This window comes from Pinus tabuliformis, chromosome 1_2 (genome assembly GCF_031772625.1).
Source record: "Pinus tabuliformis cultivar Carrire ecotype Pingquan chromosome 1_2, CPIR1, whole genome shotgun sequence".
Lineage (NCBI taxonomy): Eukaryota > Viridiplantae > Streptophyta > Pinopsida > Pinales > Pinaceae > Pinus > Pinus tabuliformis.
The window spans coordinates 555,788,747-555,860,835 of record NC_142298.1 but is presented as its reverse complement, the minus strand read 5'-3'; the positions used below and the strand labels follow the sequence as shown (position 1 = coordinate 555,860,835).

At 35.6% G+C, this 72,089-nt stretch overlaps 2 pseudogenes; one reads left to right on the top strand and one right to left on the bottom strand.

The window, feature by feature from the left end:
• Positions 1 to 12,978: 12,978 nt before the first annotated feature.
• LOC149206810 (uncharacterized) lies at positions 12,979 to 23,106 on the top strand (annotated as a pseudogene).
• A 6,376-nt stretch (positions 23,107 to 29,482) lies between these two features.
• LOC149206809 (protein NODULATION SIGNALING PATHWAY 1-like) lies at positions 29,483 to 71,416 on the bottom strand (annotated as a pseudogene).
• Positions 71,417 to 72,089: the final 673 nt, after the last annotated feature.

The following is a 72,089-nucleotide window of genomic DNA, read 5'->3' as shown; positions in this document are numbered from 1 at the left end:
ATTTCAACTGCAACCACACGGAGGAAGGCCTGTGCGCGTGGCTAGAGCCTTCTAGCCACACTCACAACTTGGCATACATGAGATTGGGTTGTGAGCTCATTTAAAAATAATTTCTTGCTCAGGGTCTGATCACCAGGGGTTGTGGTCTGACACTTAGGCGATCTGGTGTCCCTGAGAGGTTTCAGTAAGTTTCCGGTTAGTAGACCCCACTTCCATAATTGGAACTTGGATGTTGGGTCACATCATAGTAACTCTTAGCTCATGTTTACCTGGATAGCTTGTAAAAGTGGGTAAAAGCGGGATGGTGTGGTTACAGGGTGGTATCAGAGTGAGGTTGCAACACTGGACCTTGGGGTAAAGGTAAATTGTTATGCATGCACGTCAATTGTCTATGTCTTTATCATACATGCATGCTGATTTATTATTATTATGGTTATTATATTCATGTATAAATTAGTATTCTTGTGATATTGTATCGTGCTAATCTGGATTGGCCTGTGCAAATGAAATAGCCTCCCCTGAGATACCTTGATGTATGTTTTTTATTATGTTTTACATAGCTAACAATGGAATATTGCAGGAAATAGAAGGCCAAGAGATGAAGAGAAGAATAACTGAGTATAATTGATATGACTCTTCGTCCATGCCTGAAGAGACATTGGTAGGATGGGAGAGGTTAGTTGAGCAGCAGGGAGAGGGACTTTCTACTGGTTTGGCAGACACATTGAGAAGTTTGAAAGCATAAATTTTGAGTTGAAAGGTAGACAATGAGTGGTTGATTGAGGCACAGGAACGACTTTCTAGAGCTTAGGAAAAGCAAGTTGAGGTTAAAGCAGTGATTCTTCAGAGCCTTTTAGATTTGCAGAAGCAAGAACAATTGGGGATTAGTCATGGGAAGGAAGAAAAGGCTAACAGTGCAGATGGAAGTAGGTCTTAGAAAAGGTACAGGTTGGACAAGGATCATATAGTGAAGAGTGGCAGACTCTTGGATACACCTCAGAAGAGGGTTAGTACTCATGGATTTTATTCTAGCTCCAGTTCTGAGAGACATCATCATCATTATCGCAACCATCCTTAATGGAGGAGTGAAATGGGATATTTTCCAGAAGTGTTCAAGGAAGCCAAGTCTCCTAATTTTGATGGTGAGTTGACTAAGTCAGAAGATGCAGAAGCATGGTTGGATGGGATGAGTTTGAAAGAATATTCAAGAAGAAGTACCTATTTGAGAAAAATTATGATGGAAAGGGCAAGGAATTCTATGAGCTCAGGATGAGAAAGAAAAGATCCAAAGGTTCATTAGCAAATTTCCATTATCATTCAAAGATCGAGTTTGATGAGCCTCAGTCATTAGAGGAAGCCATAGAAAAGTTGAAGCATTGTTATGAGCAGTCAAATCATAAGCCTGAGTTCAAGCTTGACTTGAAGGGTAATGAGAATACTAAAGGAAAATAGCCTGAGAAGCAAGAAAGATTTCATGATGCGGGTGATAAGGAAAATATGGCTCTATGTAAGAAGTTCAATGCAGTTGAGAAAGGATAGGGGTCTTAGCATGTGGAGCAGCAGAATAAAGGCAATGGAAGAGAACCATTACGGTGTTGAACTTGCGGTGGAGATCATCGCAGGAATAATTTCCCTTTGTATCATAATGGTGTAGCAGAAGCGTGGTATACCTCATATTTATAGTGCGCAAGAGGCACAGACAATTGGGGATGTAGGTCAGAGCATTCCCCAGATCTATGTAGTAGTAGATATCAGGGAGACAGATCATCAAGCATCCATTATCAAGATGGAAGGTGGAACAAGAGGGAGAGTTCTAGGTAGAGCCTCAGTGCACTCTTGTAGCTGAAGGAGCTCATGCTCCAAGATCGAGCAATAGAGCAAGTTAAAGTGTAGTGGAAGTACTTTGGGCCGAGGAAGCTACATGGAAGGTGGTCGATTAGATGTAGACATGATAGCTGGATTCATCAAGGGAGTTGGAATCTCTTGAGAGATTACATGTGCAAGTATTCATTTGCAGAGTAGCGAGTTGGGTACAACAGGGGAAGGTAATTGGTATATTGTTATATTTATTAATACAAATACATTTGTATGTTTATGGCATTATGATGCGGGGAATTGCACAATAATAGAGATTTCCATAGAGCTTGAAGAAGGCTTGGGCTGAGATTTCACTTATGAACCCTTGAAAGCACTAGGAACCATGGGGGTTGAGTTAAGGTGTCTATTTAAGTTTTTATGCTTTCAATGTTTTGTGATTTGTTTGTGCTTGATTTGTGGTTTTGATTGTGATTGGTGCATGGGCATGCCACTTTGTTTGTGGTGTTGTATCATTGTTTGGTTTTCCTTATTTTCTTTATCTTTATTTCTTGTTCTTGCCTTTTATGTTTTGAGGGTATTAGGAATTGTTTGGGGAAAGAGGAAAGTTAATGGAGCTTGGGGAGAACTGAGTGAAATCCAACTGGTAATGTAAGACTCGGATGGAGCCTGATGCATCAATAAAGGGCAGTTGAAGGTAAGAATATGACATCCAGTTAGGCCGATTAGGTCCTGTCGACCACACTTTGTCAATAGTCTAAGAAATAAGTGTACAAGGAAGTCAATAAATTTTTTCAAAGATCAAAGTCATCAGTCCACATGATTTCATCATTGTAAAGCCAATTTTTGCAAGAATTATTGTAAATGATGCTAGTATGACCATTTAATTATGTAATAACACTTAGGTAAGCCTCTAATTTTGGAAAATGATTTCATCCTCAATTTTTTTTTTAACCTCCTCAAATTATGTGTGTTTGTAAACACGCCTAATCAGAAAAGTTTTTCTTCTAGTAGTAACCCCTAAGCTAGGGTGGAATTCCTTGACAAGGTCTTAAGTGAGTCCTAGTGTTTATCGAGTCTATTGTAAAAGTGTGTTTAGGAATAATTTTAGTGCACGATCCTTCGTAATCAGAAAACCATGGGTAAATTATTTTACTATAAGCACACTTGGTTTCATACTAGATCATATTGTGTCACAAAATTGGGTAATGTCTTGAGGGTGTGTTCTAAATATGTATTTCCCTTTATAAGGGTTGAATTAATTGTAATAATTTGATGTAAAAATATTTTAGTGCACGGTCCCTCACAATCAAAAACCATGGCTAAAATATTTGAGGGTGGAAAAATAATTAAATTCCCTTTAGATTCAATTAAATAATTTTTCTGGAAAAATTAAATAAAAATCCCAAGACATAAAATTAATTAATTTAGAGTAAAAAATAATTATAGAGAAATTAATTTCTCTCCAAGTGGAAAATAATAAAAAATTTGTCGGTCAAAAGGAAGTCAATTTTTGGAGGTCCTCCACCAAGAGAAAAATGGATATTTTAAAAAAATTGAGCCCTTGGACCTTGGTGGTTAAGTCAAAGTCAAATGTTTGAGGAAATTAATCCAAAATATTAGTTTTTAGATTAATACAAAAATGATTTTTAAGAGAAATTTGATTTTTCCCTCAAAAGTAAAAATTTGACGGTGGATATTAAAAGAAAATCAAGTATTTTTTGATGTTCGAGATTAATTTGACGAGGATCAAGCCAACTAGCCGTTATTTTCCACTTTGAGGGGTTTTCTCTATCTAAGGAAGCTATTGAGCTTCTATTTCACACCTAAACTTTGGGTGGAGTAATTTTCTATTGATGTGTTGAGCTTTTGCTTTGCTGGAATTATTTTTCTCATAATAAAAAGACTTTGGGGTTTCAGTTCATGGTGTTCTTCTATCTGTTGATCTGTGGTATGTGCTAGTTTATTTGTTTATACTCTATATTGTGTTGAATATTACAAATTGTTATTTCATTTGTCGATGATAAAAACATTCTATTGGTACGAGTTATCTTAAGTGATCTGATTCACTATATGATCTAATAGTTTATTTTAAGATTGAATAGAGATTTACAGGTACGCTAGCCCTTGGGCTCCAAGTTCACAGACTTTGGGGAAGGGCCGACCTTGTTTGAGCTTCAAGCTTTCATTGTGGTAAATTATTTTGCAGGAGGGTTTTGGCCAGTTATATTTTTCAAAATTATTCATCCATAATATTTATTCAAAAAATTCTCAAAATTTTTATTTGATTGTGGGCTACAAAGATTTAATTTGCTAATGAGAGCTAATATTAGATTTTGTAAATATTTGTAAATTAATCTAACCCTTGTTTTAATTTTGTAGTACTTGGGGTTTTGAGATTTTTGAATTTGTTGTATATATTGGGGTTTTGGGAATTCTTTATATTCATTTGTGTAGGTGAATTTTCAAGCCATCAAAGAAAATCAAAATTTTGTGGAGGAAGTAGTCGTACGACTATGGTTTTTAGGATTCACTCTTTCAAGTGAGACATCTATCCCTCTCAAAATAAATTGGTTGGGTTTTGAGGTAGATCTAGGCATAGGGAGGAAAGATCTAGCCTTTAGTCCTCCTCCAACCTGAACGCTCAAGCATGCAAGGAAGACGATGGCCTTAAAAAGGTGGATTTTGGAATTTGCGGTGATTTTTTTTTGCTGCGTTTTGGGTTAAATATTTTGGGTTTTTCAGGGTTATGAATTTTTTGAAGGCCTCTAAGGACTATCCACAACCCTATTCCCTTTATCCAGGTGAGAATAAACCATTTTTTCTCCTAGACGTCAGCCCTAGAGGGCCTTTCTCTTGGACGACAACCCTATTATGGCCTTTACTACCCTTGCCGCAAGGATAGGGAAGAGGCCTCTCCTCTAGCATTGCCATGGCCTCATTCGGTCTCCTATCCCTCTCAACCCCCTTACTTTGTCCTTATTTCCTTAGCTGCACTCCTAGATTGGTCCTCTAGGCCCTCTATTGGCCTCTCCCAACCCTGCAATCATCCCCGGAGGCTTTCTCTCCCTAGCCGTTGCCATTTTCCTTAGCTTCTAGCCTTAACATTGCCCTTCATAGGCCTCCTTTCCTCCATCTTTTGCCTTTTGGTCTCATCATTGATCCCTTTTAGCCTTCCTCTAGCCCTCATTTAGTAATTAATTGAGTTTTCATTGGGTTTGTTTCCTCTAACATTTTGTTTTGCAGACATCTCAAGTGTTTTCACAGGAGATAACTTTATGTTTGCAAGAAGGAAATCTCATTGGGAGCGAGACTAGACACCAACAAGGCCATTAGGCCTAGTGGTTTTCCCTGTAACTCTCTTTGCCTCATATCTGTTGCAGTGGCATGTTCAAGGCCTAAACACACATAAATTAATCCTAACTCACCATTTTTTCACTTAAGGTGATAAACATTTATCTTGTGATTCTATTGGTTGCATATAAGTGAAAATTGGATGGTTGTGGTTGAATCTAAAAGTCTAATATAGTCGCCTACATCCATCATAAATCACCTACAATAGTGACAAAAATACATGAAAGTGGCATAATAAGTAAATTACAGTCATCTCTCTTCATTGGCATATCATTTGCATTGGTTTGGCTTGCATTTGCTTGACATATCTTGTCATTTTTTAGGATTTTCATAATAATTGAAGGTATGATATATGCATTTTAAGGTATGATTATAAGATTGATAGTGGTGTAAAAAGGAGTTGGTAAGTATCTTATCTCATTGGTGAATCTTTTGCACGTTGGTTTGGAATATTGAGAATTGTTGTGATCATCTTCTTGGCTACCATCTCTCGCATCCATTGCACTTTGCATATATTTTCATCTCATTGCATTTGATGTCCACATCTAATTAAAAAATATAAGTGCTCTCATTTTTCCTAATAAGAAGACAAGAAGATAAGTGCTCTGGATTTTCTAACATAAGTAAGCTCGTTGTTGTCGCAAGTTGTCTCTTACTCTCTTAACTGTCATTAACATCTAAAGAGTAATATTTTTGATGAATGTTATTCTTGCTTTCTCTCATTGACATTAAAAGGCATTGATACATCAGTTTCCTAAAGGATAACTAACATCTATTGTGATATTAGTTTCTAAAGGAGTTTTTCACTTGTCCTTGTTATGATTGCTAGAAGAATGGGTTATTGGGTAAGTGGTTACATTGATTTTCAAAGTACTAACATTGTGTTTTGCAAGTGAGAATCATATCTCAATTTATAATCTTTCAAAATAACATCACTCTTAAAAGCACATGTCTAGTCACCATATTGTGATAAAAGTAATTGTGGTATTCAAGTAATTTCTAATTGTGTTGAAAGATTATCAATATCTAATTGGCACTTTAACATTGATAAGAAGAACATTGGATTTGTGTACGTCACATTTCGTTGTCCATTATGATATTGTCAATCTTAAATTACTTTTCTCTCTTCTTATCATTGGATAATCCAATTGGTTTATTGAGCACTTATTTGGTGAATATTGTCCTTGTAAATTGATAAGTACTTCTCTTTTATGCTCCGAATCGAATATCATTATTTGGGTAATTCAAAGAACTTAAAACAATTAATGATCTCACCTAAGGCTAATCACTCATTTTGCATTTTGCATTTTAGGACTATCCTTGCATTAATTAACTTACCTCCAAGCATAAGCTTGGTTGAAAGACTCTAGGACCATATTTCTCACCCAACTTGTGAAATCTAAACTCTCTCTCATGGTGACCTTGCAGTCGTCAGATCCACATTCTCTGTATTGTCAGAGGCATCAAGTGGTTAGGATTCCAGGGAAGGTATTGTTTTTTTTTTCACTTACTGGTTCACGGATACCCGGGTCAGTGGGTAGCCGCTACGTCCAAGGTTTTAAACACTGAGTGGACGCCACCCGAAGGGCATCAACACCCCTCGACCTATTTACTGACCTAACCCCAAGAGCTTTCGGGATTCGACCCTGTGACCTCCCATTGGCGAGGCAGTTGATTTGACCGATTGAGCTAACTCTTGGGGCTAGGGAAGGTATTATTAATATAGCCTTTGCTTTATTTCCTTGGGATTCTCTCCACAACCAACACTAGAGACTAATTTCAAAATAGTTGAGAGAAAGGACTCATATAGGTAGGAATTTAAGTTAAAATTAACCAAGACTTTGCACTTCACATAGATCTAGGTGTCACATTTCATAAAGGATAGTATGCATCCTAAGAAACAAATGTTAATTCGGTAAATTGGTAACCCATATATATTAAGAAAGTAATTTTGACTCCAGAAGGCATTGGTCTCTCAAATAATATAATCAAATTGTGATATTAATTAAACTTATGAATCATCATTAACTAGGTTGCTAGGCCATTCAGTTGTGTCTCCTGGACTAGTCGATACCTGACATGTCTTTCATTCACACATTTCATAGGGACTACCCCCCACAACCTATTGTTGGAACACAATTAGAATTGAGAGGGAAATGATCAGAGTGATAGCCCCTTCCCTAAGTCATTGTCACATTCACCTGTACAATTTGGGCGACAATTGGTGTCGTTTCCAAGGATAGGTTTATCTTTTTCTCAACACTTCACTGATATTTTCTCCATATTTTCATCTTTTATCTAATCCATCAATGCCACATTTTTGGGTGTTGTGACATCGTAATAATCTTCTCATCACCTTGTTCACCATCTCTATTTCTATCTACATCTTTAGCACTTAGATGTTTGGGTTAGTTTTCTGTTTGGGTGGCGAATCCACTTATTCATCCTTTCACAAGAGCTTATACTAGAAGAAATCCTTGTAACTTGGTTAACCCCGCTCCAGATCTTGGAAAGACTCTTAGAGCTCGGTTAAACAAATTACATTCTAGTAAGCATTCATTTTTCTCAGACAGGAAGCCCTCCCTGATATTCAATTGCTTTTCCCTGACCCAGGGATAAAGTTTTTTCTGTTCTTGGTTCTCAATTAACTTTTCGGTTTTTCCCTTTTGGATTAGATTCATGTTCAAGTGGTCACTCCACTTCTTTCATTTTTTGCAAGAATTTCTGCTAGAAGCTCACTTCCTGTAGATCTCTCGTTTTTCTTGAACAAGGATCTCTCTCTAGTATCCATTAGCTTCTTTTCTCCTTAAGCAAGTCATCATGAACGACTTGTTTTCCCTCTCTTTTTTTAGTAACATTCAAGGCTACCCTAATGATATTCCATGTTTGGCCTTTGATAATTTGCCTTCTTTTATGAGTAATAATGCAATCACTGCTAGCGATCATCTCATAAATTTTACTCATTGTATGCTAGGGTTTTGTCACTTTGCACATTATAAGCATGAAGACATCAAGATGCAACTTTTTGTCCTTTCTTTGGAAGGTGATGCTAAGAATTGGTTCTATGTTTTTCTTGATAATTCCTTTGATTCTTTGCAAGCCATCGTCAATGCTTTTAAAAATAAATATGGAGATCAAAGGGATTCACCTTATGCCAATTATAATGTAAAGAAAGATGAAAGTGATCCTATAAAGGACCCAACTATCATAGAAATATTCCAAGAGAATGCGCAACATCAATCTTTGCCATATTGCAGACCTTGTGAGTATTTTCATGATGATTCAATTTGTGTCGTTGCAAGAAGAATCCTCGATAGTGGAAAGGCAAGGACAAATAATCAAATTGATATTGATGATGAAAAAGACAATGATAAACATCTTATCAAATAATTAACTCAAATTCTGAAAGGCATGCAACTCAGTCAAGCACAGTTAATGGAAGCCATGGAGCTTAATCAAGAAAGTCATTCTAAGGAAATGAGGACCATGCATACCATATTGTTAGCCATAGAATAAAATCATGTTGAGGAACTAGAAATCATGGAAATTAATCACTCTAATCAAATGACCACCGGGCAAAATTATTCGATTGCCATAGAAGAAAATCATGTTAAAACATTGAAAGATATGGAAGCTGGTCATATATGTCTTCATAGTAGGTTATTAACCATGGAGGAAAATCATGCTAGGGAAATAAGCCCTATGAAGGTGGAACATTACAATCAAATGAATGCCATTAAAATTTAACATGTCACTCTTCAGAATAAGCTACAAAAGATGGAAAAGACACAAGTTCAAGGACTCCATTTAAGACCAGAGGATTTAGGGGACAAGCATATTTCGACATATCACAAGTCTCCAAGTCCACTAAAGCAATTCCCATCTCATTGCGAGGAGGTCACTTGTCCCATTGGAAACAGGTTAGCTTGAAGTGTCATGGTTGGAAAATAAATTGATAAAGATCAAGCTATTGAGTTCAATCACAATACTTGTGGGATTTATATGTCACCTTTGATGAAACATTTTCATAATAAAATTGGGCATGCCTCAGATACTTCAGAATTTTCATCCAAACATCAAGGCATAAAATCTACACTAGCCACATCATCAACATCACAGCCTGCTGAAAGCAAAAGTAAAAAGAAGAAAAGAAGAAGGAAAAGGTTTGATGCATTTGATGGTCGGGAACAACTCGATATTCAGATAAATCAAAGTCCTAGGATCTTTAGGATTCAACATGGCACATCAGAAAAGAAACCCATGGATCTACCTAAAATCCGACAGGTGCTTGACATGAGCTTCAAGGACAACATATGATGCCATAGGGCATGCTTTGTATTGTATCTCTAACCCTACTCTCTTATATAGGATTTCATTTCTATCATTAGTTAGTTTCCTTTTCATGCATTTAAGTTTTATGTCTTTATATTTCATATGTTAGAATAGGTTTTCTATTCCAATAGATGTTCTATATTTGATGATGTATACATGATGATTTTGATTTTGAGCAGATATCTATTTGATGTACTTTTGTTTTCTTGGATACAGGATTCTGGATTCTCACATTCCTTCAGTGAAGAAATGTGTCCCCATGTGGAGCCAGATGTTGACCACACTTTGTCAATAGTCCGAGAAAGCAGTGTACAAGGAAGTCGACCAAATTTTTCAAAGATAGAAGTCATCAGTCAACTTGATTTCATCATTGCAAACCCAATTTCTGCAAGAATTATTGTAAATGATGCTAGTATGACCATTTAATTATGTAACAACACCTAGGTAAGCCTCCAAATTTGGCAAAAGATTTCATCCTAGGAAGTTTTTTAAACTCCCCGAATTATGTGTGTTTTTAAATACGCCTAATTGGAAAAATTTTTCTTCTAGTAGTAACCCCAAAGCTATGGTGGAATCCCTTGACAAGGTCTTAGGTGAGTCCTAGTGTTTATCGAGTCTATTGTAAAAGTGTGTTTAGGAATAATTTTAGTGCATGGTCCCACATAATCAGAGCACCATGGCTAAATTATTTTATTTGGTTTCATACTAGATCATATTGTGTCACATAATTGGGTAATGTCTTGAGGGTTTGGTCTAAATGTGTATTTCCCTTTCTAGGAGTTGAATTAATCGTAATATTTTGATGTAAAAATATTTTAGTGCATGGTCCCTCGTAATCAGAAACCATGAATAAAATATTTGAGGGTGGAAAAATAATTAAATCCCCTCTAGAGTCAATTAATTATTTTTTTTGGAAAAAATAATTAAAAATCCTAAGCCAAAAAAATTAATTAATTTAGAGTAAAAAATAATTATAGAGAAACTAATTTCTCTCAAAGTGGAAAACAATAAAAAAATTGTCGGTCCAAAGGGAGTCAATTTTTGAAGGTCCTCCACCAAGGGAAAAATGGATATTTTAAGAAAATTTTAACCCTTGGACCTTGGTGGTTAAGTCAAAGTCAAAATTTTGAGGAAATTAATTCAAAAAATTAATTTTTGTACTAATAAAAAATATTTTTTAAGAGAAATTCAATTTTTTTCCTCAAAAATAAAAATTTGATGGTGGAGATTAAAATAAGATCAAGCAATTTACGATGGTTGATATTAATTCGACGAGGATCAAACCAACTAGCCGTTATTTTCCACTTGGAGGGGTTTTCTCTATATAAGGAAACTATTGAGCTTCTATTTCGCATCTTTGGGTGGAGTAATTTTCTATTGATGTACTGAGTTGTTGCTCTATTGGAATTATTTTTCTCATAATAGAAAGACTTGGGGGTTTCAATTCATGGTGTTCCTCTATTTGCTGATATGTGGAATGTGCTAGTTTATGTGTTTATAATCTATATTTTGCTGAATATTACAAATTGTTATTTCAATTGTTGGTGATAAGAACATTCTATTGGTACGAGTTATCTTATGTGATCTAATTCACTATATGATCTAACAATTTATTTTAAGATCAAATATAGATTTAAAGGTACACTAGCCCATGGGATCCAAGTTCACAGACTGTGGGGAAGGGTCACCCTTGTTTGAGCTTTATAATTTCATTATGGTGGATTATTTTGCAGGAGGGTTTTGGCCAGTTATATTTTCCAAAAGTATTCATCCATAATATTTATTCAAAATATTCTCAAAACTTTTATTTGATCCCGAGCTACAAAGATTTAATTTTCTAATGAGAAATAATATTAAATTTTGTAAATTTTGTAATTATTTGTAAATTAATCTAACCCTTGTTTTAATTTTGTAAGACTTAGGGTTTTGGTATTTTTGATTTTTTTGTATATATTGGGGTTTTGGGAGTTCTTTCTATTCATTTGTGCAGGTGATTTTTCAATCCATGAAAGGAAATCCAAAATTTGTGGAGGAATTATCTCTAACGCTGGGGTTTGAAGGATTTCACTCTTCCAAGTGAGACGTCTAGCCCTCTTGAGGAAAATTGTTGGGGTTTTGAGCACTAGTAAAAAATGATGAAATTAGTGACTAGGTGACTAAAAACGTTAGTCACCACAATTGTTTCAAGTGAATTACTACTAATTTTGAGCAATTTTAAGTGATCGAGCTAAAAATGACTAACTTAAACAACTAATTTAGTCTAGGGATAAAATATATGACTAGACAATAAGTGACTAAACTAAAAGTGACTGACTTAAATGAATAATCTAGTCTAGGATTAAAATATATGACTAGATAATTAGTGACAATTAATAATGATTAACTTAAATGACTATTATATTCCAAGAATAAAAATATGACCAAATAACAGGTACAACAAGGATATGAATTAGTCATTTATGCTAGTAATTTTTAATTGTGTCACTTTAGAAATGGAGAATTGCAATTTTGATACCGAAGTGTTACATTTCACTATAGGGGTCTCTGAATCCATCTGTAGTGTTAAAATTTAGAGAAAAAGGCGTCTCTGGATCCATATATAGTGTTAAAATTATGAATACCCTTTTGTCTCTAAATTTTAACACTACAAATGGATTCAAAGACCCCCTTCTTTGAATCCATATGCAGTGTTAAAATTTAGAGACCCTTGTCTGCAATGTTAAAATTTAGGTAGATAGATTCAACGACCCCCTTAAAGGGGTCCATGAACTCATCTGTAATACTAAAATTATAAGACATTTATACAATCATTACTAAACCAACATAAAAGTTGCTATTAAAATGATTAACCACAACACATTAACATACTCAATATCCTTGTCATAAATAGAATATATATATATATATATATATATATATATATGGGTTTCTTCTCAATGACTATCATGACCACCACATTTTCACTATAATTTAGTTTTTAACAATTCAATATATAAATATACATAGAATGAGAAAATATGTGTATCAATGTAGAATAAACACTTGAATATAGGAAATTGGTCCTTTTTTACTATTAACATATGAGGTTGGTGAAGCTATAACAAAACCCTCTTTATTTCCTTCCCTCCATATTTTTTTAGTGATCACAAGTTTATTTTATTTTTAATTTTAAAATTTGTAGTGATCACATTTATTTTATTTTTCATTTTAAATTTCCCTCAGCACATCCCCATGAGATGTGGTGCTTCCCGGGCCACTTGAAAATCATTGAATGGCCGAGTATCAAGTGAGAAAGAGAGGCGGACACCCTGCAGGACAAAGTGAAACTACTACAGGTTGAAGCTTAAACAACCTTGGATCCAACAGTTCACAAATTGAAGCAGGATGAAATTAACGAGTTGGACCCTCAAAGACTTCTCATCAATTCAATGTGTCGAGTTACTAATGAAACTAAATCTTTCAGAATAGTTGGTCTTCATGGATCCTACATTGATTTCGGATATTCATTCATGGACTCTGAGTCATGGAAGGCTCCTCCTAGACCGAGCTGAGGGGTTGGGGTTCTATCGGTATGATGGAAGTCAGGAGTTTGTGGAAGTGAAGGAATTCTCTGTACCCGACGTGGTCAAGTCAATGGCATGGTGTGGGGACAACCTTTTCCTGGGAATTATATGTTATTATGAATACTTTAACTGGAGCCTTCTTCGAGCTCTTCCCTTGCGACATAAGTGCCCCTCCTCTTGTTGTGTCTCTTCCCTCTGGAGAGCTTCTCTTGGGCAAGGTACTCCCCTTTCAAATTCACTTTTCTTCTGCTCTCTAAATTTTTTTCCATTTTATAATATCAACATGGATTCTCAACCTGATTGGATGTAGATTATTGCCTAATAAATGAGGCCTACATATTCATCATAATTGCAAATTCCATAGCCACTGCCATGGCCCTGTACCCACACCGCAAATTCATTGCCTCATGCATGTAGGCGTTTAGTATGAAAAGGAACTTCTCTACTCATGTCCAGAGCTCCCACCACTACCTTATACACTAGGACTTTTACTACTATAGCTTCTTCGATAGAGGAAAACAATGGCTTTAGACAACTTATTTGTAGAGTTGTACATAATGATTTCCTTCCATAATCAGGGTTAACGACTCTATCTACTAACCTAATACCAGTTACGAATTTTAAGTTTTGAGCCTTGGAACACCATTGTATACTAGTGCTTGTATTTAGTTGAATATAGAATGGGAGAACATATAAGGCGCCCTGGCATGTACACTGCAGAAAATCAAGCCATCTTATATCATACATTTGCCAAAAGATCCTTTTTATTCACACTATGTTCCTAAGATGGTGTTGCAATGATCATTGGCCTATTAAATTCATTCAATGTTAGTTTGTTGTTGTTATGACCAAAGGGTGGAAGGAGACTATCCCATAAACAACATGGCTCAACATTATAGACAAGTATTTGTTGGCAAGTACTGTCACAAAAAAGAAACACAAAAACACATTGTACTCCCTTTTTTTCTCTCAGGAAATGGCCTTTGGTTCTATGCAACATTTGGCACAAGAATTTTCAATTTTTTGTTTTGATTCATCCTAAAACTGTGAATGGACTGGGAACAAGTATCGAGTGGTCATTTCCAATCTAGAACACATGTTTTCAAGGCTTTATATATATTGTTAATTCAATATTGAGCAAGTGGTTCTATGATTCTGGCTTGAAGGATTTTTTTTTACGTTAATCCTCTATATTTATACTTGGTATTTGGCAGAGACATCAATATTTCTGATGTCCCTTTTACTATGAGGTTAGAGGTAGGTTCGTCTACCTTTATTGGGAATTGAGGGGTTCCCTAACCTCTTAATTCCTCCATCTAGATTGAATATTCATAGCTCTTGGAGGTGTTAGGGCATGGACTTAAGATCTTATGAGGACTTCCTCTAAAAAATTCCATCAGGTATATCACTTCCTTCTTTCCTTCTATCCCTTCTGCAGTTATGCTAGTGGCAGCAGGTGACAGGTAGAGACCTAGTATACTTATGGTATTAGATCTGTGAAACCATGGATCTCCTCTCCCTCTTCAGCTAGTAGACCAACCCCCATGAATCTTGAGGAATTTGAGTTCCTAATCTCAGCAGTGAGTACAGGATAGTTTCTCCTGCCCCCCAACCCCTAGGGTCTGTCATCACCAGGTTCTTTCTGGTGGCCTAGATTGTTAGGAGATTATCGACAGATCGTTCTATATTTCCTTGCAGGGTTTTATTGTTTGAACCTCTCAGACCTGGACTCCCTCTTGAGGACATTCTCAGATAGTGTATTGGCTCATTTTCCACTATCAATGATCCTACAGGGACATTTCCATTCTCTTCCTCCTTGATGTCCACCTCTATCTCTGTTATGGGTGGAGGGCTTCCCCCTTCCCCCTCTCATTCCTCTCCTACTTTTGGTGATGCGTAGCATTTTATCTTGTTATTTTTAGGGCCATGTTCAGTAGTTTAGTTTATGTTATTTTATGTTTGACCTCTTAGATATTAGCTTATAGGAGTTTCTCTAGCACTCCTACAGTCTGTCACCATTGATTGTACCTTTGCATCCCATTGACCTACCCTTTTGGTCATTCATGGACATTAATAAAATTATCTTATATCATCTTTAATGCCAGCAAATGATTTTCTATTTCTATATTCCAATAGAATCCCAAAATACCCTGACAACTTCCTAAATTGAATTCCCAGGTATAACCTAATAACTTCCTGAATGGAATTCCCAGGTATAACCTAGCAACTTCCTAAAACCAAATTCTGAAGAATAACCTAACAACTTCTTGGAAATGCAAACTAACAACTGCTGGAATTAACAAATTATACTTTTAGTTGGTGAGTTGATATTGTGGGGACTATGTTGCCCTATAATCTGGGTGCCATGTGTCAACCTGACTGTTGTTTGGGAATTCCACCCTAGAATTGGTATGTTGTAGAATTAAGAATAATTCTACAACTGCCCTAAGGAAGTGATTCTAGAGATTCTGCAACCGTCTTTAATCATTCTCTGTAAGGAATTCTGTGGTAGGTGTTAATTATACACAAAATGTTGATGAACATTAATAACCTTCAACATATCATAATTGGTGAGAACTAAGACATTTCATTCAAAATATTCATAGAGACTGTCAAACACATTAATTTGCAATGAATTACTTATTTAAAGCCAAATTTCTATAATAAGGTGGTTAAGCAATCTAGAAAATTGGATGTGTTAGGTTTTTATACTCATGAAAATGTCAGTGGAAGATGAGAAAACCAAGACATTTATGAGGTTCAACATCACCCCCAAACTGAAGGAATTGTACACCCTTGTGCAATAAAGTCGTCCATGTCATTCTTATCTAATTTCCCTGAAATCATAAATTTCAAATGGGTTTGTGCATTTTTTATTTTATGATAGCCCATGATTGATTCAATTTACTCCAATTGTTCACATTCACTTTCTGCATTTATTGGACCAGTTCTCTTCCAGTTCAAAATTGGATAGCATAGCAAGGGAAATCTGAATCCAAGTCCTATCCAATGTATTTCAAGATGCTTTACAAAGCTAGTGTAAAGGTGATCCCTGAATATAGCTGGTTTGAGATTTGGAATTGAGTTGGGTTCCCTTCTCTTCAATTCTTATGTAAGTTCATTCCTTCTCATTTGGGAATTCATAGCATGGTCACTTCAAGTATCAACAAAGGCTTTGAAATGCTCTAATAATTGTTGTTATTCCATTACCCATTGGGTTTGAGAATGTGAAGCATTTTAGTAATGCTCATAGATAGCCTCTGATGGGGCATGATCTCTGCTCAGACAAGCAACTCAACCTTGGATTTGTAATCATTATAGGCCCACAATTCTTCAAACCTTTGAATTTCATTCTACATAGTAGAGATAAATTCCTTAAAATACCATCCTCCATAAAAGGACGAGGAGTCCATCTTGTGAGCTTACGCAAGACATAATTTTGTAAATATAACTCATATTCTAAGTTCTGCCTCTCAGGAATGCCTATGAAATATACAGAAAATACTTGGTTCATCCACATTAACAATTGGTAGATTTGAAGCATTCCTCTCCAGTAAAATTTGAACCATTGCTCCTTAAAATATAAGGCATACACTTTGGCAGGTGGCCTACATTTTATCTCAAGCCCTGATTTTGGACATCCAAATTGATTCCTTTGATTTGAAACACAATTTGAGAGCTAAATGCATATTTACATTCAATGGCTAAAGCTCGTGGTTGGTGTGACGTACTAAACCACATGCCCCTCCTGAATGGTAAGCTAGAGCAACATAACTCCCATGTCTATCGAATGTATGAAGGTGCCTATTTGTAGTTGATATACCTTTTGGAATCAATTGCAACTAATTCAGGAATGGTTCCTTTAATGCAAAGCATGAGGGTGTAAGCATCACATGAAGAAGATTCTAAGTAATTGTTGTAAGCATCACAGGAAGAAGATTCTACGTAAGCTTCTCATGAGGTTAGAAAGTTACTATCCAAGTGTTTAAGCATTCACGTTAAATTTGTTTGGGAGGACCTAGAATTTTCAGGCTGGAGAATTTATGTTTCATTAATGGAGGCATTCAAAAGGTTCATTTTTGTTCAGTTCATGTCCAAAAAAATTGATAGCAGGATCCCTTTACCTCCAAAACTCTTACACCTGTAGGATTATATCTGGGATTTGGATAGAATGAGGCATGTTGGCTGTTACAATATTACATGTTCACAAAAACATTTATGTGCAGTTATGCATCATTATCACTGGGTATTAGGTGTTAAAAAATTCAATACATTTTGGATGAAATACCTATTTTGAATGCCCTAGTCTGGAATTTTGGTGAAGGGTCCATATCCACTTGTAGTTAGTCTCGAATTTGATCCCTGCAGTGCATGTGCATTGCTACAACTTTATATATAGCTCCATGGATTGAACTTCTACCAATAGCATGGGTACTTTGTTGAATGCTCTGCTCTGAAATTCTAGTTAAGAACTCATATCTACAGTTACGGTGCTAGTACATTGCTACAATGCCACATATAGATCCATGGATTGAATTTCTACCAATGTTGTGGGTATCCTATATCCACAATGGGTCTTAATTATTTAATACAAAGGGTACATTCAACATTGTAATTGAATGCTGACAAGCATAGATTAAGGGGGGATAAGTTTGCATTGAAATCTTTTGGAGCGCTCTGGAGTGATTCCATGCAGCTCACTTACATGTATGCCCATTGGTGGTAATCACTGCTAAGAATTATTATGGAAGAATGTATATCTGTCAAAGATTTCAAGGGTTTTGGGTATAACAATGGCAATCCAAATGTTCAGTTACTTTCCTCTGTTCCATCCATATTTGAGCACTTGAAACATGTTATATAATTGATAGCACAATGGCTGCAATTGTTACCCATAAATGACATTCAAGACATTATGAGGGCAATCATGCATCATAGAAATTCTCATCGAGATGCAAATGCATAGAAGAGAGCACAATATTCTTGCACGAATACAACTGTTCTTATTAATGTGCATGAAATTAGAGAATGAATCTATTTCATTATTTCAAGCTCTAATGTTTTCATTTTGAATCAAAATATGTTTTTATTTGTATTACATTATGAGGGATTACCCAAGCTTTGTTAATCTGGAAACTGGCTTCGAGATGCAAGTCCCTAGGTTCGGTTGGGTTGATGTGATAAGAATCTTTTGTGAGGTCCAACACTAACATTTTCTTCTGTATATTTCATCAAGTAATTGTTGTAAGTTCGACACCTTACTATGTGGGTGTCTCTATAATATAGGTATTGAAATTTTTTTATCCTTAGCCAGTATTGTAGATGAATTGTTGTCCCAAGGTTGTCATCCTTTCCCTTAACCAATCTGGAGCTACACCAAGTTGGCACAATATCCTGTCCTATTATTTTGTTCTATGCACTATTCTCTCTACTGTTATGTTATATGTTCTTCTGCCATGTATGTTCTCTCTTATTAGAAGGCAGAGTCAACTTCATTTTTAATATCTTCAGTATCTTCATCCCCCCCCCCGTTGGCATACTACATAATATTGGACTATTGTTGAAGGATCAATGCTTGCTAGTAAGGATGGTGTTGAAAGACTTTGGTCCTCATTTTGATCGAATCATTGTCCCATGTTCATCATCATTTACCTTAAACAATCTAGATGGCCACACTAAGTTGGCACAATTAGACAGATAAGATAAGATAAATGTATTAGTGGTTGAGTTATTTCAATGAAAGGTTTCAAATTCCCTAATTTTTCTTTTTCCCACTCTTATAAGCAAGAGCTAGGTTGCATCTCATTTTACTTTTGGCATACCTTGTTAAGTGTCAAAACTGATTATTTGTTTATGTTTCAGAGGGTCTTCCTGGAGGGGAATCCATACATCCTTGGAATCACAATGATTGTTTCATTTCTTCATTCCATCTTTGATTAAATTTTTGCATTAAAAAATGGTAAGTTGGGCCTTTTTACTACTTGCTTTTCAATGTGGGTTTATTCAATTATATTAACTATATTCTAATATTTTCCATTTTTTGTGTGATATTGTTGCTTATTGGTTACAAATATTCAATTTTGGAACAAGAACAAGTCAATGGAGGTCGGTAGTGTGGGTGTTAGCGAATTCTTCCTTTGTTGTAGCCCTTTCTCTAGCCTGCTGATTCTCTTCAGTTATATGTTTATCTGTGGGTTTCTTTATGATGTCTGTGTGGTGGAAACTAAGTATTGGATGGACCAAGGCATTTTCCTGAATGTTTCTCATATAGAGTAGAGGGTTGTGGATGAAGTCTTTGGATCTGAAATTGTGAGGGTGTGACAAAAAACACACAATACTATAATAGAGCTAATATGATCTATTAAAATGAAAGTTCCAACTAATAATTGTTGGAAAAAATGTACAGATTTTAATGAGGGAAATTAGATGCATGATGAATGAAAACATGGTTTTTAACAAGGGAAACCAATAGTTTTGCAATGGAGGAAAAAATAGTTTTTAACAAGGGTAGAAATTCGTTTTCAAAAGTTAGAGCTTATCAAGATCAAGGGTTTCTAAATATAGGTGTGCATTGACCTCTTGTTGTTGAATCAGAAATGATTTGGTTAGTAAATCAACTTATCACATTTTTTTTGCCTCTCCATTCTATGTCATTGTAAGTGCTAGATGAGTCAGAACTCCCATGCTAGTTGTTTTCCAACTCAATTAGTATGAATTTCCATTTTCTCAATTTTATAGTTGCTATAAGGCACAAGAGTTGAGATGTCTCTGACCACTGTTTTTTTGGATTTGACCCAACTGGCAGAGGAAGTCTTAAATGCTTTCCTAATTTTTTTGGTGCTTATTTTTCAAACATTTTATCATTTTGACTTGTTAAGTTGTTAATCAAATGATGTTATCCTTGCTTTTGTATTTGCAGTTACATCATGTGGGAAAGCAATCACAACCCTGAACCTATTAAGGGAGAATAAAGACAAATTTTACCTTGTGATAAGCGATGTCTATATGCCTGACATGGATGGATTCAAGTTGTTGGAACTTGTGGGACTGGAAATGGACCTTTCTGTTATCAGTAAGTGTAGTAGTTCATTTGGTAGACCTAGAAGTTTGATTGCTTCTAGTTTTGTGTTACTTCTTTTGTCTGTTAATTCCCTTAAAAGGTTTATGGCAGCTAAAATATGGCATGTACTGATGGAATGATCCAAGCCAATTTATTTTTGGTAGAACAAGGACTAGAAGTAGTGAAGAAAGATAAAGGATTCACACTAACTTGCAATGTAGAAAATTGCTACCTAAGTACAACAATCTGAACTTATCTTTTTTACTTTTGGAACCTTAAGCCCTAGATAAGGAAACATGTTTCATATAAAGTAGGAATTGCCAAGATAAGTTATGTGCTACATGTTCCATGGTCTTTTATAACTGAATTGGGGTTGGTACTGAAGTTAGGGGCATTTAGAGAGGATAGCTTGCAATTTTCAATTATTATAAGGAGCAATATTTTCCTACTTTAATTGTCACTTACCTTGTACTAGAAGCCTACATAAGTGATCCTCTCCCAGTCGAATGGGTAGATATTACAGAAAAATTGAGTGTATATTATTTAAGTCGTAAAGAATTCCTGACATGGAGGAATTAATCAAAGAACCACCACCCATGAATTGCAATATAATTTTCTTGACCGTGGCTATGATTACTATGAACATGGCACTGAAACTGTACGTTGATTTATGGATTCTCGTAGTGTGTTTTTCTACTAAACTATTGTCTTTTGTATGATACAATGATGTCAGCAAATGGCGAAACAAGTGTTGTGATGAAGGGGATAACTCATGAGGCTTGTGATTACCTGATGAAGCCTATCAGACTTGAAGAAATAAAGAATATCTGGCAGCATGTTGTGAGAAAAAAGGAGGACAACGAGCAAGGATCATGACAAATTAGACCATGGAGATGAAAATGACAAGTTTAGTCATGGACCAGAGGATGGAGAACATGGGTCTAGTGCCAATGATGGAACATATTGTAGTTGGAAGCTCAATAGGAAGAGAAAAGAACAAAATGATGATGAGGATGAACATGATATGGAAAACCCTTCAACATCAAAAAAGCCAAGAGTTGTTTGGTCAGTGGAGTTGCATCAACAATTTGTCAATGTTGTTAATACATTGGGAATAAACAGTAAGAAACCTTCCTATTAGAATTTTAACTTTGAAAATTTATCTTTTCAATGTATGACCATTGACATAACGAGTTACTTGTTACCAGAATGTATTTCTTTGCTACTCATTTCCTCTAGAAGAAATTTCTATTCATTTGAATTGGAATGTAGTTCTATGTAAACAATTATTACATTTACAAGTAAATCAATTTTCTTTAGAGGAGAATTTTGCATGATTATCTCTGAATAATAGGATTTTTTCACAGGTCTTTTGATGTTGATATGATTTCTTTGTGGTACAGAAGCTGTTCCAAAGTGAATATTGGAGCTTATGAATGTTCAAGGATTGACATGAGAAAATGTTGCAAGCCATCTATAGGTGTAGTTGAGTTTCTACCATATTTTTTACATATCTAAAACCGAGTCATCTTTCATGCTTAGATTTTGGATTTCAATCTCTAGATATGTTGCATTCTTTATTTTTTTTATGATTTTGTTGTTTCTACAGGTCTCTTTGATCTCTAATTTAAATATGTGTATAGCTTGATTAAACAGAGCAGTCACACGTGACTCACATATTTGACTGAATTGATTAACATTAAAGCTTGTTTTTTGATGGTGTGTATTTTCTTTTTTGAATAATCTATAGAAATATAGACTATACTTGAAAAGGCTTAGTGGCGTGGCTAGTCAGCAGGGTAGCATGGGAAATGCATTTGGAGGAGGCAGAGAATCTTTGTTTGCTTCTCTTTGCCAAGTGGATGGAATTGGTGATTTGCAACTTCTTGATTTATCTGGAAAACTTTATGCTCGTGCTCTTAAATCATTGCAAGAAGGGGTTCTAGGTAGATTAAATGGTTCAGTAGGCTTGGGTTTTCCAGGTCTAAACCCCTATGGAATTCTCCAATTTTCCTCTCTTCCAGGCCTTGGGAGAAATAAAAGAATTGGAAGATCTCAAGGAATTGCACCTGTAAACAATCCAGGGACTACATTTCCTTGTTTATCAACTGGAATTGAACTAGATCAATTACAACAAAAACAACAAATTACTAGACTTAGAGATATAATTTCTCCTGTGGACAATCCTGAAGGATTTCACACAATGCAGTGGTAGCTGATAGCTACAAATAGTCTTCCTATTGGCCTGGGTGGAGGTAGCAGTGGAAACATCTTAGTGAATTTAAAAAATAATGCTTTCGTGTTGCAATTGATGCAACAATAGCAACAAAAGCATGGAAGGGGTTTGACCACCTTAACCACTGAAAAAACTGTTGGTCAAAGATTGGGGGCAAGTGATATTAACATGGTAATATCTTCTCAACTACCTAATACTAACATAAATAATGGGAACTGGGGTAATGGTGCAACAATGTCAGGGTTAGCAACAAATGCATGTTCAGTGGGTGGCCCTCTAAGTAGTACATGTTTAGGTGTGAAGAATTTAAGGGAAATCCTTTTAAATGCATCGAATGTTGATTGTATGTCAATGGAAGTTTTTGTTCCTCCTGTCAGTTCCCTTGTAGGGCCTAACCCTCATCATCTTAACCCAACAAAAGATATCTTCTTGTCCTCTATTAATGCAGTGAATAACAACATTGGGAACATAAGTGAAGTTGTGCCATCTGACAATAGAAGACCTAAGCTTCCAATTCTTCGTAATATGAATGCTGGTCTTAGACAAGATATGAATCAGATTGTAAAGAAGACATGCAAAATCATAATCAAGATTTGGGAACCATTTCAAATCCTCTATTAAGTACGAAGTATGTGGGAACATATATTACTCAATTGCAGGGGCAGAACACTAGTTTTTTTGATCAAAAGATGAATTTGGATTTCAAACTCCTAGTGAATACAATTGTTCTAGGGATTGGTGGATGATGTGAAAGTGAGTAATCCACTGTAGACAGTGGATTTCTCAAAATACACTTACTCTCAAACGTATGATTGGAAACACCTCCTTGAGGACAGTTAGGATGTCTCCAATCTCAAAAAAGTTTATTGTGCCACCTAAACAAAGAGATGGAGACCTCCCCCCTTCATTGTCATTGGAGAAATCCATGGAAGCCTTTCAAAACTTGGGTGCTTAGCCTCATATTGAGCAATGGAGCAATCGTATAAGGCAGTGGTTATCTCAAGTTTTGCTTAATCCTCTTGTTCAAAAAATTGAAACTAGTCATAGCCAAGTAATATATTGCTCAAAATATACTTACTCTCAAATGTATGATTTTAATGTTTTACATATCATATTTGATTTTGAATATTGATTTGTGTTATTTCCAAGATATGTTATGCAAATGGTAGCAAAGCTTGGTATTTATATCACCTTAACATAAGTAAGTATTAATGTACCAAATTATGGAGTCTCTTCTGCTGCTTCATCTGATAATGTTGCTAATGAGTGGCAGACAACATTTACCATTGATGAGGATGGAGTTCTTCATCAATTGTGTGCTACTCTCATACAAGCACGAGATGCTCCTCCTAGTAAGTTACACTACTTAAAAGTGTTGGGTGTGTATTTTATGTTGTTAAAAGGTTGAGCACTACTTTATAAGTCACTCTAAAACCTCAATGTTTCTATCTCTGATGAGTTCTCTACAAGCTCAATGTTTAAGTCCTTGATGTTGGGTCAGTTTTAGGCTTGAAATGTTTAGGTTTCAAAGAAATAATGCAGTGCTCCACCTTTTAGCATGTTTTTTGTTTAACATATTTGAAGAATTTCTATTCAAATTGTATTCTTTGTATCTATAATTATTGTGTGTTGCATTCTATCTTGAATGTAGCTCCACAACCATCTTTACTGGGCCTTCAACCTCCAAAAGAGAAACCTTTCAATCCTCATATTCAAGAATGTTTGGATGTCATGACTGAGCATCAAAGTTTGTGTGCATTAATGAAAGGAGAGTGGGTTAAGGGGTTGTTACCACAAAGTAGTGTTCATGCAAATTACACAATACAACAGATTAAAGGTAAAAACATATTTAAGTGTGATTTTGAGTAATACCAGTCTGGCTTGCTGACTTGCTCAATCAAGTGGTAACTTCCAAAGTACAGTTGTATGGGGAAATGTGCAGAACTTGCAGAAGGAACATGTGTGCAAGTTTGAGGGAAGAGGGGAATTTTATAACAAAGTAAACAAAAGATGGACTCTAGAACTGCCCATAGATTCACATCTTCTTATGTATCTTTTTTGTTCACTTTTGGAGCATTCACAGTGGATGTTGCATGTGGAAACTACTTCTTATCCAAATACACAATAATGCTTTATTTGTCAGTATCCTGCCACCCAAAGAAATATTTCCAGAGAAGTATGTTGCATTTTTGTCCTTTGTTCCTATTATTTTTCATCCTGGAGCATGTGTGCTAGTAGTGGGAAAGCAGAGTTGCCGTGTTTTTGCACTATACTGGGATAAAATGTTGCAGTTCTCTCTTCAGGTACATTGACCAAAGTTAAATTATCTAGGGCCTAGTCAATATCAATGGTCTAGTTTGGAGAGGCGAGATGTGGGTGTCGACAACATTTCCCCATTCACTACTCTAGTTGCAAATAGATCGCCATGACCTCAAACTACTCGATCCCTTCCAGGATCGCAAGTACCATGCCAAAGCACATCCCCTTGGGACAAACAATTTTCAACACCATGGTCTAAACCAAGGCCTTGTCTTACAAAGGAGGAAATACTAAACAGAAGAAAAGCTTGAAGAGTTTCTAGAAAATGTGGAAGAAAAATTGTTAGAGTCTATGTCAAAGGCAACAACACCTTCAAACCAAGGTCTTACAATGCCATCACCAAGCCTTCATGGACTAGGTGGCAACACTCCAAGTCCTGTTCCAAATTCAGGATCTTTCTCTGGCACTCCAAGAAACACCTCCCTCAGGACAATTAGGATGTCTCCAATCTCACAAAAGTTTAATGCACCACCTAAACAAGGAGATGGCGACCTCCCCCCTTCGATGTCATTGGAGAAATCCATGGAAGCCTTTCAAAACTTAGGTGCTTAACCTCATATTGAGTAATGGAGAAACTAGATAAGGCAGTGGTTATCTCAAGTTTTTCTTAATCCTCTTGTTCAAAAAATTGAAACCAGTCATAGCCAAGTAATATATTGCTCAAAATATACTTACTCTCAAATGTATGATTTTAATTTTTTACATATCAAATTTGATTTTGAATACAAGATCTTTCTCTGGCACTCCAACAAACACCTCCCTGAGGATAGTTAGGATGTCTCCAATCTCACAAAAGTTTAATGCACCACCTAAACAAGGAAATGGTGACCTCCCCCCTTCGATGTCATTAGAGAAATCCATGGAAGCCTTTCAAAACTTGGGTGCTTAACCTCATATTGAGTAATGGAGCAATTAGATAAGGCAGTGGTTATCTCAAGTTTTTCTTAATCCTCTTGTTCAAAAAATTGAAACTAGTCATAGCCAAGTAATATATTGCTCAAAATATACTTACTCTCAAATGTATGATTTTAATTTTTTACATATCAAATTTGATTTTGAATATTGATTTGTGTTATTTCCAAGATAGGTTATGCAACCAACAACAAAGCTTGGGATTTCTATCACCTTAACATAAGTAGGTAGTAATGTACCAAATTCTGGAGTCTCTTCTGCTGCTTCATCTGATAATGTTGCTAATGAGTGGCAGACAATATTTACCATTGATGAGGATGGAGTTCTTCATCAATTGTGTGCCACTCTCATACAAGCATGAGATGCTCCTGCTAGTAAGTTACATTACATAAAAGTGTTGGGTGTGTATTTTATGTTGTTATTTAAAATGTTGTATTGTTTTTAAAATGCTGCAAATCTTATTAGGCACCTAGATTTTTACCATGACTTAGTAGTTCTGCACCATATGCACCATTCTCACTGTGGTGTGGGAAATCAATTAGGAAGTATGGTTTAGAAATTCACTATTTTCTAATTTGTGATCATCATGTTCTATAAGTTAATAGCTATTCTCATACATGCCCTGATGACCTGGATCATTTTCATTTTGTGTTTTCTAGTAATTCTAGCTTACCATGGCATTATATATTAATCTTGTGCTTCTATTTCGAGAAACAATTCATGATAAAGTACTTTAAATTTTAGATTGGTAGCAATAATCCAATGACCAAGGACCATACTACTGTAGGATTCAATATCTACTTCTTACACATGACCCCAAACCACCTAAGTGAGAAAATTATCTTCTATTTTTACTTCCTAGATTATGTCCAGGGAGAACTCTACATATGAACAAAGCTCTTGTTACCTATGGATTGTTCTTAAAGGTTAGTAAGTTTTCAAGTGTTTATGTGACAAAGTGCTTTTCATAAATTGTTGCAGGGAACAAATGGTTGTTGAATTGATAGCAGCTGTAGGCATTCTACAATACATTTCTTGTGAGTTCACTGTTTTGGCTTCCTATCTTATAGCTTTTAAACTTTTTCAGGGTTAATAGAATGGATTGTAAGTTGGAATATGACTAGTATTGTTCATTTTTCTAATTGTAGATGGGGTTGTCAAGGTGCTACAGATAATAGTAGGGTTATTGTTCCTCATAGGTATTTTTGCTATCTTAAAAGCATTTTTGTTGCAGTGAATGACAAATTCAAATGGTTATGATGTTTTTCAAACCCCTCCTCGAGATTCAGCAACAAGATCAACATCAAACAAACCTACACAACCATTTGGTTTCATAGAACATCAACAAGAACTTTAGGGGTTAAGGAAGAGGAATATTGAGGAGGGAAATACATACTTCCATTGAAATATTGGTAGTATAAAATAGCCACAAAGATCAAAGAAATCATCAACTCCATCCCCCTCATCTCTATTAGCACCTGTACAACAATCACCTTCTAAAATTTCTTGTGGACTAGGGCCTAGTCAATATCAATGGTCTAGATTGGAGAGGCGAGATGTGGGTGTTGACAACATTTCCCCATTCACTACTCCTGTTACAAATAGATGACCAAGATCTCAAGGTACTCAATCCCTTTTAGGATCACAAGTACCATGCCAAAGCACATCCCCTTGGGACAAAAAATTTTCAATACCATGGTCTAAACCAAGGCCTAGTCTTACAAAGGAGGAAATATTGTCAGAAGAAAAGCTTGAAGATTTTATGGCAAATGTGGAAGAAAAACTGTCAGATTTTATGTCAAAGGCAACAACACCTTCAAACCAAGGTCTTACAATGCCATCACCAAGCCTTCATGGAATAGGTGGCAAACTCCAAGTCCTGTTCCAAATTCAGGATCTTTCTCTGGCACTCCAAGAAACACCTCCCTGAGGACAACTAGGATGTCTCCAATCTCACAAAATCTTAATGCACCACCTAAACAAGGATATGGTGACCTCCCCCCTTCGATGTCATTGGAGAAATCCATTGAAGCCTTTCAAAACTTGGGTGCTTAACCTCATATTGAGTAATGGAGCAATCATATAAGGAAGTGGTTATCTCAAGTTTTTCTTAATCCTCTTGTTCAAAAAATTGAAACCAATCATAGCCAAGTAATATATTGCTCAAAATATACTTACTCTCAAATGTATGATTTTAATTTTTTACATATCAAATTTGATTTTTAATATTGATTTGTGTTATTTCCAAGATAGGTTATGCAAACGGCAGCAAAGCTTGGGATTTCTATCACCTTAACATAAGTAGGTAGTAATGTACCAAATTCTGGAGTCTCTTCTGCTGCTTCATCTAATAATGTTGTTAATGAGTGGTAGACAACATTTACCATTGATGAGGATGGAGTTCTTCATCAATTGTGTGCTACTCTCATACAAGCACGAGATGCTCCTCCTAGTAAGTTACATTACTTAAAAGTGTTGGGTGCATATTTTATGTTGTTAAAAGGTTGAGAACTACGTTATAAGTCACTCTAAAACCTCAATGTTTCTATCTCTGATGAGTTCTCTGCAAGCTCAATGTTTAAGTCCTTGATGTTGGGTCACTTTTAGGCTTGAAATGTTTAGGTTTCAAAGAAATAATGCAATGCTCCACCTTTTAACATGTTTTTTGTTTAACATATTTGAAGAATTTCTATTCAAATTGTATTCTTTGTATCTATAATTATTGTGTGTTGCATTCTATCTTGAATGTAGCTCCACAACCATCTTTACTGGGCCTTCAACCTCCAAAAGAGAAACCTTTCAATCCTCTTATTCAAGAATGTTTGGATGTCGTGACTGAGCATCAAAGGTTGTGTGCATTGATGAAAGGAGAGTGGGTTAAGGGGTTGTTACCAAAAAGTAGTGTTCGTGTAGATTACACAGTACAACGGATTAAAGGTAAAAACATATTTAAGTGTGATTTTGAGTAATACTAGTCTGGCTTGCTGATTTTCTCAATCAAGTGGTAACTTCCAAAGTATAGTTCTAATTTGTATGGGAAAATGTGTAGAACTTGCAGAAGGAACATGTGTGCGAGTTTGAGGGAAGAGGGGAATTTTATAACAAAGTAAACAAAAGATGGACTCTAGAACTGCCCACATATTCACAACTTCTTATGTATCTTTTCTGTTCACTTTTGGAGCATCCTCAGTGGATGCTGCATGTGGAAACTACTTCTTATCCAAATACACAGTCAAGCAATAACCCTTTATTTGTCAGTATCCTACCACCCAAAGAAATATTTCCGGAGAAGTATGTTGTAGTTTTTCCCTCTGTTACTATTTTTTTTTTTAATTTATCCTGGAGCATGTGTGCTAGTAGTGGGAAAGCAAAGTCGTCGTGTTTTTGCACTATACTAGGATAAAAAGTTGCAGTTCTCTCTTCAGGTACATTGACCAAAGCTAAATTATCTAGTTTGAATGAGATCAATTTGCTCACATATAATTGGAATAAATCCCTGTTGGATTTTGTGTAAATTCTACTAGAAAATATGCCCAGAAAAGCTCCAAAACATATAACAGGTAGACTACCACTTGTATATATAGGGTGAAGGTAAAACAATCGACAATGATGTTAAGGTTCTTATGTGAAACTACAACACAATGATTTTAATTGAGCATCAAATGATAAATAGATGAAATTTTCATTTTTTCTTTATTATTTGTATCCTTTCTGCTATCAGTTAAATATAAGCATTGAATTTGACCCAAAGTACAAATTCAAGAGACCAAAGTTTATGTACATTTCTATGTATGATACATATGAAACTGATACGTATGAAACAAGAATATAGAAGTTAATGAAAAAAAGATGCATAATATTTGTAGAATATGAGTGAAACAAGGAGTCTACTCATGTAGGCTCATTCAAAGATGGCTTCCACAAAGAGAAAAAGGTGATAGGATGACTCTTCCAACACAAAGAAATATACCCATCCTCCAAATGCATCTCCCAATTTGAATCATGTTTACGAAAAATGGCTCTTGCACAATGAATTATTTTGTCACTAGGGATATGACACACAAATCCCCCTTCCCTAACTCTAGTGACCCACTTCAATTGGCTCTCTTTTCTCTCCATACGAGAAGCACCATCATATCCTACATTATTAACTAACCCCATGCCAACCTCGCCTTCAACCATACACCTCTCCTTGCACTCTTTCCCCTTCAAACATACGTTGTTGGAATCCAATAATCTTCATAGATGATCTACAAAGTTCTTAAATCTTTCTATGAAATCAAGAGATGAATGGTCTATATCATTATCAATCAAGAAAAATACTTGGGGATTTAGGTCCTTTATGAATTTGATGAACTTGTCATGAGGGTGAACTGATGTTAACTGATTGTCTTTTACTTCATTTTTGTCCAATCCCTCTCCTAAGAGTTGATGAAGATGAAATTGTGCACATATAGCTAATTCCTCGTATTCTTTGACCCCTAGGGCTTTCAATGGTAAGGGATTTCACTTTCATATCAAGATTCAAAGTCTTTGCATACCTCTTTAAATGGTTAGGGAAGTCATTGGAAGGAGTGCCAACTAAAAAGGGTTCCCCAAGAGTGTCTAATATGATAGTTAGCCTTTGGAGACTAGGAGGCCCAGGTGGTCTTCTAGCCAATGCCTCCATGAATGTGGGCCATTGTATTCCATGAGAAACACCAATATCTATTACATGAAGAGATTTATTGGTCTTGTCTTCAAAGGCTTCGAGCAAATATTTATTGGCTATGGTGTACAACAACTAATACCATGGACTTACCTCATGAAACTTGATGAGAGCCCTGTGAAACAACTTTGGATCTACAGAGAGGAATTTCGAGCAAGGAAGAGATGCATTGGGATGCATGATCTCAACAATGAAAACTCTCAGCCCATGTGCTGCAAGCCTATGGTTTGCATCACCTGAGATTGATGCAAGATCATGGAAGACCCATATGAGATGTTGAATGTGAACAATGTTATTGTTGGTTATAACCACTACACAAGAGTTTAGTAGTTGTTCAACCCATATCGATTCGTTGGGAAGATTAGGTGGACTACTCTGGCATCCACCTTATCTGCCTTTGTTGTTGCTATTGCTACTGTTGTTATTATTGTTGTTGTTGTTTCCTATGGCGTCCAAATCTAATTGATTGTCTGATTCTTCTCCATGCATAGAACTTAGTTTCTGGGGCCAGGTAAGTGGTTTCCATGACCCAAACTCTCTCCTGTGTGGGGAGAGGCTGCATTTTTTTCAAAGACATTCCAGATTTTTCCTTTAGTAGATTCACCTGAGACTCTAACTATTTTTCTCTTCTTGGTTATCTTGTAGAATCCTCCACATCATTTTGTATTCAACAAAGAAACAAATTAATCATTTTTGGTTTTATAAGCAAATGCACATAAGAAATCTATTTGGTCAAAGTTGTGGAATGAACAAAAAAATTAGTAGCAGAAATATCAGTAGTGTCTTCTTCTCCATCGTCTACCTAGAACAATATAATCCATAACATAGAGCTTTAAGGTGAGGGGAATTAGAAGGGAAAGGAGCAACATATCTCATTTCAAGTTATTTTGATTTACTCAGAATCAGAAAATAATCCTTGAAGATCAACATAAATAACAGAAATAACAAGAGAGTAAATCTACTCCAATGTTATAATTGTCTGCTTCAGAGCCTCTTCCAGAGAATGAGCCTCTCATATGAAAAATAGTAAAACAAATTTCATAAGTAGTTCAGAGAGTTGGTGTCTTCTCTAGTGGTCCACTTCCAGGAAAGGCAATTGTCTCCTGTGCTAGAATTTGCATGGAGATGGATGTGAGTAAAGATCTCCCAACTAAAATGTTATAATTGTTTGCTTTAAAGCCTATTCCAGAGCATGAGCCTCTCATCTGAAAAATAGTAAAAGAAATTTCCTAAACAATTTAGAGAGTTTGTATTCTTTGTACGATGGTCTTCTTTAAGGAAAGGTGATTGTCCCATGTGCTAGAATTTGCATGAAGATGGATGTGAGTAAATATCTCCCCACTAAAATGACATTAACTTTAGATGAATTTAGTTGGACCCAACAAATTTCTTGACTGTTAAAACTTGAATTTTCAGTGAAATTTTTTTCATGAATTGGGGCATCCCCCTCCCTCCGTTCTTAATGTTCCAAATGCATGGTTATAGGAAAAAGAGGATGTTCATTGGATTGTGGTCTAGTAGTTGAGATAACACGTGGTGGCATTAAAGAATCAAATTTGAACCTTGAATAACGACATAATCATTTCAGAAAGTCTAGAAGCCTCCCAATATATGTAGATATGTGGTTATAGTAGCAAGTAAAATATCATTTAAACTAGAGATTTGTATATACAATGGAGGCCTCCACTAAATAGGTTATGTAATAGTGGGCTCTAAAAAAAATCTCATATATTTTAGCATATTTAAACCAAAGAATTAGAAATATTCCAAAGAGGTATTAGTTTAGTGATATACATAGTGGAGGGCTCCAAACACTGAACAAGTTACTTAATCATGGGCTCCAAAATTAGATCTCATAGATTTTAACAAATTTAAACCTAACTATTAAAAATATTCCAAAGAGGCATTAGTTCAGTGGTGAGAAATTATGCCCCAAACATATGATGTGAACCTCAAAGCGAAGAGCCAAGGTACAATTCTTGAGTGAGTTTGGGAGAATACATACCCATCATGATGACTTTCAGAGGGACAAGAATGGGTGCAAGTCCCAAGAAATTTCAGCAAAAAATGACTTCCCTTATGAATTTCAAAGGAAAAAATAGATACACACCCCTCATGACTTACAAAAGGACAATGATGGGTGCAAGTCCTGGGAAATTTCAGCAAAAGGGGCTTCCCTTATGAATTTCAAAGGAAAAAAATAGATACACACCACTCATGACTTATAGATGCATAAGGGCAAGTACAAGTCCTAGGAAATTTCCAGAAAATGTGCATCCCTCACAAATTTCGATTGGAAAAGACCTAATGCATCTTCCCCTAGCAATTTTGGTGAAATATGTAAGTTTATTACAATGAGGTGGGTGAAAGATTATCACTCTCCTAACTCATAAAATATTTCTATCCACCAATTTTATACTCTTGTATATACCTAATATAATATAGAGTGTACAATTTGATTTTCTCTCGCACTTTCCTTCTTGTGAGATTGTTCTCATTGCTCTTTCAATTCATGCACATATCAATAAGGTTTATTTTCTTGTTTCTATTGCAGTATGAGTTTTGTTTGGTTGAGGTATTATTTTTGTTTTTTTTCTTCTGATAAAGTGTATTCCTATTTATTCAGTTTAATCGTCTTGCATTCAATTCTTTCAATGAGTGGGTATTGGCTACATGATCCGCAGACAAAACAATGAAACTTTTTGATTTGTGCAAGATAACCAATTCTTTGCATACCTTTTCTTTTCACAAGTATGTGATTTGTTTGGGTCTAATTCATTTTCTTGTTTATGGAAGTATCATCCTGAATTTCTATGATGTATGTGGAAACTTGAAATGTTATATCTCTTTATGTGGAGGTACTTCGAAATTGGAATGCAAATGGATTTCTTAAAATAGAATATAAGGAATTGAATATCCATTTATTCTTCTTAAAATGCATTGTAAAGAAGAGAGTTTTCCTCTAGTATTTTTACCATTTTATTTGGTAGAACACATGGTAGAGAATGATGCACTGCTCCTTTTCTCATTATGTTTGGAATTTATACCGATTGACTGAGTGTTTTGTGTAGCTTCATTGTTGTTTATTTTATACCAATAACTTCATTTCTAGTTTGTTTAGTTACCAATAGAAATTAAGCTTCATTATACAAATATAAATTAAGCTTCATTGTGTAGCTTCATTGTTGTTTGTTTTATACCAATAACTTCATTTCTAGTTTGTTTAGTTACCAATAGAAATTAAGCTTCATTATACGAATATAAATTAAGCTTCATTGTGTAGCTTCATTGTTTGTTTTATACGAATAGTTAGTTTTGTGTAGCTTCATTGTTGTACAATGTTGATCATAAAAGAGTATTAATTCTTATGGTTTATGGAAAATATGGATGAGCATTAGGATTTGGATATATTGGGGTTGTCTTTGTTTTTTAAACAAATATTTTTTAGGATGTAAATGAATATGAAAGAATAAAATCAAGTGGGTACATTTGGTTAGATACATTGGAAGGGGGTATAAATGACATAGGTTTAGAAACAATTCCAAAATGCCATTTGTTTGGAATATATGACATTTTTGGTAGGTATGTGGAGATAACATGCGAAAATGATACTATGGAGTACAACTAGTTAATGATGGACTTATTTTTATTTTTTTGACTCACAAAGGAGAGGCAAGGCCAAGATGCAACCAATCAATCATTATGTTAGTAGGAAGTTTACTTCCTCTGGACCCTAAAGATCATGGCATATTGGGACATGTTACCCACCCACATGTATGGGTAACCATAGGAGAATTTTTTTCTTCTATGATGCAATTTTCTAGCTAGTTCTCATACATTATTTATTATGTTGTCTTTTTCTTTCCATATGTTTTCACAAGATATCTACAACTTGATCTTTTTAGATTGTAACTTAGCTGATATGATTGTTATTAAGTTCCCAAGGTTTTATTTTTCTATGGTGATGTTTTATTTGTTTTGTTTATATAGGTCATTTGGCCACATAGTGGCCACTATCGCCCAACTAAAGAAAACTTGTTCGAGTTTCTTGCTTTTCTAGGGAAAAATGACATTGACATAGCTAATGTTGAGGTATATGTCGTATAAATCCTTTATAGTCTACTTTAGTTTATATTCCAGTGTTCATTGTATTTCATGTATTATACTCTACATTATATCTTCTTTCATTTCAGAAGAGGAACTCAATATTGATGATCAAAAGTAGGAATTGAAGAAAGAGGAGAAAAATAACACTAGAGCGACAAATGCAGAAAGAGAGAGAGAGAAGAGAACCGATCTAGTGATACCCGTAAAAACAATATCTCGCATGAGACACACACATAGAGACTGATGATCAAGTCTTCAGAGTTGGTGAATTCACCTACAATGCCTTGGCAACATAATGATAATGTTTTGAAGTGATGAAACAATATTTCATGTGTAAATTGTAGTCCAACCAATATTAAGTTGGAAACTCGTATTGTAATACTTGACATTTCATATAATATAGTTTATGTGGTTGAAATTATTTATAGTTGCACTTGATATTATTTAGTATTGTAATTAACATATGTAACTTTGTGTTTTCATATTAGATAAATATCCACATTGTATGGCATTTTTTTAATTTAGTCGCAAAATCATACTAATTAATTTATATTGATTAATAATGAACACATAGAATTAATCTAAAACTACTAAATTAGTAGTTTATATTGATTAATGATGAACATAAATAAACTGAATATACGACTAAATTAGTCGTTTATAATGATTATTAGTTAAAGTAAATGAAATGAATATAAACTACTAAATTAGATGTTTATATAATGAATATGAAACTACCAAAAAAATACCAATGACTATTACACATGATAAATTTGTGATTACAAAGGGTGACTAAATTTTGCATATATACGACTATTAGTAGCTAATTTACAGTATCTTATAACACGGCCAAAATTTAGTCATATTTCTTTGGTCATTAATTGGTTTCAAAAGATGACTAAAATTTGCATATATATGACTATTAGTAGCTAATTTACAATATCTTATAACAGACCAACATTTTGGTCATTAATTGGTTTTTTTGGGTTATCATATAGTAATATACTTTGTGGTATATTTGGTCATAAATTGTGGCAATTAATGACTAAATCAATGATAAAATTAATGACTAATTATACTACCAGACAATAAAATTGAGACAAGCAATTAATTACTAAGCTAAAAATGACTAAAAGTTGGTCGCATTATAAGATACTGTAAATTATTACCCGTCATTGAATGAAAAATGGTTGTTTATATGCAAAATTTAGTCGTTTTTTAGTAACTAATTAGCCATTTTGTACCAGTGGAGGTGGATCTAGGCCTAGGAAGGCAAGATCTAGCCTCTAGTCCTCCTCCAACCTCAACGCTCAAACACAAAAGGAAGATTTTGGCCTTAAAAAGGCGGATTTTGGCATTTGTGGTGATTTTTTTGGCGTTTTGAGTTAAATATGTAACAAACCTGGATTAAAAGTTCATGTAATAAAAGGTTATTAAAGGAAAAATAAGACTAAGGTCATGGGATACGTATTTCAAGATTAATGTTGAGCAAAACATTCTAGTGGGTGTCACTTTTGATTTATTTGTAGAAATTTCTCCATAGATCAGCTAGCTCTGATACCATGTAGAATTTCATGCAAATTCTCTACAAATCCTCCTCTGAGATCTATGTAGAAAATCTGACTGTAGATTAATCTGATAATGCAATATAATAAAGCAAAATATTTAATCTACTTCTACAATCAAACTTGGGGAAGCTTAATTGATTTGAGCAAGATCAAGCAGAACACATATAACAAAGAAGAAGATTCAATCACACATGAAACACATAAGAATACTCTGGGGAAAGCCTCAGCTAAAAACCCTGCTATCTGTATTATCATACAAGTGGAAATATCTCAGGATTACACAAAGCTTTAGCTCTCAAGCTATCCAACTCTCAGTACAATCCCTCACTACTGCTCATAGACAGAATAGACAACACATATGCCTTCCTTCAATCCTCCAAGCCTCCTATTTCCTTGCGCAGTTTCTCCTGGGTCCTCTAGCTGTATCCTGTGTGATTCTCACCTCACACACTGCTCTGACCTCTGAAATAACTACGCAATCCTGAAGGAGATAATTCCTTCTGCATGGATGAGTTTCCTTTATAGGAAAATTCCTCCAATTGATAGTACATTGTCCCTTCCTTTAATCTCAACTGGGTCTTTCTCTGAACTGACATGCATGAGTTATTTATGAGAGAATATTCAGTTATCTGGAGAACACTAGTTGCATGCATGCATGCATTAACTGACTGAACTCACAATTAGTTCCTCCAACTGTTTGGAACTAATTTAACTGGACTTAACTCAGTTAACTGAGCTAACTAATTACAACTCAAATACAACTCATCCTTATCTCCTTAATTAAGGGATAACTTCCTCAATCAAAGGGATAACTGTTGCATGTCTTCACATAGATTTCATGTTTGATTTTCTCCAACTAATTAACTCAAGATGAATTAATTAATTATTTTTCAAATAGCTAGTGAGACTAAATTCGAATTTTAATTCTCAATTTTAATTCAAGGACTAATTAAAATTGGAATATATCCTGAAATGCTATCTATAGCAATGCTATTTTTAGCATTTCTATTTTATCATTCCTTGTTGCTATTTTCCACACTGGTACTTGAAATGCTATTATAGAAATGCTATTTATAACATTTCTATTTTTAGCATTTCTTGTTGTTATTTTGAACATTATTTATGGCTAAATAAATTGGCAAAGACAAATATATATTAATTGGCATTTTATTTATGAAAATAAAGGAAAATAGGAGAAAAGGGAGATGAAGGGTCACAAATTTGAATGAGAAGGAAATTGAAGGAAAATGAAGAAATTAGAGGCATTAATAATAAAAAATCATCAGAGGAATAGTTTGGAGCCTTTTGTCAGTTTTGCTTTGGAATTAGTTTCATAGAGAGAGAGAAGAGAACCAAGGTAAGGAAGCAATCAAGCAAAGGAAAGACAATGAAAGAAAAGGAAGGAAAAGGATAAACAAGGAAAGCAAGGAGAAGGTTGGATCAACATCTCAACAAGAAGATATTGCAAGTAACAGGTTGCATTTTTGATTTCCTATCTGATGTGTGAATGCATGGTACATGCATTGGCTTATTTGGATCATTTTATATCATTGGTATGGGTTTTTCTTGGTTTTGACAGTGGTTTCAACCTTGCCATTCCATTTTCTGGATAGCCATGGTGTGATGGGATTCTTTTCTGGTTGAGCTTTGGATTTCCGGAAGGTTTTGGAATCGGGTGAGGTGGTATTAGGAAAATTCCCAAGGGTTGGGGGTGGAGGTGGTTTAATATTCGGGAAACCCTTGATAGGTGGGTGGAGACAAACAAATTCCTAAAAGTAATGGCGAAAAAACTCTAAGGCATATAAGCTTGTTTTGCATTTATGATCTCTTGACTGGTTTTGGTGAGATCACGGTAGCCTGAGGGTAGAGGTGGTTTAATCCTTGGAAAGCCCTAGTTGTTTATGTCTTGAGATCCCACATTCATGCTTAGAATATGGCACGAGGCTGATTGGATGAAAGAAATATTTGGTTCAACTCAATCTATGGTCGGGTGGTATGTGAACGTCCATGACTTGGTTGGATTTTGCATTAGTTAATACAAGCTATTTTCCTATTTTATTCTATGAACACTTTTACTTGATATTATGATGATTTGATGGCTATTATGTCCTGGTTAATAATATGGCTATATGATGGTTATAAGCATGGATCTGTAATGTGCCCTAGTCATGGATTTGTTCAGGATATCATAGTTATATGATGGTTAATGAATGCATGGGATAACGAGTGTTATTACAACCATTATGAGAGGGCATTAAACATTCTTAGTGATTCTAAGATAAGTTTTAGACTCCTATGATCAATTATGCATTCATGACCTGTACCTTACATGTTCATTATATGTTTGACGAAATGACTGTCATGGTTGGTCTTGGTTAGGTAAAGTTCTTATTCAAGTTTTGTATGTTTAGCATTGTCCTTATGTCATTTATCATTCTAAGAAGTCTCAGGAAGTTCTGGGTAGGGGTATGGAGGCTGGCTTGGAATTACGGCTAAAATCTTAGGACCACAAGCACTGAATTGGGAAATTTAGGTCACAGCTACATGGAGCAAGGCTTGTGAGTGCAGTTGGAGGCCTTAAACGGCATGCATGCAATGTCAAGGGTGTGGTTGGGATTCTAGGTAACAGAAACAAAGTTCCAGCTCAAGGATTGACCACATGGGGTGTTTCTTTAGCTCTTAGGTGATATGTAGTCCCTGTAAGATGTCAGTTTGTGGTCAGTAAGTCTCAATTGTAGGTCCCACTTCCTTAACTGGACCTAGGAGGTTGGGTCATGTCATAGTGGCACTCTGCTTAAAAGCGAGTAAATGTGGGGAGGGGTGTTATAGAGTGGTATCAGAGCATGGTTCAAATTCTTGGATTAGATGGATGTTGTGATGCATGCATTATCATGGTTATGGTTGTCATGCATGAGGTCATTGTATGCAGTTAGTGATGTCATGCATGATGTTGATATATTGATCTGATTAATGTATATATATGTATCGTGCTAATCTAGTCTAATTTTGTAGATGAGATAGCCTCCCTTGAACTTCACTAAGTTATGTTTGATTATGTTTGTATTTGGTTTATCTGACATGGTATGTTTACAAGAAGAAGACGATAAAAAATGAAAAGCAAAATGGTGGATTACAGTTCATGTGACTCTCCTTATAGATCAGATGAGCAGCCAAGAGATGAGTACTCCCCTGACATAGCAAATACCTTGAGAGGTTTAAAGGCAGAGATCAAAAGTTGCAAGGAAAATAATGATAGGATCATTCAGTTGTAGTAAATACTTGTCAGGGCACAAGAAAAACAAGCAGAGGTCAATACAGTCATCCTTCAAAGTTTGTTAGATTTGTAGAGACAGGGATAGCCATGAATCAGTTATGGATAAGAGGACAAGACTAATGGGGCATATGGTAGTAGGTCTCATGGTGGGCATAAGTCGGATAGGGATGACATAGTTAGAGGTGGCAGATGGTTAGATACACCTAACAAGAGAGGTAGTGGTTATGGGTTCTATTCTAGTTCCAGATCAGATAGACATCATCGCTATTTTCCTTACATGAGGAGTGATAGGGGGTACTTTCCAAATGAATTCGAGAAAGCCAAGCCTCCTACATTTGATGGAGAGATGAAGAAACCAAAATATGTAGCGACATGGTTTCTTGGGATGAAGAATTTCTTCAAGTTGCATGACTATACATAGAATATAAAGGCTGAGATAATTATTTTCAATCTCAAGGGAAAGGAATACATTTCATGGGAAGATGTGATGCATGCCAGAGGCATCAGGAAAAAGGAGTTGAGTTTGCATGAATTAAAGAGACTTTTCCAAAAGAATTATTTATCAGAGAGATACTATGATGGTATGGATAAGGAGTTTTATGAGTTGAAGATGACATCTATTACAGATGAGGAGTACACGACGAAGTTTCTGGAGTTGTTGAGGTATGTGCCTTATCTCAAGGATGAGAAGACGAAGGTTCGAATATTCATCAATGGACTACCATTAACATTCAAGGATCAGATTGAGTATGATGAGCCTCGGTCGCTGGAGGAAGTTATTGGGAAGCTGAAGCATTGTTATGAGTAGTCAAAGAGCAATACTGAGCCTAAGCGTTTTTGGAAAGGGAATGGAAAGACCAAAGGAAAATGACCTTCGAAGAGAGAAAGACCTCATGAAGCAGGTGAGAAAGAAGATGTTTCTCCTTACAAGAAGTTTAATGTGGTAGAGCAGGGACATGGATCTCATCCTAGAGAGCAACAGACTAAGGGTAGTCACAAAGAAGTGTTGCAATGTTGGATATGTGGAAAAGATCATCGTAAGAAGGATTATCCATTGTATCATGGTGGCAAGCCTTAGATCTATAGTGCTCAGGAGGTGCAAAAAGTTGGAATGTTGGTCAGAGCATTCCTTGGATCTATGCAGCATTTGATAACAAGCAAGCAGATCACCAGGAATCTATTATTGAGATGGGAGGTAAGCTTTGTGATCAAGTTGTTTCCATTTTGATTGATCATGGATCTAATTATAGTTATGATAATCTTTACCTGGTGGATAAGTGTGGTTTAAGAAAAGAAGTGCATGCAAAGTCTTGGTTGGTGCAATTGGCTGCATGTGCTAAGAAAATAGTTCATCATTGGGTCAGAGCTTGTGAATTTGAGCTAAATGGTAAGCCTACATCATCGTATCTAAATGTGTTTATGTTGTGTTCGTACAATATTCTTTTGGGTATGGATTGGTTGTACCTTCACAAGACTAAGGTGGATTGTTACGAGAAGGTTATTAAGTGCTTGGATGATGATGAATAAAATAGAATCTTGTAGGGAAAGAAGAATCCTACATCTGTGAGAATGGTTATAGCTATGTAGGTGAAGCACAATTGCATGAAAGGATGTGTATTGTTTGTAGTGCATGTTTCCAGTGAAAAAGGTAAGGATGATGAGAATGCAAAAGTCTTGAAGAGGTATCCAGTTTTGTAGTAGTTTTAGGAAATATTTCCGAAAGATATTTCAGAGTTACCTCCTCATAGGGAAGTGGAATTTTTTAGTGAGTTGGTAATAGGAGCAACATCAACATCAAAGACACCTTACAGGATGAGCACTCCAGAATTGGTGGAATTGAAGTTGCAGCTTAAGGAAATGCTTGACAAGGAATACATTAGGCCAAGTGTGTTGCCTTCGGGTGCACTAGTGTCTTTTGTGAAGAACAAGGACACTGCTCTCAAGTTGTGTATTGATTACGAACAATTGAACAAGGTGAAGACTAAGAACATGTATCCTTTTTCGTAGATTGATGACTTGTTTGATTAGTTGAAGGGAGCATCAATTTTCTCAAAGATTGACTTGAGATCAGGATATCATTAGGTACACATCAAAGAAGAGGACATCTACAAAATAATATTCCAGACCTGATATGGGAATTATGAGTTTGTTGTGGTTCCTTTTGGTTTGACTAATGCCCCAACTACTTTCATGTGTTTAATGAATAATGTGTTGCATCCTTATCTGGAAACGTTTGTGACAATATTCATTGATGACATATTGATATATTCTAAGAATGTTGAAGAGCATGCAAAACACTTGGAAGTAGTGTTAATATTGCTAAGAGAGAATCAGTTGTATGTCAAGCTTAGTAAGTGTAGTTTATTTCATACAAAAGTTCGTTACTTGGGACATGTTTTTTCCAAGGAAGGCATAGCAATGGACCCAGAGAAGATAAAAGTTGTCATGGGGTGGGTAACTCCTAGGAATGTGGATGAAGTCAGATCATTCATGGGATTAGCAGGTTATTACGAGAGGTTCATCAAGAACTTCTCACAGATTTCCCATCCTATTACATCTTTGCAGAGAATAGGGAAGAAGTTTGAATGGATAGAGGAATGTGCAACCAATTTTGAGTAGTTGAAGCATTTGCTTGCAAATTCTCAAGTTCTAAAGATTTCAAATCTAGACAAAGAGTTTGTGGTGTGTATAGATGCTTGCAAGAGAGGACTTGGTGGAGTCCTGATGCAGGATGGACAAGTGGTGTATTATGAGTCAAGGAAGTTGAATGAGCACATGAAGAACTATGTGACTCAGGATCTTGAGTTGGTGGTGATCATTAAGATGTGGGGACTCTATCTTCTTGGCAAGAGGATTGTTTTGATGAGTGATCACAACGGACTGAGGTACTTGTTTTACCAACCTAATTTGAATGCCAAGAAAGCTATATGGTTGGCTACGCTTAGTGAGTTTGACTTCGAGATCAGGTACATTAAGGGTAAGGAGATCAGGGTTGCATATGCTCTTAGCAGAAGAGTGTAGGTAAATCACATAACAAATATGAGTTCATATGGGATAGATTTATAGGATCAAATCTTACAGGCAGGATAGCAGGGTGACAGGTACCAACAAATTAAGCACAAGTTACAAAAACAGAGTACATGTGATCAGGATGTGGATTATCATCTCATGGCATATAGCTTGGTGAGATTTAGGGACAAGATCTATGTGCCAGAAAATAATGAACTCAAGAAGCTTATGTTGAGGGAATTTCATGTCAATCCGTATTGAGGTCACCCAGGATATTAGAAGACTCTAACAATTGTGAAGAAGTTATACTATTAGCCGAATTTGAAGAAAGAGGTGGTTGAGTTCGTCACAAGGTGTTTGGATTGTCTCCAAGTAAAAGCAGAGTGCAATCATCCAGGTGGGTTATTGCAACCGATTCTGATTTTAAAGTGGAAATGGGAGGTAATTTCCATGGACTTCATCACATGTTTGCCAAAGACATCTAGATAGCACGATTCCATCGTGGTTGTCGTTGACAGGTTGACTAAGGTAGCTCACTTCATTCCAGTAAAGTTTACTAATTCAGCTAGTGAGTTAGCTCAGGTATTGATTAGGGAGATTGTGAGATTGCATGGTGTTCCTAAGAAAATTGTATCTGACAGAGATGCCAAGTGAACTTCCAGGTTTTGGAATGAGTTATTTGTAGGTTTGGGGACCATTAGGGGAATTTTGAGGTCTAAAATGGGTCTCCTAAGAAAAATGTACAACCAAAATAAACTTTATAAGAACCAATAGGATTCAAGATGATGATTTCAAACATGGGGGATGCTTCACCATTTTTGGAGTAAAAAAGTAAAAAGATTACAAAATAATAAAATAATAAAACTACTTTTTCAACTCGTATTTTCAACTTATGTCCCTAAGGTTTTACTCAAATTTTGAGTAGGAGTACTCGTTGGATGCAAAATTTAATTCCTCATCCAAGGAGTACCCATGTTGCATACTTTTGATGGACCCTGCTACACGAAAAATGAGAAGTACATGAAAAACGTTGTTGCAATCATGTTTTTCATGTATTTTTCATTTTTTTGTGTAGAAAGGTCCATTGAAAGTATGCAACATGGGTACTCCTTGGATGAGGAATCAAATTCTACATCCAACGAGTGCTTCCTCTTGAAATTTGAGTAAACCTATAGGGAGATAAGTTGAAAATACGAGTTGAAAAAATAGTTTTTTCATTTTTCCCTCTAAAATTTGATGACGTAATCTAATCTTATTTTAATATTTCCACTATTATTTTATAATTTCCTTACGAGACCCATTTTAGGCCTCAAAATTCCCCTAATGATAGTTGGATTTTAGTACAACTTATCATTCGCAGACAGATGGACAGATAGAGAGGGTTAACAATATTCTTGAGGACATGTTAAGGATGTATGTCATGCAATAGAAAAAGAAGTGGGAAGACTATCTTCCACTGGTTGAATTTTCTTATAAAAATGGGTATCATAAATCCTTGAAGATGATTCAATTTGAGGCACTTTATAGGTGAAGTTGTAATACTCCTATCAACTAGAGTGATCTAGTGAATAGGGTGTTGATTGGACCAGACATGTTGGATGAGATGGAACAAGAAATGCATGTTATCAAGAAGTATCTAAAGGAAGCACATGATAGAAAAAAGAGTTATGCATATCAACATAGGGAATTTAAGGAGTTTTAGGTTAGGGAGCATGTGTACTTGCACATCAATCCCAAGAGGAGCTACTTGAGGATTGGATCATGTGCCAAGTTGGCAGCTCGGTATTGCAAACCTTTTGAGATCTTTGAGAGGATTGGACCCGTGGCCTACCGACTTGCACTGCCTATGACAGTGAAAGTCCATGATGTTTTCCATGTTTCATTACTTAAGAGATATGTACAATATGTTGATCATGTGATTGACCGGGTTGTATTGTAGGTGGAACCAGAAGGATAATTCCAACCAGAACCTCATTGCATATTGCAACGGAAACAACTCATGCTACAAAACCAATCAATCAAGCATGTTAAAGTGTAGTGGAATCACTTTGGCCCCGATGAAGGTACATGGGAGATGGTTGATCAAATGCAGGCTATATTGTATCCTTCATTATTTTCTGGTTGAGGCAAAGGAGTTTTGATATATGTACATATCTATGTATGGTTTTTATTGTAGATACCTCGATGAGTTGTATTATAAAGCTCCAATAACTGGTGTGATTGTCATATGTGTCATGTTGGTCATGGTTTGTAGTAGTTGTTCATTGTGCATACTGCATCAAGCTAAGTTATAAAGTTCCATAGGCAGGATGTTTTGTTTTCAGTGATTTGTTGGTCATAAGTGTCATAAAACACTGAGGATGGTGTTCCCCCAAGGGGGAGGGGTTTGTAACAACGTCGGGTTAAAAGTTCATGTAATAAAGGTTAATAAAGACAAAATAAGACCAAGGTCATGGGACACGTATTTCAAGCTGAATGTTGGGAAAAAATCCTAGTGGGCATCACTTTTGGTTTATTTATGGCTAAGGAAATTGACAAAGGGATTGGAAAAGGCATTGAAAAGGTAAAGAGGCATTAATTGGATTTGTATTTATGAAAATAAAGGAAAATATGAGAAAAGGGAGATGAAGGGTCACAAATTTGCATGAGAGGATAATTGAAGGAAAAACGAAGGAAAATGAAGAAATTAGAGGCATTAATAATAAAAAGGCATAAGAGGATTAGTTTGGAGCCTTTTGTCAGTTTTTATTTGGAATTAGTTTAAGACAGAGAGAGAGAGAAGAGAACCAAGAGGAGGAAGCAAGGAAGTAAAGGAAAGACAAGGAAAGCAAAGGAAAGAAAAGGACAAGCAAGGAAAGCAAGGAGAAGGTTTGATCAACAGCTTCAACAGGAAGATATTGCAAGTAACAGGTTGCATGTGTGATTTCCTAGCTGATGTGTGAATGGATGGTACATGCATTGGTTTATTTGGCTCATTTGTTGTCATTGGTATAGTTTTTGCCTGTTTTTTACAGTGGTTTCAACCTTGCCTTTCCATTTCCTAGATATCCATGGTGTGACGGGATTCTTTTTTGGTTGAGCTTTAGATTGCCATAAGGTTTTAGAATTGGGTGAGGTGGCCTTAGGAAAATTCCCAAGGGTTGGGGGTGGAGGTGGTTTAATTTCTAGGAAGCCCACAATAGGTGGGTGGAGATAGGAAAATTTCTCAAGGTAATGGTGAAGAAACTCTGAGGCATCCAAGATTGTTTTGGCTTTGTGATCTCTTGACCAGTTTTGGCAAGATTGCAATAGCTTGAGGGTGGAGGGGGTTTAATGTTTTGGAAACCCTAGTTTTTTATGTCTTGATATACCAAATTCATGCTTGGAATATGGCACGGGGATGATTCGATGAAAGAAAGATTTGGTTCAATTCAATCTATGGTTGGGTGGTACGTGGAAGTCCCTGACTTGGTTGGATTTTGCATCAGTTAATACAATATGTTTTCCTATTGTATTATATGAGCACTTTTACTTGATATTATGATGATTTGATAGTTGTTATGTCATGGTTAATAATCTAGCTATATGCTGGTTATAAGCATGGATCTATAATGTGCTCTAGCTATGGCTTTGTTTAGGATTTGATAGGTATATGATGGTTAATGAATGTATGGGATAACAGGTGTTATTTCATCTATTACAAGAGGGAATTAGACCTTCTTGATGATTCTCAAATAAGTTTCAGAATATTATGATCAGATATGCATTCATGACCTGTAGCTTACATGCTCATTATATGTTTGACGAAATGAATGTCATGATTAGGCCCGGTGAGGTCATATTATTATTCAAGTTTTGTATGTTTAACATTTTCCTTATGTCATTTTATCATTATGAGAAGTCTCAGGCAGTTCTAGGTAGGGGTTTGGAGCCTTGACTGGAATTGTGGCTCAGATATCAGCACCGCAGGCGCTGAACTGGGCAATTTAGGTCACAACTGCATGGAGCAAGGTTTGTAAGTGTGATTGGAGGCCTTCAACTACATGCGGGAAATGTAAAGGGTGCAATTGGGAGTCTAGGTCACTGAAACCAAGTTCCATCTCATGGATTGACCACCTGGGATGATTCTCCATCTCCTGGGTGATCTGTAGTCCCTCTAGGATGTCAGTTCATTATCAGTAAGTCTCAGTTGTAGGCACCACTTCCTTAACTGGAACTACAAGGTCAGGTCATTTCATAGTGGCACTTTGCTTCATATTTACCTGGAGGGCTTGTAAAATAAGGTAAATTTGGGGAGGGGCGTTACAAAATATTTTGGTTTTGTAGGTGCCTGATATTTTTTTAAGGCCTCAAAGGCATAACCGCAACCCTATTCCCTTCAACCAGGTGAGCCACAACCCTTTCCCCCCCTTAGACATCATCCCTAGAGGGCCTTTTCTACCCTTGTTGCAGGCCTAGGGCCTCTTCCCTAGCCTTGTCATGGCCTCATTAAATCTCCTATCCCTCTCAACCCCCCTTCTTTGGCCTTTTTTCCTTATCCAGAGTCTTAGATTGGCCTTCTAAACCTTCAATTGGCCTCTCCCAGCCCTTTCATTCACCCTAGACGCTTGCTCTCCCTAACCGTTACCATTTTCATTGGCTTCTAGCCTTAACATTTCCCTTTTCTAGGTCTCCCTTCCTCCATCTTTTGCCTTCTAGTCTCATAATTTGTGTCTATAGCCTTCGTCTAGCCCTGATTCAGTCATTAATTTGGTTTGCATTTGGTTTATTTCCCTTAATATTTTGTTTTATAGGCATCTCAAGTGTCTTTGCGAGAGATAACTTTGTGTTTGTAGAAATGCACTTTCATTGGGAGCCAAACTAAAAACCAACAAGGCCATTAGGCCTAGTGGTTTGACCTCTAACTCTCTTTGCCTCATCATTGTTGCATTCATAATTATGAAGTACATTGTTACAATTGTATGTTTAAGGCCTAAACACACATAAATTAATCCCAACGTACCAATTTTTCACTTAAGGTGATAAATATTTATCTTGTGGTTCTATTGGTTGCATATGACTGTGGTTGAATTTAAAAGTCTAATATAATCACCTACAACTATCATAAGTCACCTACAACAATGCCAAAAATACATGACAATGGCATAATAAGTAAATTGAAATCATATCTCTTCATTGGCATATCATTTGCATTGGTTATGCTTGCATTTTCTTGGCACATCTCGTTATTTTTTAGGACTGTCATAATAATTGGAGGTATGATATATTCATTATAAGGTCTATTTATAAGCTTGAAATTAGTGTTAGAGGAGTTGGTAAGAATCTCATCTCATTGGTGAATCTTTTGCACGGTGGTTTCGCATATTGAGAATTGTTGTGATCATCTTCTTGGCTGCCATCTCTCACATCCATTGCACTTTGCATATATTTGCATCTAATTGCATTTTTTGTCTAAATATAATTAAAAAATATAAGTGATCTCATTTTTCGTTGTCAGTAAGACTCAGTTGTAGGCCCCACTTCCTTAACTAGAGCTACAAGGTTAGGTCATTTCATAGTGTCACTTTGCTTCACATTTACCCCGAGGGCTTGTAAAATAAGGTAAATATGGGGAGGGGTGTTACAAAATATTTTGGTTTTGTAGGTGCCTGATATTTTTTTAAGGCCTCTAAGGCCTAACCGCAACCCTATTCCCTTCAAGCAGGTGAGCCACAACCCTTCCCCCCCCTAGACATCATCCCTAGAGGGCCTTTCCCTTGAACGACAGTCCTATTAGGGCCTTTTTTACCCTTACTGCAGGCCTACGACCTCTTCCCTAGCCTTGTCATGGCCTCATTAAATCTCCTATCCCTCTCAACCCCCCTTTTTTGGCCTTATTTCCTTATCCAGAGTCTTATATGGCCTTCTAAACCCTCAATTGGCATCTCCCAACCCTATCATTCACCCTAGAGGCTTGCTGTCCCTAACCGTTACCATTTTCATTGGCTTCTAGCCTTAACATTGCCCTCCCTAGGTCTCCCTTCCTCCATCTTTTGCCTTCTAGTCTCATCGTTTGTCTCTTTATCCTTCCTCTAGCCCTCATTCAGTCATTAATTTGGTTTGAATTTGGTTTATTTCCCTTAATATTTTATTTTGTAGGCATCTCAAGTGTCTTTGCGAGAGATAACTTTGTGTTAGCAAAAATGCACTCTCATTGGGAGCCAAACTAAAAACCAACAAGGTCTTTAGGCCTAGTGGTTTGACCTCTAACTCTCTTTGCCTCATCATTTTTGCATTCATAATTATGAAGTACATTGTTACAATGGCATCTTCAAGGCCTAAACACACATAAATTAATCCCAACGTACCAATTTTTCACTTAAGGTGATAAATATTTATCTTGCGGTTCTATTGGTTGCATATAAGTAAAATTTGGATGACTGTGGTTGAAATTAAAAGTTTAATATAATCACCTACAACCATCATAAGTCACCTACAACAATGACAAAAATACATGACAATTGCATAATAAGTAAATTGAAATCATCTCTCTTCATTGACATATCATTTGCATTGGTTATGCTTGCATTTGCTTGGCACATCTTGTTATTTTTAGGAATGTCATAATAATTGGAGGTATGATATATTCATTATAAGGTCTGATTATAAGCTTGACATTGGCGTTAAAGGAGTTGGCAAGCATTTCATCTCATTGGTGAATCTTTTGCATGGTGGTTTCGCATATTGAGAACTGTTGTGATCATCTTCTTGGCTGCCATCTCTCACATCCATTGCACTTTGCATATATTTGCATCTCATTGCATTTGTCGTCTAAATATAATTAAAAATCATAAGTGCTCTCATTTTTCGTTGTCAGTAAGTCTCAGTTGTAGGCCCCACTTCCTTAACTGGAGCTACGAGGTCAGGTCATTTTATAGTGGCACCTTGCTTCACATTTACCCAGAGAGCTTCTGAAATAAGGTAAATGTGGGGAGGGGCTTTACAAAATATTTTGGTTTTGTAGGTGTTTGATTTTTTTTTAAGGCCTCTGAGGCCTAACCGCAGCCCTATTCCCTTCAACCAGGTGAGCCACAACCCTTTCCCCCCTAGACGTCAGCCCTAGAGGGCCATTCCCTTGAACAACAATCCTATTAGGGCCTTTTCTACCCTTGCTATAGGCCTAAGGCCTCTTTCCTAGCCTTGTCGTGGCCTCATTAAATATCCTATCCCTCTCAACCCCCCTTCTTTGGCCTTATTTCCTTATCCAGAGTCTTATGTTGGCCTTCTAAACCCTCAATTGGCCTCTCCCAGCCCTGTCATTCGACCTAGAGGTTTTCTCTCCCTAACCGTTACCATTTTCATTTGCTTCTAGCCTTAACATTGCCCTTCCTAGGTCTCCCATCCTCCATCTTTTGCCTTCTAGCCTCATCATTTTTCTCTTTAGCCTTTCTTTGGCTCTCATTCAATCATTAATTTGGTTTGCATTTGGTTTATTTCCCTTAATATTTTGTTTTGCAGGCATCTCAAGTGTCTTTGCAAGAGATAACTTTGTGATTGCAGAAATGCACTCTCATTGGGAGCCAAACTAAAAACCAACAAGGCCATTAGGCCTAGTGGTTTTACCTCTAACTCTCTTTTCCTCATCATTGTTGCATTCATAATTATGAAGTACATTGTTACAATGGTATGTTCAAGGTCGAAACACACATAGATTAATCCCAACGTACCAATTTTTCACTTAAGGTGATAAATATTTATCTTGTGGTTCTATTGGTTGCATATAAGTAAAATTTGGATGACTGTGGTTAAATTTAAAAGTCTAATATAATCACCTACAACCATCATAAGTCACCTACAACAATGACAAAAATACATGACAATGGCATAATAAGTAAATTGAAATCATCTCTCTTCATTTGCATATCATTTGCATTGGTTATGCTTGCATTTTCTTGGCACATCTTATTATTTTTTAGGACTGTCATAATAATTGGAGGTATGATATATTCATTATAAGGTCTATTTATAAGCTTGACATTGGTGTTAAAGGAGTTGGCAAGAATCTCATCTCATTGGTGAATATTTTGCATGGTGGTTTCGCATATTGAGAACTATTGTGATCATCTTCTTGGTTGCCATCTCTCACATCCATTGCACTTTGCATATATTTGCATCTCATTGCATTTGTCGTCCAAATATAATTAAAAAATATAAGTGCTCTCATTTTTCCTAATAAGAAGACAAGAAGATATATGCTCTAAATTTTAAATTGGCATTCTTGATTCAATTGGCTTTTCTAGCATAAGTGAGCTTGTTGTTGTCACAAGTCTCTTGCTCTCTTAATTGTCATTAACATGTAAAGAGTAATATTGTTGATGAAAGTTACGCTCTCTTTCTCTTATTGACATTGAAAGGCATTGATACATTGGTTGTCTGAAAGATAACCAACGTCTATTGTGACATTGGTTTCTAAAGGATTTTTTCACTTGTCATTGTTATCATTGCTAGAAGAATTAGTTATTGGGTAAGTGGTTACATTGTTTCTCAAAGTACTAACATTGTGTTTTGCAAGTGAGCATCATATCTCAATTCACAACCTTGCAAAATCAACTCACTTTTTAAAGCACTTGTCTAATCACCATATTCTGATAAGAGTAATTTTGGTATTCAAGTAATTGTAATTGTGTAGAAATATTATCATTATCTAATTGGCACTTTAACATTGATAAGAAGAACAATGCATTTGTGTACTTTACATTTCATTCTCCATTGTGATATTGTCAATCTTAATTTTATTTTATCTCTTCTTGTCATCAGATAATCCAATTGGCTTATTGAGCGCTTCTTTGGTGAATATTTTCCTTGTAAATTGATAATTACTTTTCTTTTATGCTCTAAATCGAATATCATTATTTGGGTAATTCAAAGTACTTAAAAAATTTAATGATCTCACCTAAGGCTCATCACTCATTTTTCATTTTGCATTTTAGGACTAGCCTTGCATTAGTTAACTTACCTCCAAGCATAAGCTTGGTTGAAAGACTCTAGGAGCATCTTTCTCACCTAACTTAAGAAATATAGACCCTCTCTTCTGGTTAACATAGTGACCTTGTAGTCGTCAGACCCATTGTCTCTGCATTGCTGGAGGCATCATGTGGTTAGAATTCTAGGTGTTAGCACTCCACAATTTCCTTTGGCTATAGGAAGGAAATCCAAAGGTAACCAAAAACCACTTGCGAAATTGGAAAGTAGCCCTTCCAACGCCAGAGAGGGTTCTGTTGAAAATGGAAACAAGAAATGCTAAAAATAGCATTGCTATAAATAGTAGTTCGGGTACCAGTGTTGGACATAGCAACAAGGAATGAAAAATGGAAATGCTAAAAATAACATTGCTATAAATAGAATTTTGGGATACCTTCCAATTTTAGTTAGTCCCTGAACTAAAATTGAGAAGTAAAATTCGAATTTGATCTTAGCAACTGTTTGTAAAATAATTAATTAACTCACCATGAGTTAATTAGTTGTAGAAAATCAAACATGAAGTCTATGTGGGGACATGCAACAGTTTCTTCATTAATTGAGGAATTTATCCATCAGTTAAAGAGATAAGGATGAGTTGTAATATTGAGTTGTAATTAGTTGGCTCAGTTAACTGAGTCAAGTCCAGTTAGATTAATTCAAACAGTTTGTTGAATTAATGTGAATATTGAGTTGTAATTAGTTGGCTCAGTTAACTGAGTCAAGTCCAGTTAGATTAATTCAAACAGTTTGTTGAATTAATGTGAATTCAGTTAGTTAATGCATGCATGCATGTAATTGCTGCACTTTAGATAACTGAATATTCTCTCATAAATAACTCATGCATGTCAGTTCTGACAGAGACCCAGTTGAGATCAAAGAAGGGACTGTGTACTATCAGTTAGATGGATTTTTCCTATAAAGGAAACTCATCTATGCAGAAGGATTTATCTCCTTAAGGTTTGTGCAGTTATTTCAGAGGTCAGACTGTTTGTAAAATAATTAATTAATTCACCATGAGTTAATTAGTTGTAGAAAATCAAACATGAAGTCTATGTGGGGACATGCAACAATTTCTCCATTAATTGAGGAATTTATCCATCAGTTAAAGAGATAAGGATGAGTTGTAATATTGAGTTATAATTAGTTGGCTCAGTTAACTGAGTCAATCTAGTTAGATTAATTCAAATAGTTTTTTGAATTAATGTGAGTTTAGTTAGTTAATGCATGTATGCATGTAACTACTGCACTTCAGATAACTGAATTTTCTCTCATAAATAACTCATGCATGTTAGTTCTGACAGAGACCCTGCTGAGATCAGAGGAGGGACAGTGTACTATCAGTTAGATGGATTTTTCCTATAAAGGAAACTCATCTATGCAGAAGGATTTATCTCTTTCAGGATTGCGCAACTACTACTAGGCCAAGTGAGCAGTGTGAGGTGGGAATTCACATGTGTGGAAGCACTGAACCCCAAGGAAAACTGTGCAAGGAAATATGAGGCTTGGAGGGCAGAGGAGAAGGATTGTGAGAAGCCTTTGACTATCTATGAGCAGCAGAGGGATTATACTGAGAACTAGTTAGCTTCCAAGCTAAGGCTTTGTGTGATTCTGTGACTAATTTCCACTTGTATGATAATACAGAGTTGGGGTTTTAGGCTGAGGCTTTCCCTGGTTTATTTCTTCTGTGTTATGTGTGATTGATTTCTCATTCTCAGTTATATGTGTTCTCTTGATCTTGCTCAATTCGATTAAGCTTCCGCAAAGTGTTGTAGAAGTAGATCTTGTATTGTGTTTTAGTATATTGCATAATCTGTTGATCTACAGTGGCAATTTCTACATGGTATTAGATCTAGCTTATTTGTAGAAAAAATCTACATGGTATCGGAGCAAAGGTGATCAGAGCTGTGAACAGTATACGAAGAAGAGAAATCGAAGTAAAAAAAAAACTGGGCCGCGAGTTTGCAGAGCAGATCTGAAATTTTTTGTGCAAAATTTTCAAAAACACATAGCAGATCTAGATTCCTTGTGAAAAAATACCCAAATTCAAAAAAAAAAATCGGCTGAATCGGAGTTCAGATGAAGGAGATATCGCTGATTTAAAATCATCTCCCTTTCCAAAAAATTTTGTGATAGCAGGAAATATGAAACAGATTGGTGTGCTAGCCAAGAACTTGTATGCTCTTGAGGTTCAAGATGCATGCAAAGCCTTGAAGAGCAAGGCAACTGATGGAGACTTGGTGGTTGAGAGGGAGAGTACATTACCTCTCAACATGCAGTGCCAGAAGAAGTCTCAGACAATTGTGGAGGAGCCACAATTGGTGAAGCAACTTCAGGGGGTTGTGGAGCAGCCACAACTGGAGAAGCCGAGAGGAGACCGAGTGGAGGCATCCACTCATGCCGAGACCTCCAGTAGGGGGAAATTTTGAGCCAAGTGGGTAGAGGGATCACATGCAGCCATACCTCCAAGTAGGTGGTGCGGTGATGTGGAGTGACAGTCTTGAAAAGACTGGAATAGGGGCAAGATCATTGAGGTACCCAACCTCTTTGATTAGACCTTGCTACGGGAGCCCCGACGAGGAGTAGCCGGACTGGCTGAGTGGGTAGAGAGAGATGTGGATGGAGTGGAAGAGAGAGTTACAGTGCAGGAATCCCAAGACAGTGCAGAGCTAACAGGCTGCAACAATGCGAGAGGCACATGAGTGTTGCACTAGTGCAGAATGGCACAGAGAGGTGTGCAACGGTGCGAGATGCATAGAGTGTTGCAGCAACTCAGAGGTCAGAGAGGGAGCACTTGTCAACGGCAGATGGAGCTTCAGCATCAGGGGATGTTTCTAGCCCAACAGGGAGGTTAGTTGGGAGATTTTTTGTTTCTAGAGTTGCTAGAGCAATAAAACTTGGGAGAAGTGTTGCATGTAGAACATTCCAAAGGTTCAGGATTGGGTTCGAGTTGAATGCCTTTCTTGTTGAGAGGGAGTGTTGAAAATGGAAAAAAAAAATGCTAAAAATAGCATTTCCATAAATAGCAGTTCGGGTACCAATGTTGGACATAGCAACAAGGAATGAAAAATGGAAATGCTAAAAATAACATTGCTATAAATAGCATTTCGAGATACCTTCCAATTTTAGTTAGTCCCTGAACTAAAATTGAGAAGTAAAATTCAAATTTGATTTTAGCAACTGTTTGTAAAATAATTAATTAATTCACTATGAGTTAATTAGTTGTAGAAAATCAAACATGAAGTCTATGTGGGGACATGCAACAATTTTTCCATTAATTGAGGAATTTATCCATCAGTTAAAGAGATAAGGATGAGTTGTAATTAGTTGGCTCAATTAACTGAGTCAAGTTCAGTTAGATTAATTCAAACAATTTGTTAAATTAATGTGAGTTCAGTTAGTTAATGTATGCATGCATGTAACTGCTGCACTTCAGATAACTGAATATTCTCTCATAAATAACTCATGCATGTTAGTTCTGACAAAGACCCAGTTGTGATCAAGAGAGGGACAATGTACTATCAATTAGATGGATTTTTCCTATAAAAGAAACTCATCTATGCAGAAGGATTTATCTCCTTCAAGATTGCGCAGTTACTACTGGGCCAAGTGAGCAGTGTGAGGTGGGAATTCACATGTGTGGAAGCACTGGACCCCAAGGAAAACTGCGCAAGGAAATATGAGGCTTGGAGGGCAGAGGAGAAGGTTTGTGAGAAGCCTTTGACTATCTATGAGCAACAGAGGGATTATACTGAGAGCTGGTTGGCTTCCAAGCTAAGGCTTTGTGTAATTCTGTGACTATTTTCCACTTGTATGATAATACAGAGTTGGGGTTTTAGGCTGAGGCTTTCCCTGGGTTATTTCTTTTGTGTTATGTGTGATTGATTTCTCATTCTCAGTTATATGTGTTCTCTTGATCTTGCTCAATTCGATTAAGCTTCCGCAAAGTGTTGTAGAAGTAGATCTTGTATTGTGTTTTAGTATATTTCATAATCTGTTGATCTACAGTGGAAATTTCTACAGGTTCTCTCTTTCAATTCAATCACTAAAGATTGGTTTCAATGAAGAACAATGGCTAGATCTTTTGAAAATAACAAAGTTTATAGGTGTGGTGGTAGGGTAGAGAGAAATCCATTGGGCATGGAGTTGGTAAAAATTGAGATCAATGACGTGGTTGATGTTGGACCACTAATTTGTCATTATTATTATCACTTTTTAACGCCTATTTCATCCATTTCTACCCTTCTTTAGCACGTCATTATTATAATTTATCATATAATTCCATTTTATAATTATTTATGCTCTTATGGATAAATATTATTTCTTCTCCTTTATTTTTAATAAATTGATGATTATTATGCATGATTTTACCAATGATGGTTTATTAATGAATTTTTTGTAACATCGCTCACAGTTTCAGCCTCCAAGATCTTTTCTAGATTGCAAATTTGATCTCCAACTCATAATTAAATATTCAAACTCAGAAATTCGATGGAATAAAAAATGACAATTTTTCATTGGACGTTTCGAACAAATGAAGGAGAATATAGGGAATCTGAAACATGGGTTTTGTCTAGAACGGACTGAATTAGTTTTATGGGGAGCAATTTTCCAAAATTTGGTTTGTATTAAGAGAAACAGAAGGTTCTTCGAAGACGATTTTCTCAGATTTGCTGTTGCGACTGTTTTCCAAATTCTTCCAATTGCAATACCAAATTCGACTTGTTCCTGTTGAATGTTGATGGAAAGATCTTTCAGATATGATCTTGCTGATCAATTTGTTTTTTACAATCCAAATTTGTAATGGAAATCAGTTTGTAATCAACTTTGTTGTAACTTCCCTTTGCTCTCTGTGTATTTAAATGAAAACAGAGATCAAAGAGGGAGAGGATAACTGAGAGAATTGAATGAAGGAGGATAATTGAGGGGATAATGGGAAGGATAATTAGCAGATAGGAGATGGACAATTCTTAGATAGGACGTAGGAGAAGAATTAAGAGAGGAGAGATGGGAGATGAATAATTGTTGAATTTGAGGAAAAGCTAAGAGCTTCATTATGCTGTAATTATTTCTCTCATATATTTTAATAAAGGAAGCTATCCACTGAGTTCTACATCTGTTATTTGTAATCTGATTTGAGTTATTTCTCAAGGCGGAACTGAGTCTTGGGCAGTTGGGCCCACTACCTTGGATGAGGTGCTGCCTTGAACATGTAAATTAGTGTAGTTATGTGTTTGTTTATTTCAATTTCCATTGTCATCCCTTAAAGTAGATTTCCTTTCTTTTAACTAATTTGTTGTTTGCTACCTTGAACATCTACAATAGTTTAGTTGTGTGCTTGTTTCTTCAAATTTCAATCGTTGTTCTTAAAGTAAATTTCCATTTTAATCAAGTAATTTGTTAAGTTTCCGCATTTTCTAGATTTGGTATTTCCTGCAACTTCTAGATTTCATTTAATTTGTTTCTCTAGATTGGCATTTGAATTTTGTTGAGTGCAATAGATTAAATTTCCAATTCAGTAATGTGTGGTTTAATTTAGCAATTATTCAAGTTGTGTGATTATCATAATTGTTTTTCTTGTCATTTACTTTCTTCTTTTTAATTTTCGTTTTATTATTCAAGTCTTACATTTTATTTCTTATTGAATGAGCTTGATAGTATAGAACACAATCATATAGAACCAATGTTAGTTGTTGGTATTGTTATGCATATATTTTGCCGATTGCCTTGAAATAAAAATACACTCCTCGGGTTGATAATTAATGTCTAGGTGATTAGTTGTTTTATTTATTTATTAAGCAATTAATTTTACCCAACAGTGGATGCTCGGTGAATTGGGAAAAGCTGTTCAGAGGAAAGATAGAAACACTTCCTTATGCCAATTAATAGTTTCATATTTGAGAATAATAAAGAAAATAAATAACCATCTAAAGGCATGGAACAATGGATGAATCTTAAAATGATTATGGAAGAAAAGACATATAGAATGTTTAAATGACTGCAACAAAGCACCATTAACTAGATGAATTCTGAAACAAGTTTTTCATTTAAACATCATAGGAAGAAATATAACACACACAAAATAGGAAACACTCACATAAGAGAGCTGAATCACATGAATCTCTGAAAATATTTAACTAGGTACTTCTGATCCACCAATTTCATTAAAACTCAGAAAAAATTACAAAATGCACAATGTTCTTTCCTCTCCAATCTAACCAACCAACCCATTTTTCATGTCTTTACATCATTAAATACAAATAGGAATTTGAATTACCACTCTAGGTGGTCGAATTCACTTCATAAAAGTTGAATGGTCTAGATGCAATGCATCTTCACTTGCTATGTAGGAAAAAACAAGGAACTGCTATATCATGACTAATGCAATTTAGAAACATCAACTCAAACAATGCATCTTTGTTTAACAACTCAAACTACATGATTTTAACTTATCAACACTTATCCAACAACTGAAATGACTTCTAGAAGCTCCAAATTTCGAAAACTTCGAAAATAGAGTTGATTGATATGCTTGTGCAACAGATGGCACCGGATTTCTTAAAAAATTGGGTTCAACTACGTGCTCATATATCTTGAATCCAGAAAGATGTTGAAAAATTGAGAGATTTTTTTGTAAATGAGATTGTCCTTGAGATAAACCTCTCTTAGTTTCCAAAAATTCCTTTCCAACTTCTCACAATCGACACCCAAACATCATAACTAAAACAGGAAATGCCAAAACTTGAAAAATAGGCTGGAAAGATGCATTTGACTCTTCCATTATATGACACTTGTGAAGAAACTGAATGAGATTTTTTTTATTTGGCCCATGCTTGGAAAAAACCTTTCATTTTTCTAAAATTCATATCCATTTGGTCTAAAACAGATTTTTAAAATGATGATAAAAACAATCAATTTCACAACAAATTCATAGCAGAGTGTGGCAAACCTCCTGGATGAATAGTAAGAGGAAAACACACTTTGATTCCAATATTATAGGAACCTAACACCAAGGAAGGTATTGTTAATATAGCCTTTGCTATATTTTCGACTTCTCTCCACAACCTACACTAGAGACTAATTTCAAAACATCTGAGAGAAAGGACTCATATAGGTAGACATTTAACTTAAAATTAACCAAGACTTTGCACTTCACATAGATATAGGTGTGACATTTCATATAGGTTAGTGTGCATCCTAGGAAGCAACTATTCATTAGGTAACTTGGTAACCCATTTATATTAAGCAATTAATTTAGACTCCATAAGGCATTGGCCTCTCAAATAATATAATCAAACCATGTCATTAATTAAAATTGTGAATCATCATTAACTAGGTTGCTAGGCCATTCAGTTGTGTCTCCCGAACTAGTCAGTTTCTGACAAGTCTTTTATCCACATATTTCATAAGGAATACCCCCCATACATTGCTATTGGGAGACAACTAGAGCAGAGATGGCAGGGATCATAGTAAGAACCCCTGCCCTGAGTCGTTGTTGCATTCACTTGTACAATTTGGGCGACAACAGGTCCATTGGGATAAATGGATAGTGACAGGGCAGCCATGAGAAAGGTAAAGTAAATCAGCTTTAGGTAATAGTTGTCTTGGCCAATTTGGGAATTGTTGTTCTCAATGTTGTGCATGTGTTGCACGTATAAATGAATTTATCTTAACTTTCACCTTATGAACACTGGGAATTGTGTTGTGATCATGATTATGCTAATGTTTATATATATATATTGTCTAATATGGTCATTAGGGATAATTCTGTGGAAGAATGATTGTTTTATGCAGGTGAATGGCATGAAAATGTTGTTGGTTTATGAGAAATCAAGTGGGAATGTAGCCTTGAAAGGTCTATGAGGTTAGTACCATATGGATATGATTTTGATATTATGTGCTTATAACTATGCCTATGTTTATGTTATGGCAGGCAATGTTGAAGGATACATCAACAAAATGAAAGTAATGTGATATGCGACGTGTTGGAATAAGCATGGATAGTGGAAAGAACCACAAACTCAGGATTTGGGTTGTGGCTACACGCAATAAGGTGTGGGAAAGACACTAGAGGAAAGATTTCCTAGTAGATACGTTGTGGTCTCTAGATGTGTAGTACTATTGTTGTGTACTTGTGGTACTATTGTGTATTGTGTAGTTGTTTAATTGTGACATGTGTATTTGTTGTGTTGGACTATGTGTATGTATATGTGTTATGTTGTACATTGTGTATGTGTTGTGAAGGGGATTGGTTCTTGGGTTCCCTAGAGGCTGTGTGTTGGAACACTATAAGTCTATAACAACTTGGGTTCCTTGTAGGCTGTGGGTTGGAGCCCTATAACAACTTCAGTTCCCTGGAGGCTGTGGGTTGAGATAGTAGTCCTAGGAGCCCTGGAAAACTTGGGAAGAGACCAATATTGAGTTGTTGATATTGAGGGGAGAGGTAATATAGTCTCTGGATGCTCTTGATTGCTGATATTAAGGGAGGAGGAGGTATAGTCTCTGGATTCCCTTGTCGCTTTGAATGAGGAGAGAATACAAGGAACAGGGTGATTTCCAGGTTTAGAAACTGATTCAATGTGTGTATGAAAAAGACAAAGAAAAAAGGCAGAAGCAAAGAACAATTTAAAGATAAGTATCTATATTTTATTTCAGTTTAATTATGCACATAGTTTAAGATTATGATTTATGATGGTTGAGTTTTGAACTAATCGGATGTGATATGTTTATATATGATGATTTTATCAAGGAGCTAATTTGACTTGTCATGACATGAATTAAACATAATTGCAAGTGTGCCTTATTGATGAGCTATCGACGATGTATGATTTGAATTTATTACAATTCCTTTTGATTCTAATAGAAATTATGTTCTTGGTACAGGAAAGCATGGAAATTCCTACCCTGGGTGGTTGGAACTAACTGCAAGAGTATTAGCAGTAACAAAAAAAGGAATTGGAACTTGCAATAGTATGTTGGTAAATCATTTCAGGAGCAAGGTCATTGTGGGAAACTGGTACCCAATAGTTTCCATTGATTTCCATAAGCATGCTATGACTGATATGATGGTTTTGAGGTAGGGATATGCCTTGGTTTTTGGACCTTTTGATGTGAGGAAACCTTGCCAAGGGATGGATCGTCCGAAGTATTGTGAACCATAGAAGGGGATGCTAGGGAACTTGGAAGGTGAGTGACTACATAAAAGGGGGTGATCAGATTTCCTGAGGGACTAGGAAGTAGAGAAGGGAAGGTCGGAGAATACCTTTGTTTTGGCCAATAGCATTGTTGATTGGAATTAGAGGCACATTGGGAGTGTGCCCGGGAATAATAAGCCGATAAGTGTTCACTAAGAGAACAAGTAGCTCAAGGATTGTTGCGCTAGACATTGTAGGCATACCTTGATTTTGGAAATGGATTCTAGACTTTTTGGGAAGGAGGTGAATCTCGGTACTACTTTTCAGGGTGGAGGTGTGAGCCTTTAGATTCTCTTATTGCAGATGTTGCATTGTATCATTTTATTTGTTGGTTGAAGTAAATGTGCATAGGTATGTATGTATACATCATTGTAAATACCGTATCAAATTGTTTTATAAAGCTCCATAAGAGGTATGATTGTCATGTTTTCAACATTTGTCATTGTAAATACTGCATTGAGCCATGTTTATAAAGCTCCATAAAAAGTATGTTTTGTTGGTCATAAGTGTCATAGAACATGAATGATGGTGTTCCCACAATGGGGAGGGGTTTGTAACAACCCCGAGTTGATTTTCCATGTAAATAAAATAAGACTAAGGTCATGGGACACGTATTCCAAGCTAAATGGAGGGGAAAATATCACATTGGGGGTCACTGTGGTTAATTAATGGCTATGGAAATTGGCAAAGGAAAGGCAATAAATGAAAATTTAATATGAGAAATAAAGGAAAATAGGAGAAAAGGGAGATGAAGAGACACAAATATGCATGCAAGGGAAATTAGAGAGAAATTAGAGGAAAATGAAAGAAAAAGGAAAAAGGAAAGGAAGAGACTAGAATTCAATGATAAAATTGCATTGGAGAATCAATTCACAACTTTTGGTTCAACTTTTGTCAGTTCTAGCTTTGATCACTTTTAGAAATAGAGCTCTAAGAGAAGAGAGAGGAAACACTTGGACAATAAAGCAAGCAAAGGAAAAAAAGGGAACGTAAGGAAAATATTGGAACAACAACTACAACAGGTGCGCATTGAAGGTAATATGTTGCACGTGTGATTTCATTGCTGAGATTCAAATGCATGGTGCATGCATTTGGTTGTTTGGTTCATTTGCTATCATTAGCATGGGATTTTCCTATATTGATAGTGGTTTCAACCTTGCCTTGCCATTTCTTCGATAACCATGGTGTTGTGGGTGGCTTGTTTTGGTTTTAAGCTTTAGATGGCCGATAGACTTTGGATCCTAGTGAGGTAGTATCGAGAAATTTCCAAGGGTCAGGGGAGGAGATGGGATTTCTCTTGGAACTCTTCATGGATGGGTGGAGATAAGAAAATTCCTATGGGTATGGTGAAGAAAGTTGTAGGCATCCAAGGTTGTCTGGTGTTAGTGATTTTTAGACCGGTTAGGTGAAATCACCATGGTTGAGGTGGTTTGGCCTATAGAAGCTTTGGTGGTTTTATTTTGGTTTAACCCATATGATCCCACATTCATGCTTGGAATATGGCATGGGGGTTATTGGCTGAAAGAGAGATTTGATTCAACCCAATCAATGGTTGGATAGTACGTGGAAGTCCTTGACTTGTTTAGATTTATGCATATGTTATTATGTGTTATTTCTTATTAATATCTATGAGCACATGTATTGGTTATTGTGTTCATTTCATGGTTGGTTTTTCACAGTTCTATCCTGGTTAAATGCTAGTTACAAGCATGGTATATTTATCATAATGTGATGTGCTCTTGTTATGGATCTATTCTATGGTTTGACAAGCTCTTGGTTATATATTTGATTGCATGAGCTAATATGTGTTTGATGCAGCTAGAAAGAGAGGGTAGCAAGCCTTCTTGATGGTTCTTTGATGGAATTGATAATACAATGAACAAATATACATTCATGACCTGTATGTGTTATTTGATAATTTTGAGTAGGAATGGAGTCATTAAGTTGGCCTGGAACTGGTCCTAAAAATCCACATCAGGGTTTCTAGCTACACCCTCTGAACTAGGAAATTTCGGCTGCAACCACACTGAGGAAGGCATGTGTGTGCAGGTGGAGCCTTATAGCCACTCTCACAGCTTGGAATGCATGCGGATGGGTTGTGATCTCAGTTAAAAATAAGTTCCAACTCAAGGTCTGATCACCAGGGGTTGTGTTCTGACACCTAGGTGATATGGTGTCCCTGAGAGGTTTCAGTAAGTTTTTGGTTAGTAGACCCCACTTCCATAACTGGAACTTGGATGTTGGGTCACGTCATAGTAACTCTCAGCTCATGTTTACTTGGAGAGCTTGTAAAAGCGAGTAAATGTGGGATGGGGTGGTTACAGACATTATGGAAGACCAAATAATTTACCTTTAAATGCTCTTTCGTGAAGTGATAAGTTAGTATTATGTGAAAAAGGTGAAACAACATCAAAAAATTTCTTTAGATTTGAGATTTTCAAACAATCCTTAAATTGATGATGAAAGGTTGAATGGAAATCTAATGGATCTATTAGAAGCTTCTCCGATGGGTTAGATGGCTGGGTAGATTGTAAGGTTACTCTTTCAAGTGCCAAACTTTGTTGAGAGTATGTGTCAGGAGCTAAAATAAGTTCGAATGCCATAAGCATCAACTGTAAATAAAAAAAATGAATTGCTTGATGCTCATAATTTAGGCTTTGAAGTTTATTTTCATTAACTATTGCACTTGATAAGAGCTCAAGGGTTGACTGTTCAAAATGCCAACATAAAATGTTAAAAAATTTAAATATAAAATTTACATAAAAATCTAAAACAAACCAAAATAAATGAATAAAGGATAATATAATTACATCACTTAAATTAGCGTTACAAGATGGATTAATAGGGAACTCTGGGACTGACGATTATTTGCAATGTTAGAATTGCCACTAAAAGGGAGTTCCAACAAGATTTCATCAAACAATTTTCCAAGGGAGTATTAGAATGTGTTTCGTTAGAAACTAGAAAATCAAGCTGATCAAAATATTCAAAGTTAGATTTGTGCTCAAACAAAGACATTAAAGGTGTGAGAATTTGTTAGATTAAAGTTTGCTTTTGAACATGATTCACTTTGTAAAGGATGAGAATCTATACCATAAAAATAGGGATATTCTTCAATATAACTTATCTTCCCTGAAAATCACATGATTGATTTAAATCAACAACAACATTAGAATGATAAGAGAGAGATTCATAAATAACATTGGTGGGCAAAGAATCATCATCCAAACAGTTAAATTCACAATGCAAAACTAGTTGAAGGAAATATTTCAATAGAAAGATTGGTGGAATAATTTCCAAATGCATTCAGATTTGAAAAAAGTTCGAGATACAAAAAGTAATGATTTTCATAATATAATGAATTAGATGTTTGTTGAAAATTTTCATCATCATGATTTTCAGCATGATTGATAAAATTAGTGTTTGGACTTAATGTAAAAATTCCAGTTATGGAAGTAGAAACTAGTTCTGAATTTACTTCTAAAGAAGAAAGATTAAAATGTTCATTTGTTTTTGTTTTTCAAGTTGCCCGTGTTCTTCTAGGATTGACTTGTGGCTTGAGAAACCGTGACCCAGGGGCATCTAAGCCGTCAAAGTCACCTGGGGATCGCACCCGACCTGGACCACACCAACACTAAGTTAACTGGATTCTAGCGTGTCTCCTCCCCCTTGCATGGGCACAACATCCTCTATGCGGTTTGATCCTGGGTCGACCTGCTAACGAGGCCCATCCTCAACTGGTTGTGCTAGTGGAACTTGAAAAGATTAACATGTTCATTATATTCTTGATTTATTTTCATTGAACCTTCACATTGGGAAATATTTCAGTTTCATTTTCAGATTTCATATTTATATTTGTACAATCCATTTGCAGAATATGAATGTGTGTAAAACAACCTCCTAAATTCTATGAATGTGATCTATCTTGAAGTTCATTATGGGCTCAATAAACTCATATTCAGATTCAAGATTAATTAATGAATTTGAGACATCTTGTTCGTCATCATTTGATTTAATATGTTCATAATTAGAAGGAACAAGAGATTCAGTAAAATAGTCAATCAAATATCCTTTTGGAGGTAAGTCACTGAGATGGAATCTATAGCAAAATGACATAAACCTAGTGTAAAATTCCTCAAGAGATTCATTTGCATGCATTGAAAAATTTTCAATTTCTAAACAGAAATCATCATAATTCTAATTTTGATGGGCTGATAGAAAAACCTTAATAAAATGGTTCTATGAATGTATTAACTTAGCTGGAAGTGTTTTGAATCATTTGTGAATCTGTCCTTGAAATGTGAGAGTAAACAACATGCAAATTTCATTGTCATTAGTAATATTGAAAGATTCACATTTATCCACAAATCGACAAAGATGATCTAAAGTAGAATTTTTTCTCTCATCGTCATAATTCATATAAGAAAAGGATTCAAGCTGCCTCTTGGGTATGCCTCTGGTAAGTCTACGTGAGCCAAAAGCATGACCCAAAGTAGGAATGTACAAAGGAGCCATGAATAGTTAAACAATTTTTAAACCAAGAATCCACACAGACAATGTATCTGTGGCCCTCCTCCTAGTGCCAAAAATGTTGATGGCCAAAAATGGTCGAAATCAACATTAGGGAGACCACTCGGTGAGAGCTGCAAATTATACTTTTTTATTTTTGGGATGGTGGTTCCAACATTTTCTATTGGATCCAATTACCCCTTACGCTCCCTGTTGACTGGGTGATGTTTCCAATTACTTATCAATAGAAGAGTAATTTGGACTTACCCTCTTGCTACATGCTTGTAAGAAAGCAATCCTTTAAGCTGACACAAGGGCTCAACCACACCATAATTGAGGTTGCTCTTGCATAAGGAGACTTCTAAGAATGCAATGGATTAATTATAAATGCAAATCTATTATAGGATGCAAGCAAACAAAAGATAAATCCTAAATCTATCTAGATTGAGAAGATATTGATTTGGCACCAACTAAGAGCAGGACAGTAAAGCTTGGACAAACTTGAAGTTGGAATAAAAAAGAGAATCTAACAGGCTAAAGAAATAGTGCCACTTATTCATACAAATATACACATACAACCATCTAATAAGTAGTTATCAGATATCTATTGCACACACATCCAAACTCAAATAAATGAATTCAAATTTAGTGACATGACTGCATTAAGGAAACAGTTCTCATAAAATAATCATGATTAAAACAAAGACAAACTTGTCATTAATCTGCTAAATAGTTAATATCAATAAAAATGTTCATCTATTCAAATTCATTTCTCAACTTGATATCAATTAGATCCAACAAGAAATTATAACTTTTCATTGATTAAAGAAGCATATAATTAGATTGAACTTACAATAGTGCAAAATCCATCAACTAAACACTTATTTGGAGCAATAATTGAACAAATCAAATTAAAAGAAGGCTACCAATCATCCTTTAATCTTGACGATAACGTACAAAAGTTGCAGATCTCATCAAAGCTCTTTGAGTACATGAAATTCTCAGAAAATTTCATGATAGCATGAATTTTTCAAAGCTGTAATACATCTCTTTAAATCTGGCCCAAAATATATCGAATTCTCTACAAAATTCAATCCCCTACAACAATGCAAAAAACTCTCTTTTTGCAGAGAATTGGAACCCTACAACCCTTCTACAAACTCCTATTTATAATTTACAACAAATTCTCAAAAAGGGAGAGCTATTGAAAATGAGATTTGATCTTTGATTTTGGCGTTGTTAATCTTCCTTTTCCTTCACTGTTGTTACAATCTAATTGCTCTAAATCCTTTGTCCCATTTCTCCAATCAACTCTGTTAAAAAACAATCAAAATTGAAATTCAAACTAATAAAAATTGCACATCAAAATGAAAATACCAAAGTGTGAAAATAAATTCACAATTAAAATTTAGTTAAATAAATTAAGTAATAAGAAATTCACGCTTCCCATTGATCTCTGTCAAAACTTCTTTGGCCCAAGAATACAATCTTTGAAACAATTTGCAATAGCAAGACCTTTGGCAAATCAAAATGCTTCAAAACAAATTCTAATTTTTTGTTGCAATTTCGTAACCCTTGCTTCTGCTGAAATTTTGACATAGTTAATGATCAAATCTGGTCATGTAACCACTCCCAAAATCTTCTCCATAATTTTAGATTTCAAACAAGTCATCCTAAATCTCATTTAGTTGAGTAAAATTTGAATTATGCTATGTCAAAGTTTGCATTTCAAAATTTACAACTTATTAGAAATTACATCGCGCTGGGAAATTATATATTAAAGTTAAATGTTAATAATTTTAAAAATGTTAAAAATATAAAAATAATAAAAAATTAAATTACAGATTAAATAAAATAAAAAAATAAAATATTACAACAAATAAGAGAAGGGTTAAGTTTATGGAAGAGGAAGAAGAAAAGGAGAAGCCCTCTTCAACACTCTCCTCTCCATTACATAATACAAGCCCTTCTATAAAAATAATGTTCCCATTTTTAAATATGAGTTGAACTTCTCGATAGCTCCTTCCTCGGCCTGGATGAGATACAAAAGATGCCCATTCAAAACTTATCGGGAGCTATGGGAACTGGGGAAAGAATAAATGGAAGTCTCTTAAGATGATTGAGGTTCGCCGGATGATATGGAATGGGGTCTCAAAAAAAATCTCGTAAGAAACTTTCAGGGAGCTTCGTAAAGTTTCTTACAGTGTTATTTCTTTGGGGGAAACCCGAAGGCTCTTTTAAATCTACTTATTATGTTATTTTAAAATTATTATTTTTATTAAATAATATAATTATTTAATTATTAATTAATTTATTTATTATATTTGTTGAAGTCAAAGAATATTGTAATTATTTGAGTCACAATGTTTTAACTTTTAATCAATTAATAAATTTTTAAAAACTATTTCCAAAGTTTATTAAAGTTTTGGTAAAATTAAATATTAAACTTATTTTTTTTGAAAATGAAAATTATTTTTTGAATTTTTAAAATTTGAATTTATAGTTTTTGATTCAGATGACTAATTTTATGTGGTTTAAAATCAAAATTTCAGAATCAAAAATTGTTAAAAACAAAAAAACCTTTAATCACAAAGTATCGTTATAAATTAATGATGTAGTCTAATTTATAGATGAAATGACATTTTTTCTAGTTAATTTTAATCAAATTCCCACATGGATTTTTAAAAGCTTGAGTTTAAATTGTTTAATCTACATAATTCGAGTGCCTAATGGGTTTTTGAAGTGCTGAATCCATTTATGCATTCAAAAATGTATTTTGAACAACAAAAAACCCTGAAATTGTATTATTGGATTTTGGTGAATTCCAACGAAAAAGATTATTTGGTCTATAAGTTAGACTACGTCTAAATTAATTATCGAAAAAAAATCATTAAATGAAATTTCCATAATTAATATTTTCTTTTTGGGATTTTACTAACCATGAAAATTCACTAGCATAAAAAACAAAAACAGCAACGTTGCATATCACTGATTTTTTCTTGCTGATTTTCTTCATATTTTTCCCTTGTTGATTTTTATTATTGAATGGACTTGATTCAATCATTTTCCTCAATAAACTTTAACTATATTATATATTTTCACAATTCAAATTTAAATCGCAATGCAATATAAAAAATATAATTTAAGTCAACACTATAATAAACAAGAGCTACATAGTAGCTCGTATCTGTTGCTTAGCTTAAATATAGCTTAATTAAAATAGAAAATAATAAAGACAACTATTTCATCACAAAAAAATACAACTAATAAAATATTGTATTGTTGAATGCCACCACCAAATATTTAGAAATATGATTAACTAATATTGTTTATATTAACGTATATACACTTTAATATATATGTTTATTTTTTTTAATATATATTTATGTATTTTATTTTTTATTAATATATATAATTTTTTATAATTAAATTTATTAAAATATGTTTCTAATACGATAATAAGTCATTTTAAATTGAAAATATGGAGAAAAAGCTATAATTCATGGAAAAAAAAACTATAAGTCATGAAATTGGAAATAATAGAAAAAAGGAAAAAAAGAAGAAGCTATAATCCATGAAAATGAAAATAATTAAAAAAAAAAAAACAAGCAAACAAAAAGTTAAATAAAAAAGAAATAAAACTAAAAACAAAAAAATAGTAACTAATAGAAATGGCAGTTACTAAACTACCAATAATAAGACCTCAACCAATCACCTTAGAAATAAATAAATTTAAATAATAACAAAAAATAAATTTCCAATCTTAAACTATGGATAAGTGGCATAAATTTTTGGTGAAAGGCAAACTAATAGATAGTTAAAGGCAAAACTGAATGCGTCATACCATGCCTGCGGTAGGTGTAATAAGTTTTTCTCTTTTGTCTTCACAATATATTTTTTTATAAGTCAATATTCTATTAATGACCGAAAAAGAAGTACATGGAGTCCGTCCCAAAATAGGTGGTCTGACCCCGACCGATTTGTTGACCAAAAAGTTCACCAGATGACAAAAATACAAAAACATAGCTAAGGACATCCTCCATAAGCGATTGGGTCAGAGGCACCAAAACACAGCTAAAAAGCAAAAAACACCAGAAATCATACTAGTCGTTTGATGTGATGGATGCATGGTTGACTGGGGCTGTTCCAAGAGGCGGAGGAGGGCGAAAGTCACACTGAACATGTCCTTCATAGTGCACCATCCATGTCTCCATCATTTCTACTTTCTCCGTGAGTTGGTTTTTCCCCTACCAGACTACAACCAATATTTTCCGAAGTTGACTTTGAAAGTAATGCAGCCGCTCCAAAGAGGCGATTTGCACCACATGCTCCTCGCATTGAACTCATTCTGCAACATCAACCTTGTTGTTAAGTTTAGGTATGTTCTATGCTAGAGCAATTTATTTAATTTTCACAGTTAGCAATCACATCAGCATTAAGATAAACTGCAGATAGAACATAAATATAAATCGCAGAAGACAAGCCAAGGCAAGAGGACACAAGATATGGCGCGAGCCAGGGACAAACCCCACAATGTGTGGGGAAACCCTTTGATCAAATCTTCTTTTATCTTCAAAGTTCAGCAGAGAAAGAGAGAGAGAGTACATCAACAGAAGTCAACACATTGACTTATCTAGATCTAGCATAGATCATTTCATAAAATGATGAGATCAGTTGAAGACATTCTGCTTCAACTGATTCTCAAGGTGACTCCTTCACCTATCATTGTGCTGCATCTCATCCATTTGCTGCACCTAACTGTGTAGCACCATCATGATGCTGCCCGTTGCATCATTCATCACAATTGTACCATTCTCATGATTATATTTACTATGATGTTGTTCATGCTCCATGCATCATTGTTCTACCCATACACATGATCTAATTCATTATGATGCACATGATATATGCATTATGCTGCTTCATACTACCCATATGCATCATACTTCTCATACTGCCCATGCATCATTATATCATAGCTGCATCCTTATGATAATACGTCCTTCTGCCTGCATAGATATTTATTGCCATAACCTGCATATACCTTGTCATGTATATATGAGCATAGTTTAGAAGATATGAGCATACAGCGTATAACTTGTATCACCCCAGCGTATATATGTATATTGCTGTCTTGTGATCATATGTACAGTCTTTATTACAGCCTTTATTACCTTGACTGCGTTCATATGTACAGTCTTCAATACATGATTGCATTCCATATATGTATGTGACTGCGTTCACATGTATACTGCCTAGCGTATATACAGGACTGTCCAACGAATGTATATAACCATAACTGCAATGTATGACTGTGCGTTCTTTGTATGGACCTGTGCGTACCCAGAATGGACTGCGTATGACTGTGTTCTACAACGTATATATATATATATATATATATATATATATATATATATATATATATATGCTATGACATATGAGCCACGTGGCATATTAACCTGCGTTCCAATATATATTACATTGACTGCGTTTCCATTTATATATTGCGTTGACAGTCTTTATGCTTCATGACCAGCGTATTAATCTTTATGCCCTGCGTAACCCTTGACTGCATATAACCATGAACAGCGTATAATGATTCTCGTTGACTGTGTTTTGTATTTCATTCCTTACTGCGGCTAGGGTTTGACAGCGTTTGGGCCTCCATCTTGAGCGTATATGACTGTGTGTAAGCATTCAGGAAGCCTCCTTGACTTGCGTAGATGAGGGCTGTTGATTTACTGCGTTCATTACTTATGTGTTGCCTTAACTGCGTTCAATGCTTACATGCTGCCTTGACTGCGTTCAATACGCTGTGATCCTTACCTTGCTGCAACTAGGCTCCACTATAGCGTATAAGCTAGGGCATGTATTGATTGCGTGAATATCTCCCATGACTCCATGAAACCAACGTATAATATTCACAACATATCCACCATGAACAATGTGTATTATGAGTAGCGTATATCTTATAAGACTGTGTTGAATTAATCTAGGCCAGCGTACTCTTTTTGTGACTCTCCTTCCAAAAACCCAAGATGTGGAGAGGAGATCACATGAAGAATGAGTGTGCCAATTGACATCAAAACTCTTCTATTTATACTAAAGTGAGGATGATGAATAGACACGTCGGTTGCACTTCTAGAGCCTACATAAGAGCTGGTCGGCTTGATAATAATTACATAAACAAAATAAATTCATATCTCCATAAATACTTATCGGAATCAGATGATCTTTGGATCAATCCTACACCTCTCGACGAGAGGGATCCAATAAAAATATCAGCTGCCATAAATAAGCCGACCCACATGGAGCTTGGCCCTAGTTTCCAATTTAACACTTATCCATCAAACTGGCAATGAGAGCGTAACATTTCTCTAGGTAGCAGTGCTGGAGACCCTGCCCCTCCTGAGCCTCGAGTGCTGTTGGCCCACACTTAGCCCTGCCGCCACGGGTATCGTCGCCCCTACGAGTTTGCATATGGCCGTGCGACCCTTCACCTCTGCTCCACCCCTACTTGCCACCTTTGCGGCCTCCTCTCACACCTACATTGCCTTTCCGTGCACGCCCAACTATTTTTCCACCTCGACAGGGCGTCACTGTGACCAGAGCTTGGTCTATCACCCCTTCAGAAGCAAGGGCAATAGGGGAGGAAGAGTAGCCCCTTCGCGCTGACAGTTTCATAGCTTCCCACGATAGAGGCACGCCTTGAACATGCACCAAACACCAGACTTTCCACCCGAAAGAACACTCCCCGCAGACAGAAGACCCGAGCAGCACCACCCAGAATAACACGAATTCACCAAGATGGCTCCTTCTACCCATGAAGGACCACCCCCACCAGATAATCCTGACACCTCCACCTTCTAGAATACCACCAATGATGGAGCACCACCTAGGGACAGGGGAGTTGTTTTCGTCTCGAGACGAGCACAAAATCAACCGTCTCCTACCAAATTCGACAACCAGAAACCATAGGTGAACCCACCATGCCTCGTCGCACCAGAAATCACTATTAGAGTAGGGGAACTTGGGCTTCCTCCTTCGGCTACGGGGTTTCCTTACAGACGAGTTCTACCACCCTATAAGAACGAGGCATAACAGGTTACCTCTTGACAACAAGGATTTTTTCTTCTATGCCCAGTCTTTCCTT